This window comes from Citrus clementina, unplaced genomic scaffold (genome assembly GCF_000493195.1).
Source record: "Citrus clementina cultivar Clemenules unplaced genomic scaffold, Citrus_clementina_v1.0 scaffold_6, whole genome shotgun sequence".
Taxonomy (NCBI): domain Eukaryota; kingdom Viridiplantae; phylum Streptophyta; class Magnoliopsida; order Sapindales; family Rutaceae; genus Citrus; species Citrus x clementina.
This window is the reverse complement of record NW_006262139.1, coordinates 14,052,264-14,124,352: the sequence shown is the minus strand read 5'-3', so window position 1 is coordinate 14,124,352 and position 72,089 is coordinate 14,052,264. Positions and strand designations below refer to the sequence as shown.

At 33.7% G+C, this 72,089-nt stretch overlaps 2 protein-coding genes, 1 long non-coding RNA gene and 2 other non-coding genes across 9 annotated transcripts; 4 read left to right on the top strand and 1 right to left on the bottom strand.

Moving 5' to 3' along the window:
* The first annotated feature begins 18,069 nt into the window (after positions 1-18,069).
* Positions 18,070-18,173, top strand: LOC112097479. Its single transcript, XR_002905011.1, has one exon. It is a non-coding gene; the product is annotated as a small nucleolar RNA R71 (small nucleolar RNA).
* A 16,063-nt stretch (positions 18,174-34,236) lies between these two features.
* LOC18039232 (transcription factor AS1) lies at positions 34,237-37,165 on the top strand. 2 transcript variants are annotated; one of them, XM_006429027.2, is made up of 2 exons: positions 34,237-34,425; positions 35,792-37,165. In XM_006429027.2, exon 2 carries the CDS (start codon positions 35,842-35,844, stop codon positions 36,892-36,894), a length of 1,053 nt encoding a protein of 350 aa, XP_006429090.1. In that variant the 5' UTR covers positions 34,237-34,425; positions 35,792-35,841; the 3' UTR covers positions 36,895-37,165. The 2 variants fall into 2 exon arrangements, with proteins under 2 accessions (XP_006429090.1, XP_024038567.1); XM_024182799.1 differs by lacking the exon at positions 34,237-34,425 and adding an exon at positions 35,368-35,539.
* Positions 37,166-38,581: 1,416 nt separating this feature from the next.
* On the top strand, positions 38,582-41,455 carry LOC112097348. 2 transcript variants are annotated; one of them, XR_002904951.1, is made up of 4 exons: positions 38,582-38,601; positions 39,699-39,821; positions 41,190-41,257; positions 41,372-41,455. It is a non-coding gene; the product is annotated as an uncharacterized LOC112097348 (long non-coding RNA). The 2 variants fall into 2 exon arrangements; XR_002904950.1 differs by lacking the exons at positions 38,582-38,601; positions 39,699-39,821 and adding an exon at positions 40,601-40,664.
* A 5,093-nt stretch (positions 41,456-46,548) lies between these two features.
* On the bottom strand, positions 46,549-51,910 carry LOC18039194. Of its 3 annotated transcripts, none has more exons than XM_024182118.1 (8): positions 51,771-51,910; positions 50,537-50,609; positions 50,373-50,443; positions 48,828-48,982; positions 47,402-47,560; positions 47,198-47,314; positions 46,998-47,122; positions 46,549-46,842 (listed from the first exon to the last, which is right to left on the bottom strand). In XM_024182118.1, the coding sequence occupies exons 4-8, from the start codon at positions 48,972-48,974 to the stop codon at positions 46,833-46,835; spliced, it is 558 nt and encodes a 185-aa protein (XP_024037886.1). In that variant the 5' UTR covers positions 48,975-48,982; positions 50,373-50,443; positions 50,537-50,609; positions 51,771-51,910; the 3' UTR covers positions 46,549-46,832. The 3 variants fall into 3 exon arrangements, with proteins under 3 accessions (XP_024037886.1, XP_006429089.2, XP_024037885.1); XM_006429026.2 differs by having other exon boundaries at positions 47,032-47,122; XM_024182117.1 differs by lacking the exon at positions 51,771-51,910 and adding an exon at positions 51,340-51,359 and having other exon boundaries at positions 47,032-47,122.
* Positions 51,911-71,832: 19,922 nt separating this feature from the next.
* LOC112097546 lies at positions 71,833-71,939 on the top strand. The gene has a single exon (XR_002905077.1). It is a non-coding gene; the product is annotated as a small nucleolar RNA R71 (small nucleolar RNA).
* The last annotated feature ends 150 nt before the right edge of the window (positions 71,940-72,089 follow it).

Genomic DNA, 72,089 nt, shown 5'->3' with positions numbered 1-72,089 from the left:
TTCTATCCGACTTCACTGTCTTTTCTAATATGTGCTTTATTTCTCGATTGGAGATCTCAACTTGGCCACTAGTTTGCGGATGATATGGGGTCGTCACTTTGTGAGTAATGGAATACTTCGTTAAAAGAGTTTTGAATGCTTTGTTACAAAAGTGGGTGTTGTGCAAATTTTAATGTACTCGCAAGCGCACGAATCTATTGTAGTATAGATCAATGGTGACGAGTGTCGATCCCACGAGGAGGTGGATTTTAATTATATGTAGAATTAATTTTGTAAATGGGTGGTTGAAATTGTGGTGGAAGTGATTTAAATTATCCTAAAATTGGAATTGAGATGGCGATAATAAATTCTAAAATTGGAATTGCAATGGCGAGAATAAATTGAAGCGAAATCTATTGAAATGACGTACTTCAGTATCTGGATCCGTATCAACATGCATTATGGGCTAAATAATCCTTATTAATGCCAATTAAATCATGAGGGGGGAATCCACACCTCATGAACCACGCTCTAATCAATATGGTGCTAAGGGCTTATCGTGCCAAATAATAATAACCTTGTACTAGGGGGCCGGTAAAACCAAGGCGGTACTAGACAAGAATATTATTATTTGTCGACGAGAAGTCAAAACATCCACAAAAACTAGAGGGGAAGAGAAAATAAATTTACCAAATTAAGCCCATGACACATGTTGAGACTTCATCTTCAACCCAAGCTTGAACAGAAATTAGCTACTCATAATTGAACTAGGGGCAAAATGAGAATTTATTAAAATACGAAGAAAATACAAGATGGAGTGGGAATTACAGAAAACAGAGTCCAAAAATTGATTCAGAGATATCAAATTAGGGGGGGAAGCCCCCTTTTTATAGATACATGGAGTAAATCATGGCCATCGGATTAAAAACAGTTTGGACGCTCAGGATTGCGCCACGTCATCAGTCAACAGTCCACGGTTTGACCACGCGGATGAACAGTAACACGGTTTGACTCAGATGAACAGTAACGCAGTTTGGTTGAAAATAATCCTGTGTGATGCATGTACCGTGTTGTGCAAATTTTAATGTACTCGCAAGCGCACGAATCTATTGTAGTATAGACTAATGGTGACGAGTGTCGATCCCACGAGGAGGTGGATTTTAATTATATATAGAATTAATTTTGTAAATGGGTAGTTGGATTTATGGTAGAAATGATTTGCAATATGCTAAGACTTAAATTAAAATGGTGAGAATAAATTCTAAAATTGGAATTGCAATGGAGAGAATAAATTGAAGAGAAAATCTATTAAATTGACGTACTTGGGTATCTGGATCCGTATCAACATGCATCATGGGCTAAATATTCCTTATTAATACCAATTAAATCATAAGGGGGGAATCCACACCTCATGAACCACGCTCTAATCAATATGGTGCTAAGGGCTTATCGTGCCAAATAATAATAACCTTGTACTAGAGGGCCGGTGAAACCAAGGCGGTACTAGACAAGAATATTATTATTTGTCGACGAGAAGTCAAAACATCCACAAAAACTAGAGGGGAAGAGAAAATAAATTTACCAAATTAAGCCCATGACACATGTTGAGACTTCACCTTCAACCCAAGCTTGAAAGAAAATTAGCCACTCATAGTTGAACTAGTGGCAAAATGGGAATTTATTAAAATACGAAGAAAATACAAGATAGAGAGGGAATTACAGAAAATGGAGTCCAAAAATGGATTCAGAGATATCAAATTAGGGGGGAGAGGCCCCCTTTTTATAGATACATGAAGTAAATCATGGCCATCGGATTAAAAATAGTTTGGACGCTCAGGATTGCGCCACGTCATCAGTCAACAGTCCACGGTTTGACCACGCGGATGAACAGTAACACGGTTTGACCCGACTTTGAACAGTAACGCGGTTTGACCCGGATGAACAGTAACGCGGTTTGGTGGAAAATAATCCTATGTGATGCATGCACCGTACGCGAGATTTTTCGTCCACTGATATGCTGCCACGTCACCATCAACAGTACATAAGAATTTTAGTCCAACAGGATCGTGACACCTCATCAGTCAATGCCACATCATCGGTCAATGCCACATCATCATCCGTCTATGTAAACAGTGTCGTGAACAGTAACGTATACAGTACCGTACACGTGAATAGTACCGTACATGTGAATAGTACCGTACATGTGAATAGTGTCATTTTTCCTTTTATGCTCCTCTTAAGGTTTTCGACTATCCTGAGTTCAAAAGTGATGTCCGTTTTGCCGTCTGATCTCTCATTTATTGTGAAATGACTATAATGCCCCTAAAATACATAAAATACTTAATTAAAATAAAACACATGTAATTAAATCACAAGAAGGTTAAATACATAAAAGTAAGGGTTGTTAGTAAGACTTGAAATGTAAAATGACGGTTTTCTCCTTTATAAATATGCATTTTCTAACACTCAACATACCGTACGCGAGATTTTTCATCCACTGATATGCTGCCACGTCACCATCAACAGTACATAAGAATTTTAGCCCAACAGGATCGTGACACCTCATCAGTCAATGCCACATCATCGGTCAATGCCACGTCATCGATCCGTCTATGTGAACAGTGTTGTGAACAGTAACGTAATTAGTACCGTACACGTGAATAGTACCACACATATGAATAGTATCATTTTTCCTTTTATGCTCCTCCTAAGGTTTTCGACCATCCTGAGTTCAAAAGTGATGTCCGTTTTGCCGTCTGATCTCTCCTTTATTGTGAAATGACTATAATGCCCCTAAAATACATAAAATACTTAATTAAAATAAAACACATGTAATTAAATCACAAGAAGGTTAAATACATAAAAGTAAGGGTTGTTAGTAAGACTTGAAATGTAAAATGACGGTTTTCTCCTTTATAAATATGTATTTTCTAACACTCAACACACCCCCAAAGCGAAAACAAAATTCAAATTCAAAAAAAAAAAATTTAATAGAAGCACTCGTATTTATTCCATCAGATTAATGATAGCAATCAAATAAAAGTATAAGCATTATCTCCAGTCTAAAGCAACATCACACCCACATCAACCATCCACATGAATCAGCCCAGTAGACTTTGTCATAGCTACTTTCAAGAATGACATGTCAAACCCCAAAATCTCACTGGAAGTAGTGACACTCTCACAAAGAAATTAAAACTAATAAAAATAGTCACTCCAATGAATGGTAATTGAGAGAGAAAATAATAAAGAAGTGATATCACATGCTCTCACCAAGATGAAATAAATATGTCCTCAGCTTATAAATAATACGAACTCAAGTTAAACAAAAATGCTAGTCAACCCACTTTATTTATCTTTTTTTTTTATTATGCATCACTACATCTTTTTAGCCCATATAACTAGCTTCTACTTCAAACTATAGTTCCCTAAAATCAGGAAGGACTTTTATTAGGATGTAACGTAGGCTAGGGACATGGTTAACAAAGAAAGGAAATAAGGAAAACAAAGTGTATGTTTGAGAAAAATGCAGAGAATTTTTTTTTTTTTTGGAAGTTGCAAGGTGGATTTCACCTATTATTGTTATTTTTATTCTTTTGAAACAACAACTTTTGTTTTTTTTTTTTTTTGCTTTTTGGCATAACTTCACTGAACAAAATAATTATTTACATTTTCTCAAACATAAATAGGTGATGGAGCTTATAAGGCATCGGGTAATACTCCAAATCAGAGTGGGTCAAGATGATAAGTTGACAAAGAAAATATTTTTTTTTTTAAAGGCTCAAAAGGGTTAACTATGGATAGTTAATAAAAGGGATGGCTAGAAAGGCTCAAACGGATCAAAGATGGCCTTTCCATAGTCTTTTAGGGATCTAAATAATCATCCATATCTACTAGTTAGATGGGCCTCCCAATGTAGCAACACACTTTTTTTTTCTTTTTTTTTTAAGGGTTAACTCAAAAGAAATCTAGAGATCGTGTATACAATAATAAACTGTTAAGCTGTATAAAGAATGGGCAAAAGGGTTACTCTCCAAGAAAAATAATAGGCTCAAAAACTCACTTGGTACTTATTATGACATGTTCATTCCTTTAAGCAACTCATATTTGTCTCCGACATCAACATGTAGAGTAGCAAACATAGCGTAACATCACTTAAGACCAAAGATAATACAAATACTAAAATTTGAAATTAATTATGTCATCCAATGTTAAAACAAATCACACAATTTTTTTTTTTAAACAACATTCTACCCCCCAACCTATTCTAAACATGAAAGGAAAATATGCATGCAGAAATGTGAAAATGATGCATAAAAACTAATTAGAAAAGTTACACGTAAAATGATAGAAAACGAAAATGATTTTTTTTTTTTTAAGAAGATGCGTTTCTAGAGGAACTACACTCCATATTCAGCCATCTTCGACTCAAAAGTTGGAAAATGTATATTTATAGAGGAGAAATTAAAAAGAAGAAAAATAAACATAAACACATAATAAAGAAAAAGAAAATGTCTGAATTTTTTTTAAAGTTTTTTTTTAATAATTTTTTTTAAAACGATGAAGATGCGTTTCTAGAGTCACTACACTCCATATTCAGTCATCTTCAACACAAAAAGTTAGCAACAGTTAGTTTCTACAACAAAAAATTAGTAAAAACTTAACCAAAATCCCACAATTGTCGACTATTCCCTCCCCCCAACCAGAACGAAACATTGTCCTCAATGTTTGAAATGAAAGAAGTAGAGTTTAGAAGACATCACCTGGGTGGTGCAACACAGAAGAAAATATTTACAGGCAAAGAGTTAAATCTAATTTGTACTTCTTACTGCTGCTACTGTTACCATCATTATTTGGACGCTCCAACACAAAGGTCCAGGGGTCTGGCTCCGATCTATAAGCTTGTAACAGATCAAGTAGCTCATTAGTAGTGTGAGCACAAATAAAGAGTTTTTTCACATTAGCGGGAATAAAATAGTTTTTTATTGCATGGTTAAGAAATGCGATAAAGCCATCATAAAAATTATTGACATTTAACAAACCGATGGGTTTCTGGTGGATGTGCAGATAGGCCCAAGATGCTAGTGTGATAAGTGTCTCTAGTGTTGCAAGATCTCCTGGAAGGAAAATAAAAGCATCAGCATGATTAAGCATTTCAGTTATTCTTTCCTGCATACCTGAGACGACTAACTCTTCTCCAGTTGATGAGTCAGACGAACTGCCCAATGGTTTTAAGACTCTTGGGATGATGCCTAACACTTGACTTCCTCTGATAAAAGCTACTTCTAAGACCATTTTCGATAACCCTCGATTACCTCCTCCATACACCAAGTGTAATTTTCTCGCTGCTATGCTTCGACCAAGATCTATGGCTGCCTCAACGAACTCTTTATGTTTGCCATATGTAAATCCAGAAAGCACACAAATGTTCTTGAATTGTCTATTGGGAGTAGCTGCCATTGTGATACTTCGCAAAAATAATTTGTGAGTGCTTGACAAAGAAAATCACATTTAAGAGTCTCGGTGATAGTGGGTCATGGTTGTGTATGAGGTAATATGTCAGTGTCAAATAACGTGTAAAGCACGTGGCTCGCAAGTCAAAAAGAAAACAGTAAAAAGAAAACAGTAAAAAGGAAAAAGCAAACAGTAATAAAATTATTAAAGACAATAATGAAAACAATAAGACAATAGTGAAATAAAATAACAATAAAGTAAAAGGATATTTACAGGTAGTTGCGACTGTGGCTCACATCTTCCTCTGGTTTTACGTCCAGAAACGGCTTGAACGCCCTCTATGGGTCGAGGATAGGCTTCCTATCCAGTTTTCTTATAAACTGGCAAACAGGGTCGTTTATAGTCAGATTCCCGAGACTATATCGTGCATGCTCTTTCTGGAATAATGGCCATAACTGGAGAATCGCTCCTTGAACATATCCACTGAGATGCGTTTTAAGAGACAAAAGGATATCATCCAATGACTCCTTATTCAAGCCATCCCTAATGAATTGAATCTTATCTTCCCTGTTATCAGACACCATTCCTAAAGAACATGGATTTTTATTGCAACTCATTCTGGCACACTTATGACAAGCAACAGAAATTCTTCGAGCTTTGTCGTTTTCTTGCATAATTTCCTTTACCACAACCAGGCATGTATGCAATAAATTTTGGAGGTAACTCACCTGCCGATCGTACTTTCGCTTCGATTAACCAACGGATGTCAGCAGGTATGTTATTCCTCATGAGTAATCGCATGCATTCGGACCGAGCTTTATAAATCGTAAGGAGGGCATTCTGAGGAAGCGAAGGGAATCGCTTGTGAAGCTTCGCTAGAATCTCGTTTCTGTCCATACCTTCGCCTCAGAATATCAGTTATTACGGGAAACTGAAGTAACCGACTTGATTGTCACGGAGTACCGTTATCCGCCACTTCACCGGGGTAACAAACTAAAGCACACAAACAGAAAAACAAATTAAAACACACAAAGAAAATTAAAATCGTCCTCTTATTGAATTTACCTCAAGCTCCAACTGGATGTCGTAAACACTTCTCTCAATGTCTCGGAGTTGGCGTTCTAAACCCTCAACATAGGCTACTAACTCTGGTGGTTGTAGAGCACAAATGCGTTGTGTTTTACAAAATTGAATCTGCCTTTTGAGATGAATTTTGACACGTTGAAGTGGTTTAAGAATGTTCAGGAGGAACGGTCTAAGTATGAGACTCATGATTAAAAATGATAAGAGAAAACTTAATGGTAAAATAAACACACTTATGCAAAAACAATTTCAATTAGCAAAAGAATAATAATAAAAAGAAAGAAAGAAAAATCAAATCAACGAAAAGAAAAAAAAATCAATTTAAATTTGGTGGGTCACTCAAATTTATTTCGGTGTCTTCTTCATGTGGTTGGTACTCTAGATATGGCTTTAATCTTTGACCATTAACTTTAAACGTGACACCGTTCTTTGGGTCCTTAATTTCAATTACCCCATGTGGAAAAACAGTATGAACAATAAAGGGACCAGACCAACGAGAGCGTAACTTACCCGAGAATAGGTGCAAGCGAGAATTAAATAAAAGCACTTTCTGACCTGGAGTGAATGATTTTCTCATAATTTGCTTATCATGGAAGACTTTCATTCGTTGCTTGTAAATCTTGGCATTTTCGTATGCATCATTGCGAATTTCTTCAAGTTCTGCCAGCTGTAATCTTCTTTCTGAGCTGGCTTGCTGCATGTCAAAATTGAATTTCTTGATGGCCCAATATGCACGATGCTCGAGTTCCACAGGTAGGTGGCAAGCTTTTCCATACACTAGCCTGTAGGGTGACATCCCAATCGGGGTCTTGAAAGCCGTTCTATATGCCCATAAGGCATCATCAAGTCTTAATGACCAATCTTTTCTGTCCGGCCTCACCGTCTTTTCTAATATGTGCTTTATTTCTCGATTGGAGATCTCAACTTGGCCACTGGTTTGCGGATGATACGGGGTCGCCACTTTGTGTGTGATTGAATACTTTGTCAAAAGAGCCTTGAATGCTTTGTTACAAAAGTGGTCACGACCATCACTGATAATCGCTCGAGGGAATCCAAAGCGTGAAACAATATTGCTTTTCAAAAATACTATCACCACCTTGTGATCATTGGTCCTACATGGAATTGCTTCTACCCATTTTGATACGTAGTCAACAGCAACAAATATGTATTGATGGCCAAAAGAAGGGGGAAAGGGTCCCATGAAGTCGATACCCCATACGTCAAAAATCTCAACCATTAAAATTGGATTTAGTGGCATCATGTTCCTTCGTGTAATGCTTCCCATTCGTTGACACCTATCACATGAAGAACAGAAAGTGTAAGCGTCTCGAAATATAGATGGCCAATAGAAACCACATTGTAAAACTTTAGTCGCTGTTTTCTTAGCATTAAAATGGCCTCCACAAGCTTGTTCATGGCAGAATGAAAGGATATTCTGAATTTCACTTTCTGGGACACATCGTCTAACAATTTGGTCTGCACAATACTTGAACAAATACGGGTCATCCCAAAAAAAATTCTTTATCTCTGCAAAGAATTTAGCCTTATCTTGCTTGGTCCAATGCTCTGGAAGTTTACCTGTAACAAGATAATTAACTATATCAGCATACCAAGGTAATACTTCCATATTCATTAATTGTTCATCTGGAAATGACTCATTCAATGGTAATGATTCTGTAATTGTGTCAAAATGGAGACGAGAGAGGTGGTCCGCCACAACATTTTCTGTCCCTTTTTTATCTTTGAATTCCAAGTCAAATTCCTGCAAAAGTAACACCCAAGGAATTAGTCTGGCTTTTGCATCTTTCTTTGTGAGAAGATATTTAAGAGCAACATGATCCGTGAATATAATTATTTTACAACCAATGAGATATGATCGAAATTTTTCCAATGCAAACACTACTGCTAGCATTTCTTTTTCAGTAGTTGAATAGTTCAACTGTGCATCATTTAATGTCATACTAGCATAGTAAATAACGTGGGGAATTCGATCAACTCTTTGTCCTAATACTGCTCCTACTGCATAATCAGATACATCACACATTAGCTCAAATGGTAAGCTCCAGTTTGGGGCCTGAATGATGGGTGATGATGTCAACAACTGTTTTAATTTTTCAAACACCATAAGACATGAATCATTAAAGATAAAAGGTACATCCTTAGTAAGTAAATTACATAAGGGTCTAGAAACTTTGCTAAAATCTTTAATGAAACGTCTATAGAAACCAGCATGCCCAAGGAAATATCTTACTTCTCTGACTGTTTTGGGTGGAGGAAGATTAGAAATGAGATCCACCTTGGCTTTGTCAACCTTAATACCTTTGCTCGAAATGATGTGACCGAGAACAATACCTTGTTTTACCATAAAATGACATTTCTCCCAATTTAAGACCAAGTTCTTCTCGATACATCTCTGCAGAACTAGTGTTAGATGATGTAAACATTGATCAAACGAATCACCAAAGACAGAAAAGTCATCCATAAAGACTTCAAGGGATCGTTCAACCATATCAGAAAAAATGCTTAACATGCATCGTTGAAATGTAGCAGGTGCATTACATAATCCAAATGGCATTCTCCTATATGCAAATGTGCCAAAAGGGCAAGTGAAAGTAGTTTTCTCTTGATCTTTTGGTGCTATGGGAATCTGATTATATCCTGAGTAGCCATCTAGAAAGCAATAAAATTCATGCCCTGCTAATCTATCAAACATTTGATTGATAAATGGTAAAGGAAAATGGTCTTTACGTGTGACAGTCTGACAGAATTCAACTTTCTATAATCAATGCATACACACCATCCTGTAGTTACTCTAGTAGGTACCAATTCATTATCGGCATTCGTAACTACTGTAACTCCTGACTTTTTTGGGACAACTTGTACAGGACTGACCCATGAACTATCAAAAATTGGGTAAATGATACCTGCATCTAATAGCTTAAGGACTTATGTTCTAACAACTTTTTTCATATTATAATTTAACCGACGTTGCATTTCCCTAGTAGATTTAGCATTTTCATCAAGGTGAATGTAATGCATGCAGTCTACTGGGTTTATACCTTTTATGTCTGCTATGGTCCATCCTAATGCTCCTTTGTGCTCTTTTAAAACATCCAACAACTTACCTTTTTGTTTGTCATTGAGGGATGATGAGATGATTACCGGCAGAGTACTTTCTTCTCCCAAAAATGCATATTCCAGAGTGTTGGGTAATGGTTTGAGCTCGAGTTTCGGTGGTGATTCTGATGATGGGATGAGTTTCTTCTCTGATGGTGCTAGTTGTTCAACTCTTGACTTCCATTTATTAGTGTCCATAGATGGTGCTGAGTCAAGCAGGGCGTTGACCTCATCGACCGATCTGTCAATATCAAAATTCAAACCAAAATGAGTTAAACATGTTTGTAAAGGATCATCACTAAGGTTTGAAATAAAAGCATCATCAACTAATGCTTCAATTAAATCCACAACAACAATTCCATCATCTGCACTGTGAGGTTGTTTGGCAATGTTGAAGATGTTCAGCTCCATAGTCATGTTGCCGAAAGACAATTGCATATTTCCAGTCCTGCATTGAATGTGAGCATCCGCAGTTGCCAAGAAAGGTCGGCCTAGGATAATGGAGATGTGCTTCCTTGAATCCTGTATTGGTTGAGTGTCAATTACAATGAAATCAACAGGAAAAGAAAACTTGTCTACCTGGATAAGCACGTCATCCACAATACCACGAGGTATTTTCGTGGACCGATCTGCAAGCTGTAACACCACTGGAGTTGGGTGTAATTCTCCCAGTCCAAGTTTCACGAATACTGAATAAGGCAACAGATTTACACTAGCTCCTAAATCCAACAAAGCATTCTCAATTGTGTGGTTCCCTATACTACATGAGATAGTGGGGGAGCCTGGGTCTTTGCATTTTAAAGGAATTTTATGTTGGAGTATAGAACTAACATTTTCTGTTAAAAATGCATTCTTTTGAACATGCATATTTCTCTTTTTAGTACAAAGGTCTTTAAGAAACTTGGCATAAGATGGAACTTGTTTAATAGCATCAAGCAAAGGGATGTTAACACTTACCTGTTTGAAGATTTCAAGAATCTCACCTGTGGATTTTCCTTTTTTTCCTTTAGCTAACTTCTGAGGAAATGGAGCTTTCGAAACATATTCTCGTGGGTTGGTTTCTTCTTTCTCTTTCGGTGATGAGTCATCAACATTCACAGGTACAATTTGATTTTCTTTTGTCACCGGCATCTCCACTTTGTTGTCGACTTCTTTTCCTTTTCGCAAGGTCATGACGACTTTGACCTCTCCATGCTGCTGTGGTGAACTGGTACTTGCTTCATGCACTCCTTTAGGGTTAGCCACTGGTTGACTTGGAAACTTACCTTTCTCAACGGTCATTGCCAAGGTCTGAACTGAAGAAGCAAGTTGTCCTACCATCTTCTCGAGGCTTGAAACTGATTGGGCTTGTGAGTTGAAGCCCGCTCTCAATTCATTTCGTAGTCCATCAATGGTGCGGTTCTGTTGCTCAATCGCGGAGTGAGTAACATTCCTGAAATTCTGGAATGCATCCTCCCATGGTCTAGGTTGAGAGTGGTTCTAGTTCTGATTGTATGGTCTAAATGGTGGCTGAGAGGCTTGAGGATTTTGTGGAATTGGTGGAGCTGGAGCTGCTGGTCCGTTCTGTTGGAATCCTTGAGACCATGAAAAATTGGGGTGGTCTCTCCATCCAGGGTTATATGTGTTGGAGTATGGGTTGTAATTCGATGGTTTTCTCATTACACCTATGGCATTGGCTTGATCTGAGTATGAGTCATGGTCATGTGGCTCTGTTGATTTAGCAGTCGATAATGATGCTATTTGTCGAGAGAGACCTTCAATTATCGTTTTGACTTCTTTAATTTCTGAACTTGATTCGCCAATGTGAACCTCATTTACTCCCTTAATTTTTCTAGTATTCCCGAGTGATCGACTCCGTTGTTGGGAATTATCTGCTTGTCGCTGGAAGAATTCCCAAATCTCTGATGCACTTTTTGACATTAGCTCTCCTCCACTTGTTGCCATTAGCCATTCTTGCACATTCGGCAATAATCCCTCCAAAAAGTATTGGCATTGGTGCCATTTCTCGTACCCATGATGTGGACACTTCAAGAGTAGCCCATTGAATCGCTCCCATATTTCGAAAAATTGCTCGTCCTCTCTCTGGGTAAACTCCGAGATTTCCCTGCGAATAGCATTGGTTTTATACACTGGGAAATATTTATTCAAAAATTTTGTAACCATTTGTTTCCATGATGCAATGCTATTAGCAAGCAATGTATTAAGCCATGAACGAGCTCTATCCTTTAAAGAAAATGAGAATAGTCTAAGTTTAACATCATCGTCTGAAACATTTTCATATTTAAAAGTTTGACAAATGGCATGAAAATCATTCAGATGATTATATGGATCCTCATTTTCTAGGCCATAAAATGTGGGGAGACAATTTAGCACACTAGGTTTTAATTCGAAACTCCTAGCAGCTACATTTGGGTATCTTATGCATGATGTGCTCAAATTAGCTAAGAGACTGAAGTAGTCCTTAAATGGCCTCTCTTGTGGTTGCAAATCCATTTCAAATTTATTTTTAATGTCCTTTTGTGTGCGAAGTGTTTTTTCTAATTCAAGGTCTATAGGTTTAAGATTAGGTAATAATGACCTACGACCATGCATGCAAAACAAATAAAATGAAAATAAAGATGGGAACAAAACAAATAAAAATAAATAAGAGGGGAAATTACGATACTAACCTTATTGCGCTATTAAAACCTTTCTATAAAAATACACAAAAACAAATACGTGAAATAAATTAACTAAAAATAAATTAATAAGATAAAAAAAATTACAAAGAAAAATAAATTGAAAATTAAATTACAGAATTTTAAAGAAGAGAAAAAGAAAAGAAATAATAACCTTTAAATGTAGATTCACTTTTTTTTTCTTTTTCTTTTTTTTAATAATAAAAAAATATAAGAAAACAAATAAAATAAATTATTCACAAAAATTAATTCTATGAATTAAAATTACTTACCTCCCCGGCAACGGCGCCAAAAACTTGTTGTGCAAATTTTAATGTACTCGCAAGCGCACGAATCTATTGTAGCATAGATCAATGGTGACAAGTGTCGATCCCACGAAGAGGTGGATTTTAATTATATGTATAATTAATTTTGTAAATGGGTGGTTAAAATTGTGGTGGAAGTGATTTAAATTATCCTAAAATTGGAATTGAGATGGCGATAATAAATTTTAAAATTGGAATTGCAATGGCGAGAATAAATTGAAGCGAAATCTATTGAAATGACGTACGTGGGTATCTGGATCCGTATCAACATGTATCATGGGCTAAATAATCCTTATTAATGCTAGTTAAATCATGAGGGGGGAATCCACACCTCATGAACCACGCTCTAATCAATATGGTGCTAAGGGCTTATCGTGCCAAATAATAATAACCTTGTACTAGGGGGCCGGTGAAATCAAGGCGGTACTAGACAAGAATATTATTATTTGTCGACGAGAAGTCAAAACATCCACAAAAACTAGAGGGGAAGAGAAAATAAATTTACCAAATTAAGCCCATGACACATGTTGAGACTTCATCTTCAACCCAAGCTTGAACGGAAATTAGCTACTCATAATTGAACTAGGGGCAAAATGAGAATTTATTAAAATACGAAGAAAATACAAGATGGAGAGGGAATTACAGAAAACAGAGTCCAAAAATGGATTCAGAGATATCAAATTAGGGGGGGAGGCCCCCTTTTTATAGATACATGGAGTAAATCATGGCCATCGGATTAAAAACAGTTTGGACGCTCAGGATTGCGCCACGTCATCAGTCAACAGTCCACGGTTTGACCACGCGGATGAACAGTAACACGGTTTGACTCGGATGAATAGTAATGCGATTTGGCTGAAAATAATCTTGTGTGATGCATGTACCGTACGCGAGATTTTTCATCCACTAATATGCTGCCACGTCACCATCAACAGTACATAAGAATTTTAGCCCAACAGGATCGTGACACCTCATCAGTCAATGCCACATCATCGGTCAATACCACGTCATCGATCCGTCTATGTGAACAGTGTTGTGAACAGTAACGTAGTTAGTACCGTACACGTGAATAGTACCATACATATGAATAGTATCATTTTTCCTTTTATGCTCCTCCTAAGGTTTTCGACCATCCTGAGTTCAAAAGTGATGTCCGTTTTGCCGTCTGATCTCTCCTTTATTGTGAAATGACTATAATGCCCCTAAAATACATAAAATACTTAATTAAAATAAAACACATGTAATTAAATCACAAGAAGGTTAAATACATAAAAGTAAGGGTTGTTAGTAAGACTTGAAATGTAAAATGACGGTTTTCTCCTTTATAAATATGCATTTTCTAACACTCAACAGTGGGCACCACCATCACTGATTATTGCTCGAGGGAATCCAAAGCGTGAAACAATGTTGCTTTTAAAAGATCCTATCACCACCTTGTAATCATTGATTCTACATGGAATTGCATCTACCCATTTCGATATGTAGTCAATAGTAACCAATATGTATTGATGGCCAAAAGAAATGGGAAAGGGTCCCATGAAGTCAATACCTCATACGTCAAAAATCTCAACCACTAAAATTGGATTTAGTGGCATCATGTTCCTTCGTATAATGCTCCCCATTCGTTGACACCTATCACATGAAGAACAGAAAATGTAAGTATCTCGAAATATAGTTGGCCAATAGAAACCACATTGTAAAACTTTAGTAGCTGTTTTCTTAGTACTGAAATGGCCCCCACAAGCTTGTTCATGGCAGAATGAAAGAATATTCTGAATTTCACTTTCTGGGACACATCGTCTAACAATTTGATCTGCATAATACTTGAATAAATAAGGGTAATCTCAAAAGAAATTCTTTATTTCCGCAAAAAAATTAGCCTTATCTTACTTGGTCCAATGCTCTGGAAGTTGACATGTAACAAGATAATTAACGATATCAGCATACCACAGTAATACTTCCACACTCATCAATTGTTCATCTGAGAATGACTTATTCAATGGTAATGATTCCATAATTGTGTCAAAATGGAGACGAGAGAAATGGTCAGCTACAACATTCTCTGTGCCTTTCTTATCTTTAAATTCTAAGTCGAATTCCTACAAAAGTAACACTCAACGAATTAGTCTAACTTTTGTATCTTTCTTTGTGAGAAGATATTTAAGAGCAACATGATCTGTGAATACAATTATTTTACAACCAATGTGATAAGATCGAAATTTTTTTAATGCAAACACTACTGCTAGCATTTCTTTTTCAGTAGTTGAATAGTTCAATTGTGCATCATTCAATGTCATACTAGCATAGTAAATAATATGAGAAATTCGATCAACTCTTTGTCCTAACACTGCTCCTACTGAATAATCAGATGCATCACACATGAGTTCAAATGGTAAGCTCTAGTTTGGGGGCTGAATGATGGGTGATGATGTCAACAACCGCTTTAATTTTTCAAATGCCACAAGACATGAATCATTAAAGACAAAAGGTACATCCTTAGCAAGTAGATTGCATAAGGGTCTAGAAACTTTACTAAAATCTTTTAATGAAACGTCTATAAAAACCAGTATGCCCAAGGAAATATCTTACTTCTCTAACTATTTTGGGTGGAGGAAGATTAGAAATGAGATCCACCTTGGCTTTGTCAACCTCAATACCTTTGATCGAAATGATGTGACCGAGAACAATACCTTATTTTAACATAAAATGGCACTTCTCCCAATTTAAGACTAAGTTCTTCTCAATACATCTCTGCAGTACTAGTGTTAGATGATGTAAACATTGATCAAACGAGTCACCAAAGACAGAAAAATCATCCATAAAGACTTTAAGAAATCGTTCACCCATATTAGAAAAAATGTTTAATATGCATAGTTGAAATGTAGCAGGTGCATTACATAATCCAAATGGCATCCTCCTATATGCAAAAGTGCCAAAAGGGTAAGTGAAAGTGGTTTTCTCTTGATCTTTTGGTGCTATAAGAATCTGATTATATTATGAGTAACCATCTAGAAAGCAATAAAATTCATGGCCTGCCAATCTATCAAGCATTTGATCAATAAATGCTAAAGGAAAATGGTCTTTACGTGTGACAAAATTTAACTTTCTACAATCAATGCATACACGTCATCCTGTAGTTACTCTAATTGGTATTAATTCATTATCAGCATTGGTAACTACTGTGACTCCTGACTTTTTAGGGACAACTTGTACAGGATTGACCCATGAACTATCAGAAATTAGATAAATGATACATGCATCTAATAGCTTAAGGACTTCAGTTCTAACAACTTCTTTCATATTAGGATTTAACCGACATTGCATTTCCTTAGTAGATTTAACATTTTCATCAAAGTGAATGTAATGCATGCAGTCTATTGGGTTTATACCTTTGATGTCTGCTATGGTCCATCCTAATGCTCCTTTGTGCTCTTTTAAAACATCCAACAACTTACCTTTTTGTTTGTCATTGAGGGATGATGAGATGATTACCGGCAGAGTACTTTATTCTCCTAAAAAAGCATATTCCAATATGTTGGGTAATAGTTTGAGCTCGAGTTTCGGTGATGATTCTGATGATATGATGAGTTTCTTTTCTGATGGTGCTAGTTGTTCAACTCTTGATTTCTATTTATTAGTGTCCATGGATGGTGTTGAGTCAAGTAGGGCGTTGACCTCATCGACCGATATGTCAATATCAAAATCCAAACCAAAGTGAGTTAAACGTGTTTGTAAAGGGTCATCACTAAGGTTTGAAACAAAAGTATTATCAACTAATGCTTCTATTAAATCCACATCAACAATTCCATCATCTGCATTGTGAGGTTGTTCGGTAATGTTGAAGATGTTCAGCTCCATAGTCATGTTACCAAAGGACAACTGTATATTTTCAGTTCTGCATTGAATGTGAGCATCGGCAGTTGCCAAGAAATGTCGGCCTAGGATAATGGGGATGTGCTTCCTTGAATCTTGTATTGGTTGAGTGTCAATTACAATGTAATCAACAGGAAAATAAAACTTGTCTACCTGGCTAAGCACGTCCTCCACAATACCACGAGGTATTTTCGTGAACCAATCTGCAAGTTGTAACACCACTGGAGTTGGGTGTAATTCTCCCAGTTCAAGTTTCACAAAAACCGAGTAAGGTAACAGATTTACACTAGCTCGTAAATCCAACAAAGCAGTCTCAATTGTGTGGTTCCCTATACTACATGAGATAGTAGGGGAGTCTCGGTCTTTGCATTTTAGAGGAATTTTGTGTTGGAGTATAGAACTAACATTTTTGTTAAAAATGCATTCTTTTGAACATGAATATTTCTCTTTTTAATACAAAAGTCTTTAAGAAACTTGGTATAAGATGGAACTTGTTTTATAACATCAAGTAAAGGGATGTTAATACTTACCTATTTGAAGATTTCAAGAATCTCACCTGTGGATTTTCCCTTCTTTCCTTTAGCTAACCTCTGAGGAAATGGAGCTTTGGGAACAACATATTCTCATGGGTTGGTTTCTTCTTTCTCTTCCGATGGTGAGTCCTCAATATTCACAGGTACAATTTGATTTTCTTTTGTCACCGGCATCTCCACTTTGTTGTCGACTTCTTTTCTTTTTCGCAAGGTCATGACTGCTTTGACCTCTCCATGCTGCTTTGGTGAACTGGTATTTACTTCATGTACTCCTTTAGGATTAGGCACTGGTTGACTTGGAAACTTCCCTTTTCTCAATAGTTATTGCCAAGATCTGAACTGAAGAAGCAAGCTGTCCCACCATCTTCTCGAGGCTTGAAACTGATTGGGCTTGTGAGTTAAAGCATGTTCTCATCTCATTTCGTAGTCCATCAATGGTGCGGTTCTGTTGCTCAATCATAGAGTAAGTAATATTCTTGAAATTCTGGAATGCATCCTCTCATTGTCTGGGTTGAGAGTAGTTCTGGTTCTTATTGTATGGTTTAAATAGTGGCTGAGAGGCTTGAGGAATTGGTTGCATTGGTGGAGCTGGAGCTACTGGTTCATTCTGTTGGAATCCTTGAGACCATGAAAAATTGGGGTGGTCTCTCCATTCAGGGTTGTATGTGTTGGAGTATGGGTTGTAATTCGATGGTTTTCTCATTACACCTATGGCTAGCTTGATCTGAGTATGAGTCATGGTCATGTGGCTCTGTTGATTTAGCAGTCAATAACGATGTTATTTGTGGAGCGAGACCTTCAACCATCTCATTGGCTTCTTTGATTCCCGAAGTTGACTCGCCAATGTGAACCTCATTCACTCCTTTAATTCTTTTAGTATTCCTGAGTGACCGACTCCATTATTGGGAATTATCCGCTTGTCGCTGGAAGAATTCCCAAATTTCTGATGCACTTTTTGACATTAACTCTCCTCCACTTGTTGCCATTAGCCATTCTTGCACATTCGGCAATAATCCCTCCAAAAAGTATTGGCACTGGTGTCATTTCTCGTACCCATGATGTGGACACTTCAAGAGTAGCCCATTGAATCGCTCCCATGTTTCGAAAAACTGCTCATCCTCTCTCTGGGTAAACTCTGAGATTTCCCTGCGAATAGCATTGGTTTTATGCACTGGAAAATATTTATTCAAAAATTTCGTTACCATTTGTTCCCATGATGTAATGCTATTAGCAGACAATGTTTTAAGCCATGAACGGGCTCTATCTTTTAAAGAAAATGGAAATAGTCTAAGTTTAACATCATCATCTGAAAAATTCTCATATCTAAATGTTTGACAAACAGTATGAAAATCATTCAAATGATTATATGGGTCTTCATTTTCTAGGCCATAGAATGTTGGGAGACAATTTAGCACACTAGATTTTAGTTCAAAACTCCTAGCAGCTACATTTGGGTATCTTATGCATGATGTACTCAAATTAGTTAAGGGACTAAAGTAGTCCTTAAATGGCCTCTCCTGTGGTGCTTGTTGTTGTTGTAAATCCATTTTATTTTTAACGTATTTGTGCATGCACAATGTTTGTTCTAGTTCAAGGTCTATAGGTTCAAGATTAGGTAATAATGACCTACGACCATGCATGCAAAGAACAAAAATAAATGGGAACAAAATGAATAAAAATAAAGAAAAAGGAAAAATTACGATACTATAAAAATATCGCGCTATTACAACCTTACTATAAAAATACACAAAAAAAATACGTGAAATAAATTAACTAAAAAAATTAGTAAGATAAACAAAAATCACAATGAAGAAATAAAAAAAATAACTTGAAAATTAAATTACAGAATTTTAAAGAAGAGAAAAAGAAAAGAAATACTAACCTCTAAATGTAGATTCATTTTTTCCCTTTTTTTTAATAAGAAAAAAATACAAGAAAACAAATAAAAGAAATTATTCACAAAAATTAATTCTACAAATTAAAATAACTTACCTCCCCGGCAACGGCACTAAAAACTTGTTGTGCAAATTTTATTGAACTCGCAAGTGCACGAATCTATTGTAGTATAGATCAATGGTGACGAGTGTCGATTCCACGAGGAATTTTAATTATATGTAGAATTAATTTTGTATGAAGGTGGTTGGATTTGTGGTGAAAGTGACTTAGATTATCGTAAAATTGGAATTGAAATGGCGAGAATAAATTGAAGAGAAATTTATTGAAATGATGTACTTTGGTATCTGGATCCGTATCAACATGCACCATGGGCTAAATATTTCTTATTAATGCCAATTAAATCATGAGGGGGGAATCCACACCTCATGAACCACACTCTAATCAATATGGTGCTAAGGGCTTATCGTGTCAAATAATAATAACCTTGTACTAGGGAGCCGGTGAAACCAGAGCGGTATCTAGACAAGTTTATTATTATTTGTCGACGAGAAGTTAAAACATCCACAAAAACTAGAGGGGAATAGAAAATAAATTTACCAAATAAAGCCCATGACACATGTTAAGACTTCACCTTCAACCCAAGCTTGAAAGAAAATTAGCTACTCATAATTGAACTAGGGGCAAAATGAGAATTTATTAAAATACGTAGAAAATACAAGATGGAGAAGGAATTACAGAAAATGGAGTCCAAAAATGGATTAAGAGATATCCAATTAGAGGGGCAGAGCCCCCTTTTTATAGATACATTGAGTAAATCATGACCATCGGATCAAAAATATTTCGGACGCTCAGGATTGCACCACGTCATCCGTCAACAGTACGCGGTTTGAACAGTAACACGGTTTGACTCGGCTTAAACAGTGACGCGGTTTGGTTAAAAATAATCCTGTGTAATGCATGTACTGTACGCGAGATTTTTGGTCCACTGATATGTTGCCACGTCATCGATCAACAGTGCATAAGAATTTTAGTCCAACAGGATCATGACACCTCATCAGTCAATGCCACATCATCGGTCAATGCCACATCATCGATCCGTCTATGTGAACTGTGTCGTGAACAGTAACGTAGACAGTACCGTACATGTGAACAGTGTCATTTTTTTTTTATGCTCTTCTTAAGGTTTTCGACCGTTCTGAGTTCAAAAGTGATGTCCGTTTTGCCGTCTGATCTCTCATTCATTATGAAATGACTATGATGCCCCTAAAATACATAAAATACTTAATTATAATACAACATACATAATTAAATGACAAGAAGTTTAAGTACATGAAAGTAAGGGTATTAGTAAAACTTGAAGTGTAAAATGACGATTTTCTCCTTTATAAATATACATTTTCTAACACTCAACAGCACCTCCAGGACAAAAGCTTTTGATCTAGGCTTTAACTATCTTGATAAGTGAATTAAAAAAAACAAGAAACTGAATCAATGTTGATCAATCTAACTGGTTAAGACAAACATGATGACATTACAAATTAAAATCAACTCTTCCTATTACATATGTTTATTATTATTAAAAATAATCATATGTACTTTCAAGAAAACAAAAAGGATAATTGAATTAAATAAATCAAATAGATAACATCTAACAACAACAACAATTGTTGACGCTTGATTTTTTCCTGCCTAAGGCCAAACCCAATGCAATAGATGGAGGTATACAGTAACAAACAAAAGCAATGAATGGGGCTAGAAAAGGGGGTTTTTGGCGATCCCACTTCGATACTTAAGTCATTAGGTGGAAAATTTGAGTTAAATCATAAAATATTAGAGTTCTAGTGAACTTACATCTCTTTTGAGAGAGATGTTGGATATTTATACTATGTCACTTTTTTAGGTGAGTGGGTTCCCTTATTTAGGTGAGGGTGAGCAGTTATTGGCCTTATCTATTATGGGAATGAAGTGCTACATGGCGGTTATGACTTCATATCTTTTATTTTAGGAGGTTGTGGGATGGTGAGTAACTAACATAATTCAACCCCGGGGTGATGGAAGAAGAAAGTAGGGCATGTTTTTATAAGGGTTCGTGCTATTCTTTTTGGATGTGTGTTGGCCTTGTAACCAACTTTCTTGCTCACTTTCTTTGTGTTCCCATGAACTTTACACACATGTTTGAACAGTCACCACGTTGAATAAAGTGAAATTAGATGATCTCAGGGAGGCCTCACCATTTAAAGGATCCTAACCCATATAATGGGTAATTACTGCTAAATGAGTAGGGTACAAATAAGCACAATAAATACTACATTACAAGGCATAAATTTGGCGTCCTTCACCAAATTTTCAATAGTTAATTTTTCTTTAGGCACTGCATTTGATTATTTTATAGCACTTTTCATTTTTGCCTAGCGATTTTGTCTCATGGAAATTTTGTATTAATGTTTCTTTCCTTCTTTGCTTAGCTCTCATGTGTGCGTACTTTGCTATGAAAACATTTTTCATCGATCATGTCATGAGGTTTTAGGATGAAACTTATAATTTACTGCATTTGGGGTTATAATTGACTTTTGATCTTCAATGTGGGCTTGCTTGATGCTAGATGTTTCTTAAAGGTATAATCTTGTGTAAGAAGAAATCATTAATTTACTAAAGAATATATGCTTTTTAAAAAGTAATATGTGTCATATAGTTAACATGGTAATTAATTTTGTATTTCCACGTAAACAATAAGTATAATATGCATATAACACTCCCTAAACTGTACAAGCGTATTATTTTATTTCAGCTGAGAGTACATGACTTAAGTGGTGATTTTTCCAACATGGTGTATAAAAAGTAAATATTTCAAAATAACTTCCAAGTTAGGTAGTAAGCATACAGATATCTCAAGCTTGGATCTCATTAGGACTTATAAGTTTAGTCATGGCAGAGTTAGATGCTGTTGATTTCCACGTCGTTTTTTTTAATATTAAAAGTTTTTGAGATTTGATATATTTGACGGGTTCCATTTCTAAGTCATGAACGATATATTGCAATATTCTCCCGTGATCTCATTTTTGTCTGACCTGTTGCGGGGTGGAAACTACGACTATTGATGTATGATGAAATTTGATGATGGAATTTCCCTCAATAAAGATGTATAAGCTCTGTTGTTGTAGTCTCAGCTTTGTAATGGAGGCAATCACTATGGACTTCTAGTTCTGAGTTTCATGCGGAGCTTTTTTATCGTTCTCATCTACATTCTAGTTGCTTGTAATAACTATCCAATGCTTGGAGAAATCATTCTTCCTCGTTCTAGGAAGTATCTTATCTTAGTAGTAAACCATGTTGGTCTTTGCTTAGATAAGACACGTTATTTGTACCTGTGCTTTTTTTATCCTTTAATAGTGGAAGATTATTTTATCAAACAAATGTCAATGATATATAAAATATATGATTTTGATAATACTCACATTTGCATACCATATGCAACTTCGTGTTTTCTGCCCTCAATCAATGCTTGAAATTGAGTATAGTGAATATCGAGGCAAGTTAGAATGCTTTTAAGCAAACAAATAAGTTTTAATATTCCTTCTTTAATGCTCTCATGTTAGATGGACAATAACAATAACATATACTGCAATTGGAGATCTTAAAATTTCTAGCGTGAGATTTACTCTTATAGGTAATTAACCCCGTTGGGTTTTCCAAATGGTTAGGAGCTGAGTTCTTACTCCACTTCAATCAGTGGTTATAATCCCCTTATTCTTTTAACATCCATGAATTATTCACATTTGAAATTGTAAATGGCTTTACATGGACATTTTTTCACCCTTGAGTAGATAATTTGCTCTTCTAAAAGCTGGGCTTAACAACACATATGCAAAATAAATATTAGTGATAATGATTTCTTAACTACATTGTAGGTTAGCAATTTCTAACCCTTTTAGCCTTAGTTTGGCTACTATATTTTCACAACTTATGCTATATCAAGTATAGAACTATCATATTTTTACCACATAAGGTGTTAAGAAGTCACACTTCAACAAGTAAGGTGTTAAAATATCGCACTCCAGTAAGAAGCAAACTTTTTACTTGCTGAGAGTGCCTTAACATTTATCTCATAAATCTAACTTTTGAGCTGAACTTTTAAATTTAAGATGGCATGCATTATGCATTCGATAATGAGGTTATTGTAGTCCTTTATATATTAAGATTTTTCATGCAATGAAATTTCCTGACTTGAAGCAATAAAATATAGTTGGTGAGCATTTTAATGCATATTATTTTTGTAAATGAAAGGCATACCAATGATGGTTACTTTAATTCTTCTTTTTCAATTATCCTTTGATTAGTTGTGTATCTTTGAGGTATGCCTATGAACCAGCTAACCATGCATAGAATTTTGTTGACCACTAAGGAGGTTGTGATACTTAGCTTTCCAACGCAAAGCTTGGCTATGGGGTAAAGTTTCCCGATTGGTGTATTTTTAATTCTCCTTATAAAGTTAGGGTTGTCGAATTATGTGCTCTCGGATGGCTTCAGGTGTGTCTTTTACTTTCCTGAATATTTATGTTGAAATCTCTTATTGTCTTCAAACTTTTGCTTTTCCCGATTTGAGTGTTTATTTTATGCGTTTATGCACTGCTGAGTTTGTTTAGGCAAAGATATCTTTCGGCCCTCTAGATTAGTAGTCTTTTCTCTTTAATCTTGTTGGAATTTGGTAAAGTTCAGGACGATTTATGTTTCAGAAGACATGATCGAGTCAAAAATGAATCGTTATGCCGAAATTAATAATTGATTTGATAGTAATTAATAATTGTATTGGTGTAAGCTCTCCTTCTAGTGACAACTGTTGCGCCTAATGTTTTTTTGCTTGGGGTCGAACCAAGTGCAACAGATGAAGGTACACCGCACACACAGTAACAAACAAAAACCAGTGAAATGGGACTCGAAAAAGGGGGTTTCCAACGATCCCACTCTGATGCTCAAGTTAACGGTTGGAGAATTTGTGTTAAATCATAAAATATTGAAATTTTAGTGAACTTACTTCTTTTTTGAGAGAGGAGTTGGGTATTTATACTATGCCACATTTTTATGTGAGTGGGTTCCCTTATTTAGGTGAGTGTGAGCAGTTATTTTCCTCATCCATTGTGCATATAATGTGTTTCAATGTGTTTAGTTATATCAATGATTCGTGTCACTTAATGTTTTTATATTATTTTTTAATTTTATTTATTAAAATTTAAAAAAAATTCCAAGCACAGATTCGAATTTTAGTTTTTTTTTATCAAGCTCGGACCGATGCCCGAGAAGAGTAACCAAAATCGATTTTTCTGTTAGCACATATAGAGTTTTACCCAAATCATATAGACTGAATTTTATCTAAATCTAGATCGAACATGTATTCTTACCAAGCCTAAATTAAAAAATAATTAGAAGGATTTTAAAAGATTTATGAAGTGGTGCCAATGGTCCACCTCTCACTCGAAAGATATAGCTAATGCACTTAAACAATTTGAACATTTTGATCATTGATAATTCAATCTGATTCTTCAATCAAACCAATTCGCCAGGATTTCGCGATTAAGATAATGCAGACATTCAAGATTTTTACGTTTATATATCATTCATTAATTTATTTTTTATTTTTTATTTTTTTTGTAATTTATGTGGACATTGTTGTGATTTCAAAAAGATCAATTTAAAGTGTCAACAATCAAACACCCCCAGACTTTAAAAAGTTCCCTGCAATTGGAGGGACCTATGCCTTTCTTTTCAGGGGGTCGCCTTGACACTTAGCAGCCTTATAAATTCAGAGGTTCAATGGATGTTTCCCTTTCACCGAACCAGGCTGGTTAAATGGTTAGGTTAGTAAACCAGAATGGCTCAGAGCCTGGTCAGATCAGACCCACCTGAGGTTCAGGCTCTACGAGAAGAGTCCAGAGCCACAGGGGTCCGATTTTTAAACCCAATTTTGTCCCCTCACGGCACCGATCCCCATAAAACCCTGCTAGGCTTCGGCTTTTCTTCTTTTTCATTTTTTGGAGGGTTTCTGAAAAACGGTGTCGTGTTAGTGTGACAGTGCATTGGGGGATTCCATAAAGGCTTTGTCTTTTCAGAGTGTCTGAAGATCAGAGTAGGAAGATTGAGGAAGAGGATCTCCCTCAATTTTAACAATTGCGTTGACGTGTCAAATCACCTTTTTTATTCCCAAAGATACCCCCATCTTGTGTGTTGTGATGTATCATTCTTTTCCACTTTTAGCTCGGCAATCCTTCGCTTCATTTTTTCTTTTAGCCACGGCTCTGATTCATAAACTCCCAACAAGACAGTCAATAAATGCAACTACGCGTCAGTGAAATCGCTGGGGTCAAATGCAATTTCCCTGTAGTTTCAGTGCTGTTGAGTTATTAACCAAAGAATAAATCAAAGAACCGAGGGCGTATGGGGAAAAAACTGATGTAACGTATCACTGACAACCTGTGAGGAGGAGCAGAAGGTCGCGTCTCAATCAGAGTCGTCTCCTTGTGCCGTGAAACGCGGACTACAGTCCCCCCACAACATCACCCCCTTACTTTGACAGTCATCCCCTGACTTCTGGGTCCCACCTCTTACGTGGCTGCCTTTCCCTGGGTAATCCCCCGCCTAATCATAGCTCCGAATTATTTACCTACGTCACGTCGCATCGCCTCTCCCTCTCTTCTTTGTGAATAAAAAGCCATTTTTTCCCCCTTTTATTTAATGAGTTTTCCATTTTAAACTTATTATTATTATTATTATTATTTTTGGGATTTCGAATAGCTGAGATCTGTACCTGTCAGGATGTGGGAATATTTACCTGCATTATCTAGACTACGGTTGGAAAATTGGATTAGATTGGATTAATTTGTAAGATTAAATTAGATTAGGTTAAATAAAATTAGATTAAACATAATTATATAGTTGTGTTTTTTGCTTGATACAGACATATAGTGTTGGCTAGGATTGTATTAAGTTTAATTTAATGGAACTAAAATAATTATTTAAATAATATATATTTTAAATTATATTATTATTTGGTAAAATTAATATTTAAATTTCAATATTTTTGTAATTGAATAATTTTTAATTTTAACATATTACATACTAGTTAAATTAATGCATGTTTGGTATGACTTATTTAACGGCTATAAGTGTTTATTTAATCCCATAAATTCTTATCATAATTTTTGTTATTGTTTGATTGTTTTTCTAATAGAGCTTTTTAAATTTAAATAAGTTATTTTGTATGTACTAGTAAAAGTTTAAATTTTAGGCTTTTAGGAGTAGATGTTGAAAAACTATTTTTAAATACTAAAATACCTAAAATATTTTTTACTTATTTAATAATCTTATTTTATTCTTTTCATAACATAACTTTAAAAAGTTTACCTATTAAAGTAATTTCATAAATTTTTAATAAAAACTCTTATTGACAACCAAATAAGTAAAGCTTTTTGAGTAAAAACTTTATTTACAAAAGCTTTACTAATAAAAATTCTACTTAAATAATATTTACTTAAAAAGTTGTACCAAACAGAATCTTAAACTATTGAATTAAAATTTTGATTTAATCTTAATTTTAAAAAGTTAAAAATAAACTATTGAATAAAATTTTGATATTAGCAACAAATTTAGATGATAAGATATTTAATCATATCTAAACTCATGTGAAAATGGGGATTAATAGTCCTATACATGTTGAAATAAAGTTTGGCCAAATTTACTAGTCACAACCAAACATGTCTCTAGATTGGATTAAATTTTTTATCCTTCAAATTAATTTAACCCCACTTTTTATCCAAAATTCAAATAAGTCCTTAGAGGCATAAAATCTTAAGTGCGACACTTTAATATATTTTAAATACCTTTTTATTTGTGGTGATTTAACATCATTTAAATCTATAATATTTGAATTTTTATTTGAATACGAATCGGTGAAAATCAATTTTAATGGAGATTCAAATGCACGTGTATCTATATCCACGTCAATAAATTCTTATACAAAATTCACATTAGTTGTTTTCTTTTATTCACTTGAAAAATAGGTTATATGAAATTGCCACATTAGATTATGTACACCGAAAGCCGCATCCAGAAATTCTTACGCAAAATTCACATCAGCCATTTTTTTCTCGATTCTCTTGAAAAACAGGTCATATAAAATGGCCACGTTGGTTTCTTCTATAATTTTTTTTACAAGAGTATAGTGGCATTGTTATTATTAAATTCTTTTTCCAGATTGCTAATTATAATAGAATTATTTGCAACTGATATTAAGGGTAAAATGCCAAATATATATATATAATAAAAGACCAAAAATATGTCGTTTATATATATATAAAATAAAAGACCAAAAATATGTCGTTTGCATTGAGTGTAAGCATTTCCTTTTTATGCAAACATTATAGACGCTGGGATAGACCTTAGTCTTCTATAGGGAGTGATTGACTGAGCAATTAACCACTGTGGTCCCCATAACCGTGACGTAATCGAATCAGAATTTTCTTGGGACACATCAACATCGCAGGTTTCCTAAATTTCCATGATCGAGCCTCAATTATTTTTTTCAATTTCAAATGGACGGTCTGATTTTATCGTGGGTAAGTTAAAATAGCATCATTATCACTTGCATCAGCATTTCTATCTAATGTCACATCTGCACGGGAATTCACCCAGTCAATGACAGCCCAACTTTCAATGACATTTGCTATTGTGCGCCGAAATTCTCACTTATTTATTTCGATTTGACTATCATTGACCGGTAATAATTATTTATTAAATCTAGGATTGATGACGTGATTATGTAAGTAATTACTAATTTGGCAAGAAGGTCAAGGTTACATTGGAAAATTAATGTAGGGGGATTGGCTAAGGGGACCACGAGTGCGTGGGCCAGAGAAATAAAATCGAGTCCAGAAGATGACACGTGCAAGATGTGTCCAACCTCCCAATAATGCAATTCACTTTGTAAGGCAGACCCCCTGATGTTCCAGGTGTATTATCTTCTGGTAAAATGTAAAATTACCAGGTCAAAAATTGACCGGGAGAAAATTTCTCAATTATTGGTGGCTCTGATTTACCAGTAGTTTCTATTTAGGTAATTTTTAGGGACCTCCCTTGAGGTTTGACGTATTAACACTTAAATAAAAAGTATGATTATAATTACACAGACCTCCCCTACCATCTGTACTAATTTTCTTGACCGTTAGTTGACTAGTGATAGGTCGAAACTACCCTTGCCTCTGCAAAAAGACAAAAAATGGAGGCATTTATTGGATGGCACTCAACTCTGCTCTACTCCTACAGTTGTTCCAAGGCTGAAAAAAGAAAAGTGGCCATTTCCTTTTCCCCCAGCGCCAGAACTCCGATTTTGATAGCAGCAAAAAAATAAAGTTTCATGCACCCTGCAGAAGAACATACTTTATAAGCAGCAACTCTTGCCAATGGAACTCCCCCTCTGGCAGTGCCTTGTCCCACTCCGAAGAAACTAGCATCCTTTACTTCATTTCCAGAAGCTATAGAGGCTGCATGGGTTCCATGACCCTCGTAATCCCTAGCAATATTATCGTACACAAGTAATAAAATAAAACCCGCGACTTGCTATTTGAAAGCCGAGAAATCTGCATTCGATGCCGACAAGATCTGAGTTTGGTGCTGACGACCACCACGCCAACAGAGGCAGCTTTGCAGTTGATACCTGTAAGTGCACAAATTGGCCATTGACCATTGAGAGGGCATGGAATGGAAATTGTTCAAGCTTCTTTGCAGTTGTCGAATTCAGCATTTGGACTACATTTGAGAGAACAAAAATCAGATTGCAGCTTTGGGTTAACAGAATTAATTTTTCCACAATACTAACAATAAGACACTTGGATCTTTTTCCATCCTCATCAGTTCTCTCCCTAATTACTACAACTTGCACTATAACTTGATGAATGAATAAAAAATTGTTGATCCAAGACCGTCTTGTTCATACGTGCTTCAGTTGATGAAAGAGAAAATGGTTTTGAATGTTTCAGTAGATATATCTTCAAAGCAACTTTTTATCTATTTTAATTTTAAATACGCTTTTACTAGTTTACCCTCATATACTAACTATATATGAATACGAAACTGAGTATAAACGACAGGGGAGGTCTATGTAATTACAGTTATACTTTCTATATAAGTGTTTGTTTGGGAGGGATACTGTTTGGGACAAATGCGTCGAAGGGACCAGGAATGACGAGCAGACATCTGATGGCGGAGTTCTGCGCACCGGTGTTTTCCGTTAAAGCCTGGCGCGTGGAAGAACAGGAGCAGAAACATCCTGCTCGTCCACGATGTTGTCGTCCGCGAGGCCAATTCCTATAAAAGGCATGAGGCCATTCCGGCTAGAGACCGAGAGGCGAGGAGACCCGGTCGACGGCAGTTGGCAAGACGCGCTCTCCAGCACGAGAACCTAGGCACAACAGCCACGCTTTCCCCAGAACCGCGACGTAACACGCAAGATCTCACGGAGCCATGACAGCCACACTTTCCCCAGAACCGTGGCGTAACACGCAAGGTCTCACAGAGCCGTGGCAGCCACGCTTTCCCCTGAACCGTGGCGTAACACGCTAGATCCCATGTTTTGCCCATAACGCAGCAGTTGGAGTCCCATACCGTCTCGAAAAGAGCGGAAGACTGAGATTCAGAGGAAGCCTATAAAAAGGTAGCCAACGAAGGTAAAAGGGTTAGCATTTTTAAGATAAAAGAGAAAACCACAAAAAGCCATAAGACCTGTGGCAAGCGTTCCCCAAACCTTCATATCTGACTTGAGCGTCGGAGGGTTTGCGCCGGGAGAACAACCGGCGTACTCTGACTTGTCTGTGTGTGCAGGGACATCCGGAGAAGAAGCATTACTAGGAGACCTCCTGGTCGTGGTAGAGTTGATCGAGCAGGGATCCTGGTCGTAGAACGAGGAGAACCGGAATCTCGCATCAACATTTTAGCGCCGTCTGTGGGGATCCAGAGCAAAAAGCTTCTGTCGGTAGCAAGAAGAGGGGTGGAGTAAGCGAAAGTCAATGGAGATAGGAGGAAGTAGGGTAACTTCTCGGGTTAGAGAATGAAATCAAATTTAATATGGTTTGATTTATAACTTCTTCTGGTTTGATTTGTAAAATTGAACTTAAATAAATAAAAAAACATTTAACAAATTTAAATTAAAAACACTTCAAAATCGGGACTAAACTAAAATCCATCGATTTCTTAAAATCAAATAATATTTTTCACAAATAAAATCCCAAAATTAAAAATTTTGATTTAGTTTAATTTAGTTCGGATTGAACCAAAACCATAATCCACCTACGTATAGTGTGGGCGTAGTAGTTTTGTTTTTTTTTTCTCTTGGGTGAAAACGAGTAGCAGGGAGAACAAGAAAAATACGGATCCCGCGACATAATAATGACGGAGGGTGCGCACTTTAAGCGCTGAAATCGAGTAGTACGCCTCTTCTTCTCAAATTTGTATGCTTCATTAAAACAAATAAATCAACAAAGAGAGAAGTGGAAGTAGTAGTGTCAAATGTCTTTAAGCGAGGGTACACTTGAACTTGAGATACAGCGATTGTGTTGTGTATCTCTTACAGCCGCATTTTATTATTATTTTTAGGGAAAGTTTTAACCTACCACTAAATAAATTGATATTTTATACTGCACACTAAAAACAAAATTATTTGTTGCACCACGTCCTCAATTTCATTAATTTTTTAGTTATTTATAATGACAAAAAGGCCCCTTTATATGAAAAAAAAATAAAATTTTTAGCTCATTTAATTTTTTTTAAAGTTTTTATTTCAATTACAATAAAAAAATTTCTTGTTACATGTACATCGTCACCACTATTATTTTTCCTTTAATTTTTTAAGATTTTTATTTCAATTGTAATAAAGAAAATTTCCATTAAAATTAAGTTAAGGAATAAACTTCTAATTTTACCCCTCCACCGTTAAACTTAACTGAGAAAATAACAGAATTGGGGGCACAACGTAACAAGTCAAATTTTTTGAAGATGCAGTGTAAAATATCAATTTATTTGAAGTAGGTTAAAAATTACCCTTATTTTTAATCGAGAATTTAAACGCCCACCGAAAACAATGATTTAAATTGGCAAATAGTAAAAATAATTATCATACAGCTACACTCATTTTAAGTAATATCAAACTGATCAATTTAAACTAGAAACCTATCAAAGACCCCTCAACTTTACATGGAAATAGTATTCTTTTTTTTTTTCATTAACATCGAAATATATTTAAAATATATGACTTCTATGCTAATGAGAATGACATTTAAATATATGTTAATAAAATTGATTATAGGTTAATTAAATCATTTTTGATTTTATATTAATTTTTTAATATTATAAATGAGTAGATTATTTCCCAACATTACATTATAAATTTTATGATATCTTGCACCAAAAAAAAAGTTATTGAAATTTTTTTTATGAATTTTTTGATAGTAAATTGCAGCCCGAATATCTAGACCCATATAATGAATAATTTTTTATTTCAAAATATTTGGAAAAAATCAATCTCATAACGTACATGGAGTGACCCAGACCTTTACCCACCAATACGAGGGCAATGTTTATCAAAATATTGAATAATCATCGAATGGTTATCTAGTTGACATAACAATATGTTATAATTACCCATAGCTATTATTGTTTTTATTATAATATTTATTAATACTAGTGACCAATACTAATATGTTATATGTATACTTAAAAATTATTTTTATATTAGACAAATATAAAGCGTCTAATGTTTGATTTTTTTTAAGCAATATTCACAAACAATCTCTTATGCAAATTAATTCACACAAACTTAATGGGAAGTTATTTACTTTATTTATTCTTTTATCTTATATTACTTTTACGGACATTTATTTACTATTTTCAATCACAACAATTTCTATAAACACTTATAATGGACACCTTTACATCTAATGTTAATCACAATTAAATTAATATCTATCACATTGTGGAATATGGATTCGAAGGAATGAAGAATTTAAATTGAAAATATGAAAATTTTAAAATTACCCTTGTCAATTTTCTATTGATTAGTTTGATTGTTATCATAGAGTATTTAAAATTTTATTTTATAATTTATATTATTGATAATCCTTTTTATGTTAATTAAAGTATTAAATACGAAAAAAATACAACAATTTACCGGTACACCGTCGGACTGCCGCTAGACTGTTGCTGCTGCTGCACAACTAGTGCCTGTAGCTTCACCATCGATGAAATGACAAATTTTTACGCCAAATAAATTTATCCATGATATTGCTCAGTAGTTTTTGAGCATTTCTGTGCAATTTATCGACCAAAATGAGGTGATCTTCAGGTTGTCAAGGGTTGTCGATAAATGATTCCAATCGCTTTGTTTTCATTTTTTTAAAAGTAAAATTTAAAATTCAAAACTAATTTAAGCAGATTAATGAAAATATTTTAATTAAACAAAACTTATTAAAAAGAAAATTAAATAAATTTTATTGGTTAAATTAATTGTAAAATAAAATTGTGTTAAAAAGTTTTAAACAAAAGATAATTAAAGTATAAATATAAGTATAATTTAAAATAATCAATTTATTAGTTGTTTATTTAATAGATTAAATTACATCAAAGCTTAGTTTTTCAATTAGGTGGAAATATTTGCACTTTAAAAATTATTTTGAACACACAGTTTTATAAAAAATTTGTATCACAAAAATGCCATTGGTTAATTTACCATTTGAGACAGTAAAAATAAATAATAACATTAGTAATAAATGGATAAAAAAATTTATGAGAATTGAAAAAATTATTATTGATATGATTGATCTATGATAATAAATAAGTACGGCTAATTCAAATTATAAAATGGACATAACATCCATAAAGATAAAAAAAAATTAATTATAAATAAAATTAAGTTTAAAAAATCTTCTAAAGTCAAGTGATTCAAAAAAAAAGTCTCAATAAAAATAGATTAATTAAGTTTTCTGTCAAAAAAAAAAAAGATTAACTAAGTTTGTACTCTTTGTATATTTATCATAATCTAAATAAAGATGAAAAAGATTGGAGATCATAATAATATTTTTCATTATTTTTAGGAAATTGATATTTTATAATATAAAAGGAGTTTCAAATATGTTTCACCCTCTCAATATTATTGTTATTTTTAAAATAAGAATAAAAAATTGAAACATCAACATAAAATGTTGAAATTTGACAAAAAAAAGGGGAAAACATGGAAACTAAAATTGATGGTTAATTAGTTAGAATTTTAGAGCGTATATATAAGAAAATTTAACTAAAACTAAAGACTTATTTATAATAGAATCTGACAAAAAAAATAAGAACATAAAACTCAAAACTAGTTGTGAATTAGTTAAAAATGTTAAATATAAAATGAAAAAGTTTAACCATAATTAGATACTTATCCATGATGTGGAATTTTAAAAGAAAAATAGAATTCAAACCCAAAATTGATCATTAAATTAGTTGAAACTTAAGTTTTATCTAAAACTAGAGAACGTATCTATAATATGGAAATTTGTTCAATAAATAAGAACATGAAACCCACAACTAGTGGTTAAGCTCGTTGGAATTTGACAAAAAATAGGAACATAAAATTCAATACTAGTGATTAATTAATTAGAGCATTAAAACCAAAAAAAGAGAAATTTTAACTAAAATTATAGGCTTATCTATAACGCTAGAATTTAATTAAAAAATAAAAATTTGAAACCTATATAAAACAAGTGATTGATTAGTTGAAATTTTGGAACTCATGAAGGAAAAAAATTTAACAAAAATAAGATGTTGATGGAACTAACTTGAAACAACCGCCCAACATATTGACATTTAACTAGAAGTATAAGAAATTGATTATTTTGAAATTTTGTTCACAATTTATCATATTATGTTTAAAATAAAATTTATGAAAATATTTTTGTACCATTCAACATTTTTTTATAATAATTATTTATATTTAATTTTATGTTTTGTTTAATAATTATTTAGGTAGCAAAAGCCGCTGCATGAGAGACGGCCGCTGCACTGGAGGATGGCCCGCGTATAAAGTTCCGGCAAAGCTGACGAAATAACATTCCCTAAACCACGTCATCTCTTATTTTTCCCCTTTTTTTTTTGGTGGCCTTTTCTTCCTTGCCATTCGCGTGCACTCTTTTTACTCTCCTTTGTCAGATTTCCTTGTTTTAATATTCACTCTTGTCTCATTGTCCGTTACACTGTTACCTCCTTAAAAAAAAAAAAAATTTTACTGGTTCTTATTTATTTGCATTTTGGTCCTGCCTTTATTGCCTACTCTGGGTTTTGTTTGTGCTCTACTTTTCCTGCTCTCAGCAGTTTCGTTTGTTTGTTTGTTTTTTCTTTCTTTCTCTCTTGCTTTCTGTTTCATTGAAGAAGCTAAGGTTGCCGGATGTGCAAAGAAGAACAATTTGGGTTTTTTAACACTTGAAGTTAAGAAATGTAAGCTTTGTTTTTCTATAATGTTTCTTTGGTTTGTGATATACTGTTATATATAAGTTTTGTGCTTAAAGAATTCTTTTTTCTTTTTCGAAAAATGTCTATGTTTGGTTGCTAGAAAAATGTAAAAATTTTGAGATTCTTTTGGGTTTGATTCTCACCCATATTCGTGGTTGTTGTGTGATTATGGAAACTGGGCTTTTTTTTTTTTTTTTTTTTCAGTTAGAGTAAAAAAGTCACATCTGTCATTACTTTCAGGGAAAGCTTTTTTTTTTTCTACAAATTCTTACTTAATGCTTTTTATTTTTGATTTCGGATTTTTGATTTCTTTAAACAACTCTTTGGAAAAGTTGTCGTGATTTATGCATCATGGTGCTGTACCGTACCTGGATTTGATTATTACAAAATTCTTGAAAGCACGTGTTTTTTTTCTTGTGGGATTATTAATTAATTCAGCAACCAAAGATATTACTTTCGGGGTTTGTTAAATGTTACCATTATATTTGCACAAAAATGTTACCAGTTTTTAGATCTAGCCCTGGAATCATGTTGTATGAAAGAGATCCTTTTTGCAATTCTGGAATGACCTCTTATCAGTTTGTTTCTGATTCGATGAAGTTGAGTTTAATTGATACCATGTTGTTTCGGTATATGGACCAATATTGATTCGAACATGTACAGAAAGTCATAATGCGCATCTGCATTTTCATTTACTGTCTCTAATCTATGTAGCCTTAATTTTGTGCTAGACTCTTTGAAACAGAGGATCTTCTTTCTCATCTGAACTTGTTTCTAAATTTCCTTCTATGGCTTTGGTGGATTTTAAGTTTCTTATTGGATTAGTTGGAATTTTAATATTAAACTCGAGCCAATTGCTTGACGTGCTGTTTTGTCGCAGTGTGACGAAAATAGTTTATTTCTCTACATCATTTGTTACTTGTTTTAACAATTTGATTGAAAGATAACTAGCATTTGAGGCTGTTCTGGTGTTGCTGATTAACTTTCTGCATGTTTGTTCACAAATGATTGAGGTCTGAGAATCATTTCTCAGCTGTAATGGAGATCATTTGACTAGGTACAGGGAGCATGGCATGGCATTTGTCCCTTCAATTTTAAGGTTTTACGTCTTGGCTGGATCCTTTTTCTCATTAAGGAGTCCATTGCAAAAATAATATTGTTTGTTCATTTAGCTTATTACACATTAACATTTTGTTACTTCTCTTTCTGTTTTTCACTGCTACTAAGTTAATTGTATTCGATTGTTGGGTGAACTTATTTTCTTCAAGTCTTTTCTGTAGGGTTATGTATATATTAATGGTTGTAGACTACTCACATAACAGTAATATCTTGATCTTTGACTATATTTCAGATACAGTATGAAGAATTTTACGCAATGGACAGTGTTGTTTACTCCTGGAAATGAAGGAGAGACAGCGTTGGAGAGCTGAAGAGGATGCTTTATTACGTGCATATGTGAAACAATATGGCCCGAAGGAGTGGAGTTTTGTATCACAGCGCATGAACACACCCCTAAACAGGGATGCAAAATCTTGCTTAGAAAGGTGGAAGAACTACCTCAAACCAGGCATCAAGAAAGGATCCCTTACTGACGAGGAGCAGAATCTTGTCATCCATCTCCAAGCAAAACACGGCAACAAGTGGAAGAAAATTGCAGCTGAAGTCCCCGGTCGAACTGCTAAGAGACTGGGCAAGTGGTGGGAAGTGTTCAAAGAGAAGCAGCAGAGAGAACAAAAGGATTCCATAAGAATAGTTGATCCAATTGATGAGCACAAGTACGATCAGATTCTAGAGACTTTTGCAGAGAAGCTAGTGAACAACCATTCATTTGTCATGGCCACTTCTAACGGAGGTTTTCTTCATACTGACCCAGCTACCCCTCCAAATCTGCTTCCCCCATGGCTTTCAAATTCGAGTTCCAATATCAGGCCACCATCTCCTTCTGTAACCCTGAGTCTTTCTCCCTCAACAGTTGCAGCAGCTCCTCCAATCCCATGGCTGCAGCCTGAGAGAGGGTCAGATAACACCCTTGTTCTAGGAAATATGCCGCCACATGGCTCTGTCCCTATATGTGGAGAGAACCTGCTGGTATCTGAGCTGATGGAGTGCTGTAGAGAGTTGGAAGAAGGGCACCGTGCTTGGGCAGCACATAAGAAAGAAGCAGCATGGAGATTGAGAAGGGTAGAGTTGCAGCTGGAATCAGAGAAAGCATGCCGGAGGAGGGAGAAAATGGAGGAGATAGAGGCTAAGATGAAAGCTCTTAGGGATGAGCAGAGGGCTACTTTGGATAGGATCGAAGCAGAATACAGGGAACAGATTGCTGGACTAAGAAGGGATGCTGAAGCCAAGGAGCAGAAACTGGCTGAGCAATGGTCTGCAAAGCACTTGCGTCTTACCAAGTTTCTTGAGCAGATGGGGTGCAGGCCGAGGCTCTCTGAGTCCAATGGCCGTTGAGGACATCAGTAATACACAATTGGCAATGCTGTACGTGGTCTGGCCTTTTGGTTTGAATTTTGTGTCGTTAAAGTAATCTTCTATGTCTGAACAGGTTCCCACTGGCAGTATGCCTGGAATTCTGCTATAGATATTTATCTATAATTACTGTAATGGTGTTTACTACTTGCTTGAACTGGTTGAAATGCAAGCTCGATGGTGTTACCTAAACCTGTTCTATTTTGCCTTCTACTGCAAGAAATATACAGGTAGCGTCATGAATATATTGCCAATTGCCTTATTATTATTATTTTTGTTTTAAAATTCAGTTATTATTATTTTTGCTTTAAAATGCAATTCTCTTCTGTGAATTAATTAGAAAACCATTAGTCCAATTCATCAGCTTTAGCTAGGTTTTGATTGGAATGCTGTAGTGACTCTAGTTATCTTGTTCCGGCAGAGATATGAATTGCTAAGAGTCTGCTTTTCGGTTTAGAATCATTCAAAAGATTTTATTTTATTTGAGAAAAGCTTTTACCCAGATGGTCCAGTGACCTTCTTTACTTTCATTCATCCTAACTCGTGGATCTGGGGCTCTTTAGCTTTCTGTATGCCTCAGAATTTAAGTAGAGGCAAAGAACAGCTACATTATTAAGATTAGGGAACATTCTTAAGAGGAGGAAAATGGTCGTGAAAATCCTTAAATTTTTAATATATGAATATAGTAATTAAAAAATTGATTTTAAAATATTTTTAATAAATATAAATATAATAATTTATCTAGTATATTAAAATAATATTAAATATTTAAAAATTTTAAATATGTAAATTATTATATTTATTTTAATAATATATTGTATTTATTATAAAGATTTTTCTATAATTCTTTGGGTTAAATAGATCGTAATAAAATATATGATGTATTAATAATATTAATATTATTATATTACATAATATCTAAAATAATTTAAAATTTAATATTATGTTTCTATTTATTATAAAATATTATTTAATAAAATAAATATATATGCAACAAATTGTTGGATATTTTACAACAAAGTATTAAATAATATTATTAATAAAGTTCTTTTTCTTAATATTATTATTAATCAAGTTCATAATATTATTTTAAAATTGTAATAATATATTATTTATATAATAAGAAAAAGATTATTATAATATATATGCCGAGAAGCTTCAACAACATTTGTAAAATATTATAATTATTAAAATATTATTATTAATCAAGTTCTTTTTCTTTGGTTTATATTTGCATGTATGGTATACAATATTTAGTTGAGTGCTACTAAATAGCCATAAGGAAGAAAGGACAACAGAAACTGTGGCATGTGCTACTGTTTCATGCGTCCTTCTCTGTTCTCTCTCCTTTTGTGACCCATAACAACTATTAGGCAAAACCCTAACATGTTAGAGGGATCCCAACTATTAAAGCAAATATATAAAAGAATGAGCCAAAAGTAATGCAAATAAATAAATAAAAAAGCGCCCATTTAGTAGCATTCTTATCACCAAGCACGAACGCGATATCTGCATTTGTCCTTCTCTCCTTTGCTTTACTATACGTTCGCAAGTATGTAGCTAGCTACTGGTGTCTACTTGATTGTGCCTCCATTCTCGGTGCCGACGACTAGATCTGCATTCAGGGCCGACGACCACACTAACAAGAGAGGCATCTTTGCAGATGATGAAATTGTTGCTAGTTACTTGGTAACTTTGTCTCTCCTATCGTATTCAAATAAAATTAGTTTCTGGATATGATTTATTTAAATTGTTAGATTTTTTTTTTTTAAATTTAAGTCGTTAGAAAGTAATGGATAAAATTTTTACTGGACAAAAATCTTATAAAAATTTTTAATTACTTATTCTTAATACAAATGTCAATTATTTTTTAGAAATTGAGAATTTAGAAAATGAGCATCCATTTGAAGAGTTACAAGAAATAGGAGCCAACAATACAGTTGAAAATATGCAATAAAAAAAATGAGTAAACTCTTGGGTTGTTATTTGATAGTCATAAAGAAATGTTTGCATTTTACAAAGCCTATCGTAAACAAGAGGGGTTTCTCGTGAAAGTGCATACTATTAAGAAAAGGGAGTGATGGAATAAATTTACTAATACGTTGAAGTTGAAACTTAAATGTAAAAGGTTGTGATGCTAAAATTGGAGATTGTCTAAATAAAAATAAAGATGGAAAATGGGTTCTTTGAATTTTAAACCTTCAACACAACTATGGATTGAGTAAAAAAAGAGCTAGGTAATTCCCTTGCAACCACAGAATTAGTGCAAGTGCAAAAAAGCGAATTGAAATGAATGATTGTATAGAAATTAAAATTGCCTAAAATTTTAATTTTACCGTTGTTGAAGCCGCGCGGCATGAAAATGTCTCATTCTTATAAAAAAAAACAATTGTAGAAATCGTGTTGACAAAGCAAGGCAATTACAACTTGGAGAAAAAGATACTTACCGATTTTAAAGTACTTCCAGAAAAAGTAAGTAGAATGTAAAGGCTTTTTTCAGCATTGATTTGGATGAACAGAATCAATTAAAGAATGTATTTTGGGCAAAAGTTCAAGGAGTAGGGTAGCTTATAAATATTCTGGAAATGTCATCACATTTGACATTACATATCTTATCAAAAAGTATGACATGTTATTCGCTCCCTTTGTCGAAGTTAATTATCATGGCCAATTTACTTTGTTAGGATGCAGATTGATTTCACATGAGGATGCAAAAATATTTATGTGGTTATTTGAGGTGTGGCTATCATATATGTCTGATTCTCCTCCCCTTGGTATCATTACAGACCAAGACAAACCAATGCAAAAGGAAATTGAAAATATTTTTCTTACCACTAGGCATCGATGGTGTTTATGGCATATAATGAAGAAGATACCTGAGAAGTTAGGGGCTTTTAAAGAAAGTGAAGGTATTATTTCTTTGTTGTTTTCGGTAGTTTATGATTCGCTGAGCTCTACTGCATTTGAGGAAGCTTGGCATGACATGTTTACATAATATGATTTATGAGATAATGATTGGTTAAATGATTTATACAATAAAAGGCATCATTGGGTTTCATGCTATTTGAAAGACGATTTTGGGCAAGAATGTCAACAATCCAGCGAAGTAGAAGTATGTATGCATTTTTTGATGGTTTAGTTGACTCCAAAATAAATTTAAAGCAGTTTGTGAAATAATATGAAAATGCATTGAGAAGGAAAACTAAATTAGAATAGCAAGCAGATTCCAAGTGTTTCAGTAAAAGAACTATATGTGTAACAAAATATGAGATGGAGAAGCAAGTTGAAAAGGAGTACACCATTTTCAAATTTAAAGAATTCAAACAATAATTAACTGTACTGATGTGTTGTGATATATTGGATTATGTGGAGATCAATATATAAAATCATTTAATCATATAGGTAAAGAAAATAATATTTGAGATTATTTCTGAAGAAGTTGAGTGTGAAGTTAGCTATATCTGTGCAAGGTTTCAGTTTAGGGGGATTCATTGCAGATATGCCCTTGATGTATTAATACGTAACTCCTACTGAATTACTTCTAAAAATATACATTTTATCAAGGTGTAGGAATATATGTGAGGAGATGTTATAGTAGGGTGAAAGTTAGTTATGGTATGCAGAATTTGTCCATACATTAAGAAAGATATGACAAGATATTTACTACTTTCACTGAAGTTGCAGATATGACAAGTTGTAGCAACAACAAGCAAATTCATTGTGGATGTGTGGAAAAAACTATTACTGGCAAAGTAAGTTGTAAGAGCAACAATGTTGAAATTGTAATGAATGATCCAGTAATGACACATCATAAAGACCGTTCACCTTATCTAAAGAAATAATCTTCAATTCTTAAGAAATCTGCACAAAAGAACAAGGCTGCATAAAAAAAAAGGCGTGTTTTAATGAGAATACACTTTTTTTTTTTTAATTTCATTTGTTTTTAGTTTAATTGTCTTTCATAATTTTTCAAGATTTATAAGAAAATGCTTCATCGCGTTATCATGTGTCTAATAAAATCTAAACATAAGAGAGCAACATTGCCATGATAAATTTTGTGAATTTATATTTTAATTTTTTTTTTATTTTGAGGATACGTAACTAAGTATAAGGTTGAGTATATGGAGGCATATGGAGACATTAGAAGAAAGAAGTATTGTTCATGGAAATCTCAACCAAATGACACTATAGGCTACTACAATATGAGAATTAAATTTTTTAAGTATCAGTTTTAAAATTTTAATATGGATCTTACATATATTTTATTATTTGATTAGGTACCTCTATATCATCCCAAATTGGTGGAAGTAATATTTATTAGTCATTTCCTTATTATTGCCATACAGTAAGTTGCTGTTAACAATGTGTTAATTTATACTTATATTTTAATATTTTGAAAATGTAATATGATGTTTATTCTTGTGTATTATAGTAATCAGTCCCACTATATGCTTTGCAGTCTTATTATTCCTCTCCTTTGATGACCTATGAAGGATCTCAAAATGGGAATTTCAAACAATTACTACATCAACATTGTAATGAAGATAAGGATCAATGTGACTGATGTTTAACTTGTATTTTGTTAAGTCTTTTTTCTCTATCATTTTTTTAAATTTGGTTTTAAATTTTTGAAATTGTAGTGATGGATTAATGAAAAATGTTATTTTTGTAATGACATAAATCATTGATGGTTTGAGGGCTATAAATATAGTCGCAATTTTAGATAAAGAACTTATGACACAAATCATAATGGAAATAGCAATCATTTTATTTATACACAACAAGGGGTACAATCTTTTCATTTATGCAAAATATAGATTGCAATCATTATTCCTAAAGTATAACATACAATGGATAAAATAGGCAGAATACTACAATCATTTCCGGTTTTATCAATTTGTACAGATTTGTCACATGTAAGCACTTAAGTTTGCACCCCTTTTTTCATATGTTTCCATGATAGATTTTGTAGTTTCTAACGTATTAGGTCTCTTTGGCAGTTTTTCATACATTTGTTTATACTCATTGTATGTTGTTTTAGCATCCAATAAAGATTCATAAGATTGATAAACATTACTTCTGAATCCATTTACTTGCTTTTGGCATTCAGGCCAAGTATCATATATGCTCGACTTTCATCCTTTGAAAGCAACATAGTAGGTTTGAGTAGGCATTTGGTTTCTGCATTAAAAAAAAAATTAAAATCAAATAGTATGCAACAAACCAAAATAGATATATTAATTGATATTTGCACTCCTAATCATAAACAATAACATCAGTAAAAACATGTAACATATATGGAAAATGCAAAACTGATGTATTACATTGTAAGAAGTAACTTGATAGGAATGTGGAACTAAGGAGTGAGATAGAACATGATCGTAGCCCATAAAGATTAAAGCAAGAGCATGTATAAAACAAATCATCATAAATTATTTCTTATTATGTATAAATTTAAAGAGCTGGATAGTCACATATTCTTCTATTTCTAATCATTTGGAAATTTAATATGAACTTGTTATTTATTTTATTCACAACATTTAAATTAAACATGTTACAAGTAATGGAATCTACACAGTAAAGGGAAGATGGGTTGATTGTCATGCAAAACTACCTTACAATTGCAACATGTGAACACTATCAAACTTAAAGTTATAAAAATTCATAGACCCATGCATCCGATTTTCTCAAATTCATTATCACGTTATTTGAACATTTCAATGAAAACAAAATTAAAAAAAAGATATTGCATATGTTAGTAATAAGACCCATATTTCATGACAAATCTAGTATACAAATCAATTATTGATCAAGGAAGTTAAAAGAAGGAGTGTGGTCTGTTGTGGAAAGAAGAACAAAGAAGAGAAAGAGGATTTGCAAAGCACACCTACAATTTATTGCTTTATTAAAGCCTCCCTAATTTCATCAAATAATGGATCAGTAGGATCAAGAATGTAAGTACGGCACCATCGAGGATTACCATCTATAGTGTTGTAAAAATAGTGTTCCTATAGGAACAAGAAAATTGAAAACTTAAGTTATGGATAAACCATATATGGAAAAGGGAAAAACACCAACAAGGGAATAAAGAACAAATCTCCATATGATCTAGTTTGACGCATCATAAATGATGAAAATAAATCAACATAATAATAATTGATGTCCATCTAAGTCATACATTTTAACACGGATATTCTGTTTGAAGACTGTATGAAATAATACAATAGTAAGATGAATTATATTTATAAATCAAGAAAAATGAAATACCGGTCTCCAAGTTCGGTAATATTTACTAAAGGAAAAATATTATTTAACTATATATCAGATTTTACTTAACTATTTATACCTCAATGATTCCAAAAATTATCATAAATCAGAGAATTTAAATTTTTTATTTTTAATTATTTGACAAAAGATTGATTATGTTCGAGTGAGAGAGAAAGAGAGTTAAATGGGACCTTTGGCTATGATAGTTTTGGCATGGTGACTGTGGCTCTATTGGCTACGTGATGCATTGGCATGGTGGTAGTGGCTCTATTGGCTCCATTATAGGTTGGTGTGGTAGTGGTAGCTCTGTTGACGGCAAGGTTGTGGCTTTTGTTCTTTTTTTTTTTTTTCTATTTTGGATAAGAGATCGTTAGCCCTCTGATCGGAAAATGGTCGGTTTTCTTTTCAATAGAACGAATGTGGATGTACAGAGCTTTGGGCGGTGGCTCTGGTAAATGGAGAGGATAATGTTTAGCGATAAGAAGAGATTTCCTTATTTTTTGCGTTCTTTTTCAATTATTATTTTGATATTTCTCGTGGGCCAAACAGAAGAAAGAGAAGGATGCATGGAACAGCAACACATGCTGCCATTTCTGTCGTCTTCTTTCTTCCTTTTGGCTAGTTAGCATTTTCCTATTTAGTTAGGTAAGTTGTATTTTTTTTTGTTTATAGATTTTTTCAAGTGGAGAAGCATTCATTGAATTGACACGAGATGTTGGAAAGAGAAATAGACTTGTGATTGCGATAAACAAATCTTATGTAACTGTAAATAGTAGAAAACTAAGGATAATTTTCACATGTGAAGGAGTGGTGCTTACATGCATAGACATCCTTGAGGTCACAAGTCAAAACAGCTAAAGGCAACCCGAGCAAAGAAACGTAAGTGTCCATTTAAACTAGAAGGTCAAAAAATGACAAATACTAATGACTGGGCATTGATAGTGATATATGGGCTCCATAACCATTCTGCTACACATTATCTTTAAGGTCAGTCATTTGTTAGTAGTTTTCTAATCTTAATAAAGTGTAGAGCAATTTATTGGTTAATATGTCGAAGAACAATGTCAGACCAATAGATACATTCTATGTTTTAAATAATAGAAATTTGCATAATGCAACTACAGCACAAACAATCTAAAAAAATTAAAATATAAGGTGAAAGAATAAGTTGGGCGTTCGTAAATGCAACTTAGTCATGAGAAAATCGGCTAAGTACTAATATATTGAGTGGCATAGAAGTGATATCGATTCAGACTGTATTGGATATTTATTTTTAACACACCCCTCTACAATAGAATTATTGCGAGCTTTCTCGCGAGCAGCTTTCTCGATTGCACTTGCACATACAAAATCAATAGATATAATTTGCTATTGCCAGAGATAGTTGGTGTTACATTAACTGACTTGAAATTTTCAGTTTGCTGCGTATATCTTGAATTAGAGCTGGAGGATAACTATATCTAGGTATTGGAGAGACTGAAGTGTTATTATGAAAGAGAATAAGTTAAAAAGTGTTATTGTGATAAATAGAAGTCTAGCTTTAATGAATGCTAAAAAAAAAAAAAAAAAAATTCCAAGTGCAAGCACCCTTCTTTGTAGATAGCAAGCATAAAAAAAATGTATTGACTAATTGTAAGAATTTATTTGAATCTACCAGTGGTATATGCATTAGAGGAAGATTTTATACAACAGTTAAATGTACGGAGACATGAGAGTAACTTTACTGAAAACAAGGAATGAAAATATCACCACGCACTTACTTTATATGAATTTTATTTTTGGCCACCTTAGATTTCATATAATTTTGTTATGACCTATTAAACTTTATAGTTCATCTATTATAATCTCACTATTGACTACTCACCTCTTCAATTTCGTAAATCTTATGTCATCACTATGTCAAATTTATGGTTTCATTTTGGTCCATTCAAACTAAAATAATGGTTCTGACACTCGTCCTACATAATTGCTTGAGATGGCCAATGGGTTGTGTTGTGCCGGTCCGACCTATCAACAAAAGACCCATGTGTGCTTATTCTCGTGTTGTGCCGTGCCCACTATGTGTTTTATGCCGTACTTATATTTTTTTTATTTAGGCCCAACCCAGCACACGTGCCGTGCCCACACATGTCATGCCGTGGGCCGTGCCTAAAAAAAAAAAACCCAATAGGCTTTTTTTTTTTTTTTTTAAGAGCTCATCCCAAGTTGTTGGTGTATTTTTTCAAGTTTTTGTACTTTTGTAGGTTCATGTGCTTTTATTCAAATTTGATAAAATAAAATATTCAGAACTCAAGTCAATATTCAATACTAATAAACTAATAATAGTAAGAGAATGCAATATTAATTATTAAGTTTGACCATATGGTATTATAATTCTTTTTTAATACTTAACAACAACAATAATAATAAATTTTTCTTAAGGGTTAACTTAATTGTTAACTTGAACTTATATAGAGTCATAAATTATAGTTCATAATAATATTAATAGATATTTATAAATCGGAATATTTATAATTTTACTTATTAAAATCATAACATCAATTATTTATTCAATAAATTATAAACATAAATCAATTATAGTATTTTTTAATGAAGAATTAAATGAATTTAGAAAAATTGCACTAATAAAATATATTAAAAAAATTCAATTTCAAGTTATTTATAAAATTATAAAATTTTAAGTTTATTTTCATTAAAAAATTAAATGTGCTTATTGCGAGTTTTTTCTCGTGCAATTCTTTAGTCCATCTCTAATCGTGCTGTGTTTTTAAGGCTGTGTGCCTAAAATTCTAAGCTTGGCCCAACCCATGCGCGTACCGTACCATGCCGCATGCCCCACTAAAACGTGCTCATATCGTGCCATACTGTACGGACTTGTGTCGTACCCATATCGTGTCATGTACCGTTCGGCCCATTGACCATATCTAATATTTGCCTACTCAGACTTAACAATTAACAGTGTTCAGATAGCCGTACAGGAGGTGGCAGGCCAAATGAATCGTCTTTCCTTTAGATGATTTTGTTGTTCGGTTTCTAAATTTACGAAGAAATCTGAATTAGAGCAGAGCTTTCCACACCCCTTCAAAATCCTTATAAAGCCTCATTTTTTGTATTTATAGTTATGTTGTCACACAAAATTACACAAGAAAATTATGAATTTAGCCAAAAAAAATTATTTTTTTTCACCTGCAAACTATAAACCTTCCCATCTTTAAAACCTAATTTGGTAAATAATTAAATTTTGAAATAAACTCAAAATAATTTCGAGACTATCAAGTTATAAATTACCTAATTTTATTATCAAAAAGTATGTTTAGAATTTAATTAACTGTATTATTGTAACTTCAGCAAATGTAGGTGTTATAAAAATAACTATTAGGATAACTGTTTTATGGGGTGTTAGGAGCTCTCTTTGAACTCCATCGGCCTTTGATCAGAGCCACAACTGACTAACGCCCAGTTTCAATGGTAAGACAGCATGATCAATATGTACACAGCAGCATTAGAAAAGTTTATAATGCAAAAATAAAATTATTCTGTCTAATAAAAGGGAACTTATAACCAATTGTACACACCCCATCTCCACACAAACAAAATTTAAAAAATTTCTCTTGCAAGGCTGGTATGGTTTTTGCTCTTTCATGATGACGAACTCAGTACAAGCTGCAAAAACACAATTAAAAAAAAAAAGAGTATATCACACACCAAGATTTATCTCATTAACACATTGGAAACAAAAAGAAATGACAAGAAAAAAAAAATGATTTATGGTAAGTTAAGCTGTTAAGGGCATCAGTGAAAATCACAAGCCAAATTACCTTATTTTATTGAGATCTAGATTCCTCGGCTTACCAGTCTCGGCATCAGCGAAACCCCATGTGATTTCTCTTCTTTTCCTGGTATCTATACTCCTCTTCTTCCTAGGAAGGTTGCTACCAGAATCCTGCATGCATGCATAAATAGTTAAGCAACAAATTAAATAGAAACCAAAACTGAGCTTATTGATTTTGACTCTCACATTGGTGGGGTCAATAGCCGGTGGAGACTCAAGCTCCTGATGATCATTTCTACTGATTTCTCCTCTTTGCTTGGCAGCAATACTCCTCTTTTTCTTAGGTATATTGCTCCCACAATCCTGCATACGAGCATAAACACAGTAAAAAATTAAACAACAAATTAAATATAAGCCAAAACCAAGATTTGATTTAGCAGGTTCACTCACACAAGCAAGATCAACTACTGGCGGTGTCTCAGGATTATGCCTATGATTTTCTGGTAATGCCGGAGTAGTCAGCTGAATTTTTTTTTGCTTTGACTCCAAGTGCTTGTCAACTTCTTTAATTGACCTAAATTGCTTATTAGTACCTGGTTCATAATAAAACTGCACATTTGAAACACTTACAGTCAGTCAAACTGGCACCTACATATACCTTCATCCCATATGCTTTCGATATGTAATTATGTAGGAATTGGATCTGTTAATTGAAAGCACAATCAAAAAAATAATAATAACCTTACCATAATCATTTTTTGATAACAAAAATATGCCCACAGAATTAATTTTGGACCAACAATGGAGAAAAATTGAAGAAATAATCTCTTAGTTACATGGAAAATCCTCAATAATAAACATGAAAGTACCTACAAACTCTGTGTGTGTGTGTTTTCTGTTTTCTCTTTTTGAACAAAACGTCTTACCAGGACTCTATTAAAATAAAAACAAACTACCACATACACTCAGGGAGGACATAGTGAGCCTTACCTTAACAATCTGCAAGAAATAGAAAAAAAAAATCTCAAAACAATAAAGCCGGACTTAAACAGAAGAAAAACAAAAAACTGAATCTTATTAAAAAAACAATATACTGGGAAAATCAGTACATCATTGGAAAGCAGCTTAACAACTGGCAAAGGCATACCCCATAAATTTACTTTAGTAGGGGCAATTTCCAATTTAGCCAAACAACAACTGTTGTATACACAACAATCTAACCACCTGTATAATACTAAAGAAATCCAAAGTTAAAAGAGAAAAAATAACCTGGATCAGATAAAAACATTTTGAGAAACATAATGTGATCTAACCTAAAAAAATCTCAAGAAAATTCCAGGGTCATGCATATAGCTACTTCTATAGAGGTTAATTTCGGGTTATCCCCTCGTAAAATGGATATCTTTAGAATAACCCGAACTGTTGTAAACTTCAACTTACCCCCATTTCTGTTAAGAAGGCAAAATTTTTTTCATATATATATATAATGGGAAAATTTTGGATTACGCTATTGTGGAATAACAATCTTCAAAATACACCCAAACTGTTGTATAACTCTGGTTAACCCCTCTTTCTGTTTAGAAGACAAAAATTTTTCACCAACCCACCCCCACTTTTCCCTTTACATTTTGAACAAAAATACGGTAATTTGAAGTTTACAATAGTTTGGAGGATATCTTGAAGATTGTCATTTCACAAGGGAATAATCCAAAATGTACCCACTATATATATAAGACCCATATATAAAGGAAGCTCAGATTTCTCACCACAATCCTAGCAATATGAACAACATGCAAAGCAAAATTTTATTCTTTATAACAACTTTCAAAGCAATGAAAAGCCAAATAGATCAAAAGAAATCGAATGATGAAACAACCTGGTCAATTTTCCCAATATACTTGACACTGGTTCTTGGCCGCTGCTCATAATACCATCCATCTGGTAAACCAATTTTTTTGCCATCTAAGAATGGACCTTTAGCCTTTCTGCCCCTTCTTCGAGTTGAACTGCCAGCTTCCTCCATTTTCGCTTCTGCAAATTCAAAGAAAACCCACAAGCACAATACAGTTCAATAGAAATCTGAATTAAAAAGGTGGTATTGAAGAGATGACAGAGAGAGCGAGAATCTTTCTTTGTGTCAGATACATGCAACAAGATGCATGTTGACACGTAGTGTTTGCAGACGAAAGAAACGGCTTTGCAGAATTTGGACAGAAGAAATAATTGTTGTTCTTTCCTATTGGATTTTGCATATATTAATTATTTTACCCAAAATAGTGTAGGCTCTTATCTTAGACAACTTAGGCGGTTGCCGAGGGACCCACATAAAAAAAAGGCTCAAAAAATAAAATGTTTATAATTTATATATTAAAAGATGTTAATATTTGTTTTGCATCTAAAAAACAAACATATTTTCCTAATCAATAACCTTACATGTATGTACAAAATTTGAAAATAATTATAATAATTTTTTTTATAGAAATTATGTTATAATTTGAAAATAAACTGTTTCCTGAGTTGTTATCATTTCCCAAGCAAACTACCTTAATTATTTATCTTTTTTAAACAAATTCCACATAATCATTCTAAAACTCTATTAACAGCCATGATTTTGGTTTTAATGAAAATAACACTTTTCTTTTTTCCTATTCCTTGAGATTACAGTAATTTTTTTTTTTAAATTTATGTTTCTTGAAATCCGCTATTTCAGTAAGTAAATTTTCGTATAAAAGACCTGTAGACGTTAGCATCACAATCTTTCCTGTTATTCTAACTATTCTCTTATTAACTAGCAAACTGTTATTCCAGCTATTCTTTTATTAATTAGCAAACTATTGTTATTTGTATCTGAAGTTTTATTTTATTACAAATAGTGTGTTCCTCTTTTGTTCCAGTTTAATAATTTTCCATCTCAAAAACTAGTTAGAAGATTTTTATAAGATGAATAAATTCTATATCAATAATTTATGAGATCAATAAATTTTAAAGAAATAATTTTATGATGAAGGCCTAAAAAAAAAAAAAAAAAAATCTCTACACACCAAAACTTACAGGAGCTGTAACCAAACTTACAGGGGAAATTGATCAAAACCCCCTCTTTTTTGCATCAAGAAGAGCAGAAAGATACACTAAGACTCCACCAAAGTTAAATAATTTTTATGATGAAGTAAGCCAAGTGTTTAATTTTTCTATAAACCTCATAAAAGTTAAATTTCTACTATGTGCTTCAGAAAATACAAAGATTTCTATGCATTAAAATCAGTTTCTTGAATGCACATGGAGGGCCAAAATTCACACTAGGACTATTAAACCAACAAGTTTCCCAAAATGCTAGCAGATCATACTTAGATCTGCTAAAAATTAATACAATACAAAACCAGTAGGTGGGAGGCCAAGTCTACAAAGAATAGCCATTAGTTACCTTATGGTTCATCAAACCCTCCTTCCACATTATCCGGTAGAAGACAAACAATTTAAAAAATCTCACCAAACCTGAAAAAGTGATAATTCAAGCACTTATCTTACAAGAAAGAAAAATCTAGTGTGGATGTTGTTGCATAAAATAAAACTGTTTCCCTATGTCACCTGGCTTGTGGTCGTTCCAACAATTAATAAAACAATCACCATCCATTGCCAATTTGAGAGTTTCTGTAATAGCCTGAAGCATTGAATAAAATAAAACTCTTGTTAATTAACAGCCAAGTGAACATTATCATGAATCAGATATATGATTAAAGGAACGGAAAATAAGCTTAGCTTCCTCACTGATATCACTCATATCACTACCTCCAAATCCATCCACCTCAGAAAAGGTAGATTCTTTATAAGGTGGTTTCATTGAAAAAAACTTATGGAAAAAATTCAAAACAAACAATATCAACATCTGAAAACAAGAACGATAGATAATAAATTACAGCATTCCTTTGTTCAAGAAAATTCAAAGAAAAAGAATAAAGATAAAAATCTACTAGATTTTATTTGGTCATCGACTTAATTTTACCACAACCAGATCATTAAAACATCCACACCTGAGCGCACAGAAAATATACATATTTAGCATCATAATATCCTCACAAAAGAGTTTTGTGGTCAATAAGCTCCTGAGCAACCCGAAAAATGAAAACAACATTTCGCGCTCTCTTTGGCTTACAAGAAACCCATAAAACGAATTGAAACAAGATCACCAATAAAACTAAAGCTATGTGATGGCATTCTTTCACGTCATGAATAAGAAGAATTCTAGAAAACATTAGAGATAATACAATCAATTAATGCATGAATGACATGTATAGTTGAATCTTATATAACTACCACTTGGATGCTGATTTTTCAAATTCAATGCACACATGCCATAATATCATTTATTTGTTGTATGACTGACATGGTACCTCAAACACTATCGTATAATGTGATTTTCTCTAAGATTTTATATTTCGATTTTCTTTTCATTTCCTGCATCATCATTGAAAATAAAAACAGAAATGTAAGTATACTAATACATAAACAACTAACTACCAAGAGTATAAATTATTAATCCAAAGCCACAAAGGCATAACACTCAAATCTTTGCAATTTTTTTTTTTCCATTTTCTAGGCAACCAAACAGATAATTAGCACAAAAACAATAAACACAAACAAAACCTCAGTTTATCTCTCAGTAATCAAACAGACCAAATAACTAAAAAATAAAAAGGTAATCATCAAATTTTTTCACCAAAATCAAGCTAGCCTACTGGAATTGAAACTGAAATCTTAGATATATGAGAAATCAACCAAAAATTGGAACAATAAAAATTAAGAGCGAATGAAAAATGCATACCGTGCAAGTGGTTGTTCAAGCATCATGCTTCCGACTAGAGACTTTTCCCGTCGCCGGAAATATTCACATCGCCGACAATGGCTTCTGTTTAGAAAGCGAACGGGAAATTTGCCAAGGAGCGGATCGGGGCAGGAATTTACCAGTCGGTATTTATCTGGTTACACCCCCATTTTATTTTGTGATGTGTAAGGACTGAAATACCCTTATATAAAATATGGAATCTCTAATTTACAGGGCCTAGAATTGGTAAAATTTGACACAATTCAATTACTCCACACGAATAAATAGGTATGAATCATTAAATTTGACACGATTATTAAATGGACCGGGTCTCGATACATTTTTTTTTGTGTAGGGTTATAGTTAGAGTTCTTGACCAATTTACCCGACTAACGACACAATTATATTTTCTTTTTTTAAATTAATTTCTAAATTTTTGATACTAAAAATCAAGTATTGAATATGATTATCTCTTTTTATTTTTTTTGAAGGATAGATATATACTTAGTGTTTTATTTATAAAATTTTATATAGATTTAGAATTTTAATAGTGTAAGTCTGTAGAATATTGAAACACAGGTATATTTTATGATATTGATATACAATATTATTTACATATATAATTAAAATTTTATAGTATAAATGTGTGATATTTTAGGATATGTGTATATATGTGTGTATAACATTTATTAAATATGTAGCTATTAAACTAGTTATTGAGCAACTTATTTATTTTCTGCGTCGGATTTAAATCTTAATATTTTAACATAATTATTAAATGAATCGTATTTGAGTCGACCTAAATTTGACACGGTACGAAACTAACACGACACGAACACGACCCAACAACTCATTTTACCAACTCTAAGTCAGAACCCCATTGAATACTCAACACAAGTTCTACTTATTACTGTCATTGTATTTCCTCTTCGGAGGCCGTGATATACTTTCAGCAAAATTACCCTTGTCAGTCTTTCAAACTAAATAGAGAAAATACCCTTATTCATCCTCATAATTTCTTTCTTATCAGCTGGCGGCATTCTCAGCAAGACAGCAACTGCCGTATCTTTCTCGATTGCAAATTTTTAACTAAAATCGGCTCATTTTTTTTCTGTTGTTCTTAAATACAGTAATTCTATGAATGACTTCTTGAAGATTTTATTGAGTTAAAAAAAGAAACTGTTTATAAAATAGTTTAATGAAATTATGAACGACAGGTGTTCGATAAAATGCCTCTTTGGGTTTTGAATACAACAATAAGTGCTTTTTGTTGATTTTTTTTTCTAATTTCTGACGGATAGCATGTTTTTGATGGGTATATATTAAATATTAAATTTAAGATTGGAGCAAAGTTCAGCTTTTTTAATTCGTTTGGTTTATACAATGCAATATGCATTGACTTGCATTTTATGCAGAGCATGAGTCACGAGAGGCCTGGTTGTCTAGGGAAGACGATAATTTTGTAAACAACAATGTTGGCCTTGTATGATTCACTCCTTCATTTAGTATTGGATGCTTACTTGACCATTCTATAAAATTGTAATATTGTCTTGTATAATTTGGATGCTGTTAAGCTTAGTATTAACATTATGGGCTACATTTTCATTTAATGTGGAGCTGTGAAAATTCAGGTCTTTAATGTGTTTTCAGTCCATTTCAAAAGAGGGAAATATGGGATCGGTTGTTAATATAGTAGCTGAATACAAAGTGTACTTTTTGTCAAATTGCTCGACTTTAATCGTGTAATTAATACCATACTTCTTCATTTAGTAAAATTGGATGCTTACTGGACCATTCTATAAATTTGTAATATTGACTTGTATAACTTGGATGTTGTACCGTGATTTTTTGGTGTTTTATAGCTGCACGCGTTTTGGAAGAGAACTTGCAGACATGCCTTGTCGAATAGGCGGCATTCAGCTGGGTTGGCATAGCATAGAGAAGCAGAACATAAAATGGAATGTGTTAAGTCTTTCATCAAAATCATTATTTCTTCATTTTGTTTGAAATGGTGTTAGAGTCAAAAGATGATATAAATTAATGGAAACCAGTTAATCGCAATGATCCTACTTCGTACTTTGTTATTTGGAAATACATTGTGAAGATACATTTTGGAAAAGTTGTCATTTGATGTAATTAACAACCGAATGTGGTTGTCTTTTGATTGTTCTCTGATAATTGTACAAGATATTTTTTAAAACTATTTTTCCATATTATTACAAATTAAAATTGATGGTGAATTTGGAGCATTATCTTACCCTTCCCTTTTCTTTTTAGATTTTACATCATAAATATTTCACAAGAAATTTTTGGTCATATACAAATCATAGAGTATTATGTCCAATTTCTAGACTGCAGTCGAGTAAATTGATAAATACACAATTGAAGTTGAGTTAAAAAAAAAAAATTAATGTGTTGTTGGAATCTAAATATATCAAACAACATCCAATATAGATGTGAAGCAGATACAATTTTACTTGTCGTGAATACTTTGTAAACTGATTTTAATAATCATTCATTTGCTTCAAACTGTCAACCCTTGTCTCATAAATAGGGATGACAAAATAACCCAAACCCGGATAAACCTAGATGATTCGGGTCGGGTTCAACTGATACTGCATTTAAATAATATGCGGATCTAGTATCAATTTTTTGGAACTTGAACATATCTAGGTTCGGTTCCGGGTTTAGCTGAATTCGTATGTCCAGAACTTGGACTCGGATATATTTATTTACATTTTAGGCTTTTAGCTCAACACGACTGCCACTATTTCCTCTGTTTTTCATCTCCTAAATTACCAATTCACAGTCGCCACCATTTTCTCTCATTTTCATCTCCCGAATTCATCAATTTAAATCATTATCAATCATCAATTTAGGGATGGCAAAATCTGGATTTGGGTCCGGGTTTAGCCTTCCCGATTCCGGACTAGGACACCATTTCTTTTTCTCGGACCCAGATTAAAACCTGATTTTTTTGCACCCGGGTCCGGGCCGGGTTCAACCCCGAAAAATCAGGGTTTTCGGATTCTGGGTTTTGAACTCGATCAATGAATTAGTTTTTAAAATTCTTAAAAATAAAATCTTAATACATTTCCAAGCAATAACACATCGAGATTGTAGGTCATTCATAAACAATACAAATTTCTAAGCAATAACACATCTAATGATATAAATCCATAAATTTCAATGTTTCAAGTAATAAAATAGCCACAAATATAAATTGATAACACAAGTCTACAATTCAAAGTTCAAATTTCAAACCACAAATCTAAAGTCTAAATTTTTCTCCACCATTTTCTATTCTTCTTCACTTGACTCACTGTTGCTCACAGCTCACCCATCAAACTTTCATCAATCAATTGTTTTACAGCAAGTATTGCTTCCTCTGGAATTCCATCTAAAAGACATGCATAAATCATAAACATAAGAAACAAAACAGCTAGTTAATGATAAATTGATACTATAACAAATTAAATTATTTTGTCTAATAAATAAAATTTCCATACCTTTTAGGTTTTAGTAAAGCCAAAACCAATTTTGAGTACACACCAACGCCTCCACTGTAGATGGATGAAGTCTATTGCGATGAGAACTCAAATGTCTACCTCTAGTGCTAAAAGCGGACTCAGAAGCAACTATTGATACAAGAATGACCAAAAAGTCTCTCGCAATCTTTGCAAGTATGAGATATTTGCCTTGATTATTCTTTCACCATGACAAAATATCAAATTGACTAGTTGAAGGTAAAGTACTTTCCTCAAGATAAAACTCCAATTCTGTTTTGAAAAGATTATTCTGTGAGTTCTGATTTCTAAATGATTCCCACTCATTAGCCATCTCATCTAAGTCCAACATAATAGAATCCTCTGTTGTAGCATATTGAGAACTAGCTGAACTATTAACCCCTCAGTTTGTATATGATGAATACTTTACTTCATACTCATGCACTAAATAAAAAAATAATTTGTGCACTCTTTCAATTTTGGATTTAGCTCTTTCTCTATAGATTTTGGGAAATAAAAAGTTAATTAACAACATTTTACTTCTAGGATCTAACAAAGTCCCCACGGCAAGAACTCCATGAATAACATCCTAGTATTGTCATACTTTGGGATCATCTTAGTGGCCATATTTTTTTAGCCCCTCAATTGATGATTGTAACCATGCATTCATTGACAATATAATTTTACAAATCTTCCCAAAAAATAAATTAGATGTCGGATATTATGTCCCTAACAAAAGTTCTGTCAACTTATAAAAAAGTCTTCAAATACTCACACATAAGCTTTGAAAAATTCCACTCCAACTCACTAGGCAAAGATGTATAATTTCTATCACGTTTATTTAAACAAATAAATACATCTTTATACAATAAAGCCGTACTAAGTATCAAATAAGTGAAATTCCACTAGTTTTACAATCAAGTGCTAAGTTCTTAGTTTCTTTAACACCTAATTATTTTTTGGTAGCCTCAAAATTTTTAACTTTAGCAAATGTTGCTGTCCAGTAATGGACACTCTCTCTAATTTTTTCAACTTCTTTTTGAATCACAGATAAACCATCCTTAACTATCAAGTTCAATATATGAGCACAACAACGCATGTGAAAGAATTTGCCACCCATAACCATTGAACTAGTTGAAAATTTCCCTAACAACAAATCAATCATAGAATCATTTGCAGAACAATTATCAATAGTTAGAGTAGACAACTTTTTATTTATATTCCACTCCATCAAACACTCATACAACTCATTGCACATAACTTCACCACTATGTGGAGCTGGCACATATATAAATCTAAAAATGTAAAAAAAATAATCAAAATATTATATAATGCAAACATTCATTTATGTTGAAATGAAAAAAAAGTCTCGAGATTATTACCTCATAATACGACTTCGCAACACCCATGAGCTATCAATGTAATGTGCCGTAACAACCATGTACCTTTTTTTTGTTACTAGCAGTCCACATATCTGTTGTAATTGCAATCCTACTCTCACAAGCTTTCAAAAATACTCATTGCCTTTGTCTTCTTAATATCATAAAGCTTTAAAATTTCAGTTTTGATAGTGTTTATACTAATAGTCTAAATTGATTGTTGGAAAAGCTTCAACAATTCGTAAAACTCAATATATTCAACAAAAGATAACAGAAGCTCATGCAATACAATCATTCTAGCTATAAAAACCTTCACTGTTGCCATATCCCACTTTGGTTTAGTACTATAATTACTAAGAATAGTGGTGCTATTTGCTTTAGAAGAAAGAGAAAAGTGCATTTGCTGTACATTCTTGAATAACCTTATAGGACAACGTTTAGTATGATTAATCAAGTGATTAGTGCCACGAGAATAGTGTCCTGGCATAACTAACCCATAATAATTACAAATCGCTTGAATTTTCTTGCCTAACTTAACTTTCTTAAAATGATTCCAAGCATCGGAAACTAATCTACTTGAATTGCTCCTTTCACTGTCAGCACCTCATTTTTTTAATAGCAGTATTACCCCTACGATCACGGCCACTCCCACTCCCTTGCTCTATTGTTGTTGAATCTAGTTATAATTCAGCAGCTGTCTCATTATTTTCTATTGCCATATTCATCTCGACCCTTACACCCACACTTTCATCAGTCTTAGAGATGTCCAAATCAACTCTTTGTTCATTTTCCATTACGAATTTGACACCCTACAAGAATTATGTCAAAACAAATTAAACTAACCCACCATTCCTCCAATTTCTTTCATTTTATGTGTTATTTTTAACTGTAACAACCTTCTAACATTTTAAAGTTACCATTTCCAAATATTAACAGCAACAATAAAAAATATTTAAAGCATAAATCAAATAACAAAGCATAACACAACACAAATCACATATTAGAGCAAACATAGCACAAATCAAATAAGCGTCAGTCATAACAAAGTATAAAAACATCAAAACGAAAGGCCAAAACCTCACAATTCACGTTGGTGTGTCAATGGTGCTCACGACAGCCGATGATGAAGGTGCGCTATCACAGCTCAAAAAATGGCAGCCGATGATGATGATGATGAATAGAGGAGCTGTAAGCCTGCGATGGTAGTGAACTTGAGAGTACGAGTTGCGACGGTTGCGAACCCAAACTTGTGACGGCAACAGCCTGGATTGTATTTGGCACTTTGCCTGCAGCAGGCGGCAGCTGCGATATGTGACTATGGATAAATTAAATTAGGGTTTTTTTTCATGTTTGTATTTGTATTAATTAATAAATATAATTAAAAACTAATATTAAAATAAGATATCTAGGTCTAAGTTCTGGATATACGAGTTAACTCAAGCTTGGAACCGGACCCGGATATATCCGAGTCACTAAAATTTATTCCGGATCCAGATTTTTTTACACTTTGGTACGGGTTCAACTTGGCTCGGATTATCCGGGTTTGTCTGGGTCTGGGTTAAACTGCCATCCCTAATCATTATCATCAAAATCATCATCGAAGGCTTGAATTTCAATGTAACTCCTAAACTCACTCACGATCACGACTGGCTACAGATAATCACGCACATGAAGTGATGAATTGGGATTCACAAACGTAGATGAAACAGTGACCAGCGGCACAAACTTGTTGGATTTTCATTCGCCGTCATCATTTATGTTCTATTTGGTATAATTTTAACTTTTGTTTGATGATGACAAGCTGACAATCACAAAATCTGGGTTTTGTTTTGTAGTTTTGCTTTACTGTTTTGTTATATTCTTTAATCAATTTCTTCCATTTGATTTAAATATTGCTCCTATTTTGATATTGAAGCAATCGGTGATGGAAAAAAGTTATAAAGTTGAATATTGATAGTGCCTTACCTTTGTTTTTCCATTCAGAAACAAGCCTAAAAACGGTGCCCATTTGGGTTCAAAATCCGGATTCTAAAAACCCATATTTTTCAAGGTTGAACCCGGTCCACACCCGTAGTTTAAAAATCTAGGTTTATTTCTGGATCCGGTATAACACATTGTCATCAAGGTCCGGAATCGAAATGCACGAACTTAGACTCCGACCCAAATTTTGCCATCCCTACTCATAAACCTCTGACTACTGCCCTTTTAAAGCAAAGTAACACAAATGCGCTCTTAACCTTGAGAAAAATGTCCTAATATTTTTTTTGGCACCCTTTTTTCGCTCTTCCATAAAGGGAAAAACCTCATTAAAATGTACTTTATCTGAAACCTCTCCTTCCTCTTGAGGAACAACATGATAAATTGCATTTGTAAATTCATAGTATATACAAAACAAAATAATTACACTTAATAAAAGAAACTCATAAAGGGAAAAACCTCATTAAAATGTACTTTATCCTAGAAAATCCTTTAACTTGCTGATTGCACTCTTTTTAATAATGGGATGTCGAAGAGTATAGACCAATACGTGTAACTTGACCACTTATATATATAACTTTCCTATTATCATTAGGTATTCTTATTTCTGCCTATTGTAAAAATAGAAATTATCCTTCAGTATCTAAACATTAAAGGCCCACGCCTTGTTAGATGTATTAAAGCCCAAATTATTGAAAACTTTAATAAATCACTTTTAATTAAGCTTAACCTTATATAACAATTTACAATACATAATTATTTACATATAAGCCTAACATTGGATTAAGGATCCAACAAATTGGATTAAAATCCAACAATCTACTACTTGGGCTATTTGTGTAACCTTATAACCATGTTTTACAAAAATAACCTTATGAGCTCAGTGTTACTGTCATTAACAAAATGTATCTATAACCAATCTGATCCATAAATCATACTAACATATGGCCAAAACGACCTTTGTTACAACAATCATAAATCGACCCATTAGCTGTCACTATACTAATACAATTGAATGACATGGATTGTGATATGCATCTACACCGTGGAAATTTCTTGCAATATAATTTTAATATGCCTATTTCCAACTAGTCTACCTTAAATCTTAGTGAGATCAAATCATACCAAAATTAGAGTGTGAATAATCAAAACTTTATTTCTACAGAAATAACCTTATTCATTGCTGAAATAACTGAAGAATATCTATATCATAAGAACATCTAAAATCATGAACACCCACTAAAATCGAATATCCTTTAGTGATACCACACCCATATGAGCAGTGTGCTCATAAAACATTTTGAATGACAATCCCTTAGTAAGTGGATCCGTAATTATGGAGTTTGTTCCAATGTGCTCTATAGATAACTAGCCACTATGAACTCTTTCTTTAACAACTAGGAACTTGATGTCTAATGCTTCGATTTTGTCGAGCTCTTGTTGTTATTAGAGTACAATATTGTCGACTTACTATCACAAAATAATTTGAGTTTCAATACCATCTACTATGCGCAACCCTGTAATAAATTCTATAGTTATATTTCATGATTGGACACTTCATAACATGCTATAAACTTTGCTACCATTGTAGAAGAGGCTATAAAAGAGTATTTAGCACTCTTTCAGGAGATAGCACCCACAATTAGTAGATAGATATAACATAATGTGGATTTTATACTATCTTAGCATCCAGAAAAATCAGCGTCATATGCTTAATGATCTTAAGTTGATCTGACCTTTGATATCTGAACATGTAGTTTTTTTTTCTTTGTAAGTACCACAAGACTTGTTTGACTGCTTTTCAATAGTCTATTCCTGGATTACTTAAACATCTAGCCAACATCGTAGTAATGTACACAATATCTGGTCACGTACATGAAATATTAATTAGGCAACCCCAAAAATGGGGGTGAATTGAGATTTTAAAAAATTTAAGCAATTAAAACTTTAATGCAATTTAAACAAAGCAACCAAATTCAAAATAAACAAATTAATGTGCAATGAAAATAAAGAGATAAGGTAAGAGAGAGCAAACACGCGATTTTTATGTGGTTCGGCTAATCATGCCTACGTCCACGCCTCCAAGCTCACCAAGCTTGAGGATATCACTAAACAAGCCTCCAAGGCTTTAACGATTCTTACAATTGACTTCTAAGGTGTCAATAGACGTTTACAACAAGAGATTATCCCCAATCTCTTAACCCAAGTGCGTCCCAACACTTACAATTACTCAACTTGTTTTACAAAAATGATTACAAATAAATTTCTCTCACTAAATGTGTTTTATTACAAATGAAAGCTCAATGTGAGAATGAATTAAATGAATACACAAATTTTATGCTTAGATTGCAGAGGATTGCTCAATGATAACAATGGTTGTCTCTCTTCTTTTGAATTTGATTGAAGCAATTTTATAGTTGGAGTAGAAAACTAGTTGTTATTGAGTTTTTGTTGATAACCGACTTGCCGTTTTGTGTTAACCGGATTGACTTTTGATGTTACCGTTCTATTCAAAGATTTTAATTTTTAAACATCTGATTTATCGCTTTTCATTTTTTTGGTTAACCGTTTTTACTCTAGAGAGCTTTTGCTTAATAACCCGTTTGCTACTTTGGTGAATCCGATTAACCGCTTGCTACAGTGAAACAGCTATTTTTCAAAATTATATTTTTACCTTAAAACTTTATAAAATCATACTATGGCCCAAATCTTTATAGAACTTTGCAAATAGGTCCATTTTTAGAATTTTAAAATAATGCTTGTTGATTTCAAAGTTTTCAAAACTTTTCAATTTAAACCATAAACTTGAAAAAAATCAATTTCACAAAATATTTTCTTGCTTAAAAAAACATAATGTGTAATTCTTTGTTTATCCAAAACATGTGATTTGTTATCATCAAAATTATCTTTTTATAGCCATATAGGCTAACAGTATAAACCTGAGTATACATCAGACTTCTTACTACTGATGTATATGGAATCTTTTATATTTTCTTTACTTTAAAATTATTCTTAGAATACTGATTGAGACTACTTGTCTAATTTAGCCATACAGATATTACATGGTTTACAATCTTGCATGCCATATCTCTTGAGAACCTTTTTGATATAGCTCATTTGTGATAATCAAAGATACTTCGAGAGAGATCTTGGTATATCTATATGCCTAATACAAAAGATACGTCACCAAGAACGTTCATCTTAAAATTCTTAGCTAAAAATCTCTTGGTATCGTGCAATAAGCCTATATCATTACTGGCAAGCAAAATGTAATTGACGTATAAAATCAAAAAAATATGCTTACTCCTATAGAACTTATAGTATATGCAATCGTCGACCAAATTCATCTCAAAATTAAATGAGATGATCACTTGATAAAATGTGCAATATAGTCGGGATAGTTGGTTAAGCTCATAGATGGATTTCTTAAGTTCGCAAACTATATTCTTCGGGTTACCTGACACAAAATTTTTTGGTTGCATCAAATAGATCATCTCATCAATATCACTATTAAGAAACACTATCTTCACATCCATTTGATGTAACCCAAGATTGAAATGCACCAGTAATGTCATTACTATTTTGAAAGAGTTTTTCAAAGAAACTAGAGAGAAAGTCTCTTTATTGTTGATTCATTATTTCTATATAAAGCTCATTCTGATAAGATAAATCTTATACCTTCTATATTGCCTTTTGAATCCCTCTTAGTTTTAAATCGCCACTTGTAACTAATATGTTTTCCACTTTTTGGTAATGGTATAAAATCTTATACGTCATCAACTTTATCTCCTCATTCATAGCATCAATCCACTTTTGAGAGTTAAAATTTGCCATAACTTGATGGAAATTGGTTAGATCATCTTCCATCACGCCAATGTCTATTTCATGTTCTTCGAAAAATATAATGTAGTCATTTGGTACTGTACTTCTCCTTTCTTTAGTGGATCTCTCTAATGGCACATGTTCTTGAGGTGATAGAGTTTATTCTTTTGTAAAAATTTCTTGTATAAAGTTCTCCAACATTGTTTTTATTTATTATGTCTTTAATAAAGTCAGGATGATTCCTTGATCCATGCCAATAACTCCTGTAAGAATATTAACTCATGTGAGAATATTAACATATTCTTTTTAAAAAAGAAAGTCCCTAACTTTATCTCCTCCTTCCGAACTCAACATCGTTAAAGAACCAAACATTTCTCGACTAAAAAATTAACTTAGTCGTGAGATCATAGAACTTGTACCCCTTAAATATTTCAAAATATCTAATAAAATATCAGCTACTCGTCCTTGAGTCCAGTTTCTTTTATTAGGCCTATAAGGCTTTGCCTCACCTGGACATCCCTAAAGATGCAAGTGCTTTAGACTAGGCTTCTTACATGTCCAAAGTTCAAAAGGGGTTTTGGCGGTCGCTTTGGTTGGAACTTGACAACAACACTAACACTTCAATCACACAATCATGCAATAACAACTTAGCTCTGTTATCAAATTTGCAAGTGCTTTAGACTAGGCTTCTTACTTGTCTAAAGTTCATAAGAGGTTTTGGCGGTCGCTTTGGTTGGAACTTGCCAACAATACTAACACTTTAATCACACAATCATGCAACAGCTTAACTATGTTATCAATTTGCAAGGATTCTTCAACCTTCAGATCACACTTTTAATCATGAAAAATTGTCATAGTAGTTCAGTTGTAGACTTAAGCCTTACTCTGTCCAAAGTGTGTGTGTGTGTGTCACTTTGATCAAATTCTAGAGGTACTGCAGCATTGCACATACATTATATATAACTTAGAGGTAAAACATAAGTACATTCACATACGGGGTCACAAATAAGATCAAACTATGTTATAGTAATTTTTTTTTTCACTTCAAATTCTCTTTAATGTATCATTGATTTTTCATGTGAATGTCTATCTCTTGTAATGAAGACACCCAATTACTTAACCAATGCACAGATCAGAGTTACTGTAGCAATAACATGTAAAATGCTATAACATAGTCTTATCTATAGACACCTTTAACTCAAGACTGAACATGGGACTCATGAACAAACTTGACTACTCAATATAGTCTTTTTTTTATAGATGCTACAACAATGCTTATAGCTCTTGTTGCCTTTTGACTCAAGTTTGCATATGGGTTACATACTCAAGCTTGATTACTCAACAATTTAAGCCATTGGAGTAGAGTTTATTTAATAACAAGCACAGTTTAGCAAAAATTTTCCTCCAAACTTAAGATATTTTCTACCTTTTTTGGTTTTCTTGGCTCTACTATAGCATTCTCATGAAACTCAACTAAAGTCTAAATGTTGAGACAAAATTTCAACCTTCATCTATAAACTATCCCTACTTGGCAGTCACAAATACTAGATGACACTCAATTTATCTTCATTAGGTTTTTCAATCTATACATAAATATTGGATAATAGAGCTACCCATAACACGCAACACAAACACATGCACTCACAAGCACATTACGCCATAACACAACCCCTCAAAACTTGAGAGGCGCTGTGTTCTTACAAGCACACAAAATAAAACAAGACAAACATGCGTACATTAGCAAGAAAGAAATGTAAAATGAACAAGCTAAGATAAATAAATAAAAGAAAAGTTTCAGAGGTTGGAAAATTAAATGGGACTGGTAGGGGATACACCCATATTAACTTCTTCTTAGTTGCACTTCGTAAACATTCCTTAGGTGAACCTTGTGTTATAGCAGCTGACTACTTCTTTTTTTTACTCTAAGTTAGACGGATTAGTGGGTTTCCGACATGTTCAATAGCTGTGGGCTGAGTTGGTCTTGTTCGCTTGTGCTTTGGCTCTTCTCGTGTTGTAGCACCTCTAGAAGTTTGTGCCTCTTTGCGTTTACTGGATGCCCTAGGAGTTGTGGCAGGAGATTTGGTTAGAGTTTGTTGTGTAATAGCTAGAGCAGGTTTTGCTGCAGCAAGTTCCTCAGCAGTGATGCTGGCAATAAGGTCTCTCAGGCTACTTATTGTTTATTCTGTTCTAGCAATTTTGCTAATATCTTGCTCTATAGCTGCATCAACATCCTCTTCCCAATCTGATTCTGACTCTTTTTCTTCCAAAATCTTCTCGTTTCTTTTGCGAGAGGGAGTCACCATTGGGGTTCTGCCTCTCTTTCCTATTTTTCTTCCCATTCTCAGTCTTTTGTTTCTGTCTCAACATCGTCTGCTTCTTTTTGCTCTAGCTATTGATTTTCCTCAGACTCTCCTCTTTTTTTTTTCTTGCAGTATCTTCACTTTCTTCTACTGCAGCTGCTTCCTCTGCCTCTCTTTCCTATTTTTCCATCTGGGCTTGGACACATGCCTACACTGCCTTGCTAAGCGCTTGAAGTATATTCTCGACCCCAATAGCCTTTTCTGTCCTCACTATAGTAGAGTGTTTTAGAGTTGCTACAGCTGTAGACTCTCCGGCAATTCTTTTCACTATTCTAGTTGTGATGGCCCCTTAATTCTTTACCTATGCATCACCTGCCTTAAACTTCACCCCTGAGGCCTCATATATACCTGTGATCAAGGAATGGAATGCCAAGGCTGTTGATTTTTGTTTTCTTGTTACAAAGTCTCAAATTTTTTTTTTATGATTTTGCCTATATCTATGGTTAACCTTTTTACTATGGCATATAGGAGTATTAGTCGGTCCTATGAAACCATAGTGGTGTGGGTGGTAGACATTAACCTAGATTTTAAGAATTTGACCCAAACTTTAGCTATGTGTTTCAAATTGATTCTGTTAATCAAACGACCTTCTTCATTCATCTATGGACTACCCGGGATAGTTAAGGTTTTGAATACTTCCCCCCATTTCTTAACGATCTTTTTCTCAACAATTTGGGTATATTCACATTCAATAACAGTGGGTAAATCATAAAAGACTTTAATAACCTTAGAGTCTAAAAAAACTTGGACTTGCCTCACAAAAATATTGCGTTGATCCTGCTGCAGCACGTTGGAGTAGAATTCTTTAACAACTGGGATGATTGGGTCTTGAAGGTGAGAATAAAATTTTAGCCATTCTTGCCTTGCTACAATATTATGAATGCTGTCCATTACACCTGTGGGTTGCTTGGGGAATATGAAACCCTTTTCCTCCTAAATCTTCCTTGGCTCTATAAATTCTTCAAATTTGTCCTCGGCTTTGTAGTTATAGAAGCGGGAATGATTCTTTAATCGAGCAGCTGTTTTCTTGTACCTCGTCATTACTAAAGCAGACAGAACAGAGTTGTATGGTACCTAAAAAGAGAAATAAATCATAAAAAGAATTGTAGTTAGTGATAAGAGTGATCGATGGTAGTGGGAAAGAAGGGGAAAAATTGTGATGAGAGTGAAAAATCGCTACAATAATAGTTGGCGAAAATATAGAAAAAAGGAAAGTAATTAATAGAATAAGTATTGAAAGAATATTTAAAATTAAAAAAATCCAAATTTAAAAAGGAAAGGATATTGGTCTCGAGAATTTAGGGATTGCACAATCCTTCCTTATCTGTAACTCTGATCTGCTGACGTCATCCGGACAAAACTCTTAACGGTAAGAAAAATTTCCATGACTGTGTCACTGCAATGGTAAAAAATCACTGCTACAACAATTAATTTGGTGCTACAGCAACTGCGATAAAGTCCCCTGTTGGATGAAAACTATTTTCTAGCTGTCATATTGTATGTAGTGCTGCAACAACTTATGTCAGTTTCTTAGCACAATATGTTTTTTTATATATGTGCTGCATTAAAATAAAAGAAAGAAAAGAAATTAAATAATCAATACAAAATGACAAAAATCTTAAAAAAAAGCATGTAAAATTAGACTTAATGAAAAATTAAAATAACTCCTCTAATCATTGGGTTGCCTCCCAATTAGCGCTTGATTTTAAGTCCTTTAGCCTGAAAATCCTTGATAGCTCATATTGGATCCTTCAGGAACAGGTCATCCCTTGGGTGATTCACAGTAGCTCCCATGTATTGCTTTACTCTGTGCCCATTAACCTTGAATTCTTGACTTGTTCTTTCATCTAAGAGTTTAACGGCCTCATGAGAATATACTTTGACAAGGTTAAAAGGTCTTGTCCATCTAGATTTCAATTTTCCAGGAAAGAGCTTCAATATTGAGTTATAAAGCAAGACTTGAGTGCCTGGAATGATTCCCTTTGCTGGATTCTTTGGTCATACCAGTGCTTGGTCTTCTCCTTATAGATTCACACATTTTCATAAGAGAATAACTTGAACTCCTCTAGCTCACAAAGTTGTAATTTACTTTACTTCGCTACAACAATCATGTCTATGTTCAATTGCTTGACTACCCAATATGATTTGTGCTCTAACTCTAGTGGCAAGTGACACGCATTTCTATAAACAATTATGTATAGTGACTTGCCAATCGGAGTTTTATAGGTTATTCTATAAGCGCATAAATAGTCATTTAATTTAAGTGACCAATCCTTTTTGTTGGGACTTACAACTTTCTCTAAAATCTTCTTTATCTCTCCGTTGGATATCTCTGTTTATCCACTTGTTTGCTGATGATATGTTGTATCAACCTTATGCTTGATTCCATACTTGGCCAATGCTGCAGCAAATGTTCGGTTGCAAAAATGTGTTCCTTCATCATTACTAATGGCTCTTGGAGGGCTAAATCTTGAGAAAATATTCTTATTAAGGAACGTCACTACTGCCTTGGCATCATTAGTTGGTAATGCTGCAGCTTCTACCCATTTGGAGACATAGTCTACAACCACTAGGATGTATAGGTTGTCGAAAGAGGGTGAGAATAGTCCCATAAAATCTATCCCCAATATATAAAAAAGCTCAACTTCCAAAATGTTAGTGAGCGACATCTTATATTTTTTAGAGATGTTTCTTGCCCTTTGACACCTGTCATAATATTTAACAAACTCATAAGTGTCTTTAAAAATAGAGGGCCGGTAATTGTAGGATTATTGCTGCTGTCTTATGCCCTCTAAAGTGTCATTTATATGCTGCAGTATGACAAGATTGTAAAATGTCTGAAATTTCTTCATCTGGTATGCATCTTCTAATCACATGGCCTGAACGCATCTTGTACAAGTAAGGCTTATCCTATTGATAACTCTTTACATCATGAAGAAACCTCTTTTTATCCTGGTAACTTAAATCTGGTGGTAATAGTCCATTCACAAAATAGTTAGTAAAATCTGCATACCATGGGAATCCTGCTTGCTGTAGCATCAATAATTGCTCATCAGGAAATATTTTTGTGATCTCTTGCTTGGTCACAGTGCTTTCATCTGCTTCCAACCATGAAAAATGATCTGCTACTTGATTCTCAGTGCCTTTTCTGTTATTGATCTCCAAGTCAAACTCTTGTAACAACATGATCCACCTAATTAACTTGGTTTGGCATCCTTATTTGAAACCAAATACTTTATAGTTGAGTGATCTGTGTAAACAGTCATTTTAGTGCCAACCAAATAAGTTTTGAATTTATCAAATTAAAAAATAATTGTTAGTAACCCTTTTTCAATGGTAGTATAATTTAACTGTGCATTAGCTAATGTCTTGCTAGCATAATAAATGGAGTGAAACATCTTACCTTTCCTTTGCCCTATCATTGCTCCAAAAGAATGATCGCTGGCATCACACATCAATTTAAAATACATACTCTAATCTAGTGCTATAACAACTAATGCTGTAACAAGGACTTTTTTCAACTCAACAAAAGCCTTTAAACAATTATCATCAAACTTAAAAGGTTTGTCATGCTCCAACAACATGTATAATGGTTTAGCTATTTTTGAGAAATCTTTAATGAACCTTTTATAGAATCCCGCATGTTCTCGGAAACTCTTAATGCCCTTTACTGAAGTAGGTGGTGGAAATTTATCGATCACCATTATTTTTGCCTTGTCCACCTCTATTCCTTTTCTAGAGACTCTATGGCCTAAGACTATCCCTTCTTGTATTATAAAATGACACTTTTTTTCAATTTAGCACTAAGCTAGTCTCTTCACATCTTTTAATTACATTTTCTAATTTATATAAACAATCATCATATGATTCCTCAAAAACCGAGAAGTCATCCATGAATACCTCAAGTGTTTGCTCAACCATAACTGAAAAATGGACATCCTACACCTTTGAAAAGTTGTTGGAGCATTGCATAGCCCTAAAGGCATCATTCTGAAAGCAAATGTGCCATAAGGACAAGTGAATGTTGTCTTCTCTTGATCCTCTGATGCTATAGTAATATGGTTGTAGCCTGTGTATCCATCCAAGAAACAATAATACTCTTTTTAAGCAAGTCTGTCTAGCATCTGGTCTATGAAAGACAATGAAAAGTGGTCATTCATTGTAGCTTTGTTTAGCTTCCTATAATACATGAAAACTCTCTATCTAGTTATTGTTCTTGTGGGAATAAGCTGGTTCTTTTCATTTGTTACAACAGTCACTCAACCTTTCTTCGGAACGCATTGAACTTGACTTACCCATGAGTTGTCTGATATTGAGTAAATAATTCTAATATCGAGCCACGTAATGATCTCTTTTTTCACAACTTCCTTCATGATCAGGTTTAATATTCTTTGTTTCTCTACCGAGTTGCTGTAATAGTTTTCTAGTAAAATCTTGTGCATGTATATGACATTCCTTTTATATCTGTCATGGTCTATTAATAGCCTTCTTGTATCTTTCTTATGCATCCACCACACACTTCTTTTGATCTGCATTCAAAGAAGATGAAATGACTACCAGAAGGGTGTTATTGTCACAAAGATAAACATATTTTATATGTGAAGGTAAAAGTTTTAATTCTAAAATAGGAAATGACTTAATAGAAGGAACAGACGGTTTCATTTCCCTATTTGAGAGGTCTAAAGATTCAAAATGTTTGTCAGCCCTCATGAGTTGCTTCTCTCCAAACCATGTTATGTTAGCTGCTTCAAGATCTTCATCTTCAAGTTCTTCAAATGTTACAACATTGATTTCCTCCTTACTGCAGCAACTATTTAAACTCTATATCACAACAATGTAACACCCTAAGCAAATCCCACATCCGTAAAACATGAGAGAGATATTGGGTTTATAAGAAGTGATCCATATTTTAATTGGCAAGACGCGTTTTGGGGTGTATGGGCGCCCGAGGAATAAAACAATATGAGCCTTGTTAATGCTTAAAGCATACAATATCTTGCCAGGTCTGGGTTGGGTCAAGAAAGATGGTATCAGATCAGGTTTGTGTGTTCTCTTGAGCGATGATGGGGCAAATCTCAGCGAGTACGCTGAGTCCCTAAAATGGGTGTATGTAACACCCTAGGCGAATCCCACATTGACAAAGCGTGGGAGAGATGTTAAGTTTATAAGAGGTGATCTATACCTTAATTGGCAAGATGACTTTTGGAGTGTATAGGCTCCCCATGAACAAAACCATGAGGGCCTTATTAAGGCCTAAAGCAGATAATATCTTGTATAGTCTGAGTTGGGTCATAACACAGTAAAGTCCACAACACTGATTAAATTGTAATCTTTAACCCCATCTGGACTTTTCATTACATCCAACATATTGAATGTAACTTGCTGATAATTCACTCGCATATTCAACTTTCATTTTTCCTAGAATGATTGACACTTCTTTATCTGCCTCAAAGTCCATCACTATGAAATCCAATGGAAAAATAAATTTATCCACCTTTACTAACACGTCTTCTATCTTACCTTCTAGATAAACGTGAGATCTATCAGCAAGTTGCAAAGTCACTGTTGTTTACCTTACTTCTCCAACTCCCAATTGCTTGAACATTGATAAAGACATGAGATTGATGCTAAGCCTTAGATCATAAAGTGTCTTACCACTGTATTTAGTTCCAATGGAGCATGAAATTGTGAAGCTCCCTAGATCCTTCAACTTCTAAGGTATTTTGTTACAGGCATTTGACTGCACTCTTGTGTTAGAGCAACTATTTCAAATTGTCTAAGCCTCATTTTCTTTGTCAGAATATCTTTCAAGAACTTCACATAATTTGGCATTTGTTCGAGAGATTCTATAAAAAAAGAATATTGATATGTAGCTGCTTCAAAACTTCCAGGAACTTGCTGAATTGTTTATCTTACTTTTTCTTTTGAAATCTTTATAGAAAGGGTGATGGATGTCTAAACTGCTGTGCTGTAGTAAGTTGTGCAGACTGCTTCTCTTTTGCCAAGTTCTGAACTGATGTGGTTAGTATTGCAACATGTTCACAACAAGTGCTGGATCATTACTTTTTGCTAATGTTATAGCTTACCTATTTACATTAGTGGGCTAAAAAGTGGATTGTTGTAGTTCTTTTTCAATTTGAGTTTCTTGTTGAGTTAAAACGGGTTCCACTCCTCTTTTTGGTGCACCAACATAAATATGAACATCCTTTCCAGATTTTAAGTTAATCACCTGGCAATACTCTTTTCATTCTCTTCTCAAACCATTTGTGCTGCTGGGTAAACAGCCCTGAGGTTTGTTACTTAATGATGCCGTGAGCCATCCAATTTGATTCTCTAAATTTCTTAAAGACACGGCTTGACTTTGGAGAACCGCTTTATTCTTCACAATGTATTCCTTAAACAAAGCTTCAAGAGAGCTGAATTGACGGTTGCTGGTGTTTCTTTGCCCTTGATTTTGCTGGTGAAATCAAAGTGGTTGAGCTGGCCTGTTTTGTCCGCTGGATGCTGCATCATGTTGATTCTGATTGCTCCACAAGAAGTTTGGGTACTGTCTCCATCCAGGGTTGTAAGTGTTTGAATATAGATTATTCTGGTTCTGTCTGTTGAAATTGCCCACATAATTGACTGAGACTGGATTTTCAGGACAATTGTCAAATAAATGTCCCTCTCCACAATAAACGCAAGATACTTCAGAAACTTGGTTGACAGTTATTGGAGCAGTAGTCATAGTCTTCACCATGTTTGTTAATGAGGTTACTCGGGCTGACAATGCTGTTAAGATATTTACATTATAGACTCCTATTGTTCCTCTTACTGCAGCTTGCCTGGTCGATGGCCACTGATAATTATTGTTGGCTATCCTCTAAAAAATTTTATAATCTTTATTGTAAGAACTTAGATAATAAGGGCCAATTTACTGAAGTGTCCAACATTAATCTAGTGCTTGGGTGGAGACCATTATAGAAGGTTTCTAATTGTATGCAGTAAATACAAGTTTTCTAATTGTATGCAGTAAGGAGTATCATGATGGGGACATTTCCTGAGTAACTCCTTAAATCTTTCCTATGCATCATACAAACTCCCATCTTCAAGTTGATGGAAAGATGTGATCTCATTCCTTAATTTTGCAATCTTGGTCAGTGGAAAGTATTTCATAAAACATTTGTCAACCAAGTCATTCCATGTGGTGATGGAGTCAGTGGTAAAAGATTCAACCATGCCCTTTCTCAATCTCTTAAAGAAAATAGGAAAAGTTTGAGCCTCAATGCTTCTTAT

What these genes read in the sequence shown, in the direction of transcription:
- LOC18039232 (XM_006429027.2), top strand. Translation starts at nt 35,842, where the DNA reads ATGAAGGAGAGACAGCGTTGGAGAGCTGAAGAGGATGCTTTATTACGT.
- LOC18039194 (XM_006429026.2), bottom strand. Translation starts at nt 48,974, where the DNA reads ATGGAGGAAGCTGGCAGTTCAACTCGAAGAAGGGGCAGAAAGGCTAAA. An exon ending in ATATTGGGAAAATTGACCAG is followed by an intron (nt 47,561 to 48,827) that starts GTTGTTTCATCA and finishes TCAAATGTGCAG; the next exon opens with TTTTATTATGAACCAGGTAC. An exon ending in CAGTAGTTGATCTTGCTTGT is followed by an intron (nt 47,315 to 47,401) that starts GTGAGTGAACCT and finishes GCTCGTATGCAG; the next exon opens with GATTGTGGGAGCAATATACC.